The sequence below is a fragment of the Callospermophilus lateralis genome, chromosome 4, assembly GCF_048772815.1.
Source record: "Callospermophilus lateralis isolate mCalLat2 chromosome 4, mCalLat2.hap1, whole genome shotgun sequence".
Lineage (NCBI taxonomy): Eukaryota > Metazoa > Chordata > Mammalia > Rodentia > Sciuridae > Callospermophilus > Callospermophilus lateralis.
Genome location: NC_135308.1, coordinates 32,731,433 through 32,803,521, shown reverse-complemented (window position 1 = coordinate 32,803,521; position 72,089 = coordinate 32,731,433).

Sequence of the window (72,089 nt, the reverse complement as noted above, 5' to 3'; positions counted from 1 at the left end):
CAGAGCTCTAGAAACCATGTGGTATTTTTTTTCCTGAGAAATCTCCTTCAACCACTTTGGAACAGTGGTTGAAGGCAATTGAGAAGGCCAACACTAAATCTTTTTCCTCTCCAATGCCCTAAACTTTTACCATACTTAGACAAGCTCACCTGCTACCCTGGAAGTTGAAGGGGTGAGTTTATGTTACACGATGGCTAGATGGAGGAGAAGGGACAAAAGATTATTATTTGAATAAGTTAATTTTAATGATGATGTCATTGTCTTTCAAGGCTGAGGGAAGTCATTCAGGCTTTCTGTCCCTCCTCCTCCTCAAACCCTCTCTTGATCTTTAATCTTGTTGCTCAAACCCAGTATGTCCAGTCTTTCTGGGTCTGCAACCTGCACTTCCGGTCTGCCTGCACGGCTGTGGGTTTGGTGCAGTCCATCATCATTCTCTCATGGTCACTTTCAGCATCAGGCACTACAGCTTAGCAGTGAGCCTCTCTGTGCCCCAATCCCAGGCAGAGTCCAGGGATCCAAGCAAGAAGGGAGAACAGGACACTTCAATTTAAAAATATACATCTTAGCTGTGCGTTCAAAGTTCACCAGAAACTTCCAACACCTTTTAAAATATTTTAGTTACCTCTCACTCCCCTCACACATCCAAGTCCCTATTAAATAGAGCTACAATCGTCTCATACTTTCAAATTCACCTTGAAGAATCTCTGGATCTGATTGCACTTTTTAACTTGTATCACATTTTGCACATAAATATGTATTTGATTTTTTCAATGAATGAATGACTAACTGAATAAATGAATGAATTTTCCACAAAACTATGTAATATAATATGTAATACAACTGTTTTGTTTATATATTTTAAGTAATGATACAATTTGTTTTTTGATGATTGTAAGGGAACTTTGGAAACTGTGTAGGCATAACATTCCAGGCCAGCATTTCCACCAAAATACCTGCAAAGGCATGACTATTGTTGTATTTCCACAAAGGTCCTTGAGGATTTTGTCAAAAATTGATTTAGTGCTTAAATTAATAAAACGGTATGAGCATGACAAATGTCATTCAGTGACAGAACACTTGCGTGGCATGTGCAAGACCCTGGGCTTGACCCCCAGCACCACAAAGCATATAAATAAATAATAAATAAAATAAAACAATATGCCCTTGACAAACGTAATACCTAGCTTTGTTCTGCAGAGGTGGTGGATTCTGAAATAAAGGCATGAAGAAGAGACCTGTGATGAGATACATTGTTGCACATTAGTTACTCTAACCCAGAAGAACTGCTTCCCTGAGTGTTGGGACTCCCAGTGCCTCCCTGGGGCATGATTATAGACCACTTTTCTGCTCCTCCTTTCTGGGTCTTCTTAGGTCCTTCCTTTAGTCTCTGGTTAGTCCCACATTTCAGCTCTCAAGCACTTGCTCATGACTCCTGTCCCCACCTCCAATTTTGAATAAGCATCTCTATTTGACCTCAGCACACTCCCTTGTGCATGGTCCTGGAATGTTTACCCTCCCCTCACAGATCCCCTTCTGTCAAACAGCATCAGTCAAGCCCAATCTCAATGATGTCAATCTTAATTGAAAATGTGTCAGTTTTACTAACATAAACACTGCGATAGCTTAATTCAGCTGCATTGTTATCAGTTAACTGTTTATTTTTCCTTGGGTACCAGAGATGCTTTACCTCCCCCGCCCCCCCAAAAAATGTTGAAACAAATATAGATTTAAGATATCCCTTGAGTGAGACGCCATAATGTCTCTAAGTAAGAGAGCTTGTGATTTACCCTTTTAAACATACTATTTGGTTATTTAAAGCTGTGGTTTTTCTCGTCTCTAACTATAAAAGGAACTCTGGTTTCTAAAGTTGTTCTTCTTGGCTGGTTCTGTTTGTATGGACTGCTCATTACATAGCAATTGACAGCACTATATGAATGCAGAATACTGGGAGGAACAGTTTGCATTTTTAATTGTTCTCTATCAGTCTGCCTGTATGCTTCTAATCTTTCATGCCAGGAGCAAATTTTCTATAATCTGTGTTCTTCCTTATAGGCTAAGCATAGAGTACAAAAAAAAGAGCATCCTTCTGTAGAGAATAACTTAGCCAAGGACACTCTGCTCCATCTTTATGATGAAATACATATTTCCCATTAAAAGGCAAATCTGTCATTTTAAAAGGTTGAATTGGATGTACTTTAAAAATAATTCCAGCTGGTTAAATTGAGAGCATTGAAAAAAAGCTCAATAAGAATGTTCTCTTGGTCTGTAGTATTTTCATTTTCCTGAAGTGTGAATTGGATATATTTTCTTTTACTTTAAGCCCTTTATTCTTAGTGTTTGATTCTGAGTGAGTGGAATAAGTTTCAAAGATGAATCAGGTTCAATAATACTACTTCTAATACTTAAAGTTTCTATTTCAGAAAAAAAAAAAGGCTCATTTGGGCTGATCCCTTTTCTGTAATTATGCAAGAAATGCTGACATTTTTGTATGTTGTTCTCTATCATAGGCACCATTTCTAGATCTTTTATAACTCTTCCTTTGAACCCATTATCTGTTTAATATAATTTTTAAAAATTAACTAAATGATCAATTATACCCTTGTAAAGCCCAAAGTATATTTTAAAATATACAATGATGTTCCATAATAAAGGCCCCTGTTTACTTTTTATACATATTTTTAAATATAGTTTTATAAATTTTAAAAATACATATATGTCCAGTGATTTAAGATTTATACCTGGATTTTACATTTGTAATAAACTTGGAAGTTGAACTATTATTTTATATGGTAAAACAAAAATATAAGCTCACACTTTTCCAATAGTTGATTTTCTACCCATTTAAATGTTCTATATGCAAGTTTATATGCAAGTTTAATTTTCCTCACTAACCACTAAGCTTTTTACCTTTAAGATACTGAATAATGTGATATTTCTCTATGAATAATCCTAATCAATCACCATTATTCACCACACGGGTACCTCCTGGGTTTAAGGCAACATTTAACTTTCTTATCTATGTCTCAGCACTATGCAAACTGCACTTCAATTGTCCAAAGCTTACCTTTGAACACTTTCACATGGGTTGCAAAATGCAACAAAGTAGATGAGGGCCCATCCCCTTACTTTACATGTTAAGAACTTTCTGTGGTTATAGCTAATACTTAATACTTCCTGGGGGTCCATATTCCCAACCTTTTCTTTCCATCTCATTCTTTCCACATTTCCACATGTGCCTCTACAATATATCTCCAACTATGATATATAGGTCTCTCAAATGATACTTTTGTCACCATCCCTTTTCTTCACTCTTCTCTGTCCTTCAAAATTGGGTCTTCAACATCTGTGATGCCTAGGCCTGACCACGCAACTGAAGACAGTCCCACCTCTGACTCTGCCCTTTCTTTGCCTCAGTTGCTTATAATGACTCCCAGGGTCAGAACCTTGGGCCTTGTGGCTCCTGCTGTGCTGGGCATGCACTATGTCCTACAGAGGCTGGAGCTTTTGAGGGAGGGACTCTGGGGATAGGTAACTAGGCCACCTGGAAAGGGAATGACACCCACATGGAGCTCACATCTAGGCACCACTGCCACTGACTTGGCTTGCCAATGTCATTCTAACTGCTCTAGTGCCAAAGGACATAAGGTTTATGGTTGTTTTTTTTCTAACCAAAGTAGCAGTCTATCAATAACAACCCTTTACAACGTACACAATACCTTGAACATGTTTGGGTGGATCCTAAAGCTACTCCAGTGTCCACACAGTGTCCTCTCTTGCTCTGACACCCCACTTACATGTGCTGCTTTTTCCTGCCTTGATTCACATATTGCTTCACCTTATCCCCAACCAAAGGGCCTCTTTCCTCAGTAAAAGTAATCTGATTAGCTAGCTAAAGTAATACACACTAAGGTGTGAGTGGCCAATAAACTAAGCCATCTGCAGGATTCCTTTGGGGAGAGGAGTTTATAAATGCAAATAAATCTCTAATATGTAGAAGGTGTAGGGAAGAGAGTACAGAACAGGGAAACACCCTGGGATCAGGAGCATACTCTAGCCCTTCCCACCTATTCTTTATCTCCTTGTTGAGTAGAACAAGGTTCACAAAACAGCACTGCACTTCTGAGAAGCTGTGAACCCCTAGTGAAAGGGCACTTCTGATTGTATACAACTAGGTAGCTGCTCTAAATCTGTTAGATTAAATAATTAAACTAAAGTTATTGTCACCATTTAAACCATTTGTGTGCAAAAGATACTTGCTCTTACCACAGTACCCATTTAGGGCCCTTTCCTCCCCACCTCTCCTTTTTTTTCTTCTTGTATTATTGAGCTGCAACTTATTATTTCCCTATGCAATACCATGGTGGGATAATTATTTATTGAGTATTTATTAAGTAATTAAGGCAGTGGTTTGGAAACTTTTCTTTATCCTCTGAATAATGTCCTTAGTGGTAAAGGAACACTTGGGGGTTGAAAAAAAAAAGCAGAACTGCTTTTGTGGCGTTAGGAATGGAGCCCCCAGAATGCAACTAGCTGTTCCCTATTCCAGAGGGAGGGTGATGGTGGCATAATTTTCAACGCACTACTATAGAAAGAGTAGTAACCCTTCCTATTAGCCCAGATGTGAACCATTTACGCAGCAAAATAAAGCCAACTAATGTTAAACACTGAATGCCTATTTCAGTATAATTTTTAAAAATCTTGTAGGAAACTCAAATAATAAAAACAAAAGCTTGGGACTGGGGTTGTGGTTCAGCCACAGAGTGCTCGCCTAGCATGTTTAAGGCACTGGGTTTGATCCTCAGCACCACATAATGATAAATAAATAAAATAAAGGTATTATGTCCAATTACAACTAAAAAAATATTTTTTAAAAAAGTTTGCCATTTGTATTGGGAAATACATTCACAAAGAAGTAGCATGCAGAATCAGAAAAAGACTGGAAGGAGTTTAACTGATTCAATCATAACATGTTCATGCCAAAGGTGATAGCCGTCTGAGGATAGAAAAAGGTGGGTGAAGGCAGAGAGGGTAAAAGGAACTTCTTTGAGGCGTCAGATCTTGAGTTCCTTTGCATCTGGAAAGATGGCCAGAACTAACATTCGGCATTTAATAATGGGAGAGGAGGAAATACAAGGGCCCTGGATGAGTGCCTTTCATTTGAAAGGAGAGATGCTCTATGGATTTTGGTTTTAGTAGAGAGATGGGAAACTATCAAAGTATGACTGTCTTTAAAATGTCATGGAATATTCCTTCCAAATGTATAGGAAATAATTTTAAAAAGAAAAAAATATCCTTAATGTCCCCAACTTTTCTTAAGGTAGCAGTACAGGTAAAAGGAACTTAACAAATGACTACAACAGAACTAAGCACAGGCCTAGCTCTCCTCTTTTCCATGATCGACCCTAGTCTCTTTTCTATCCCTGAGGATCCAAGTCCAGAATGAGATTTCCAAATAGTATGATGATGATAAACACAGAAATGAAGGAGAGGAAACTAGTGTCTAGTACCAGGCTTACCTCCTGCCACCTCAGAATTTGCCCATGGAGGCCCTGAAAAGAGACTTTTCCTCCCTATTTGGCTTATTTCCTGTCTCCTGATGTGTTCTGGCCATGGTGGATTACTGGCCTTGGGAACTGGTAATCCCACACTGACTTTCTGGATGCTAGGCTTCCCATTTGTGCTGGGCCTGGACATGTTGTAGTTCTTCCTGAACAACCTGAATGTTGGATCTAATGAATAGATGATCTTAGGCAACTCTATGCAGAAAGCCTTCACCTTGTCTCTGATGCTCAAGGAAAAGAGAGCTGGAGAAACAGTGTTGTAGCCCAAGTAAATTTATTCCTCCCAGGAAATGGCATGGGAACAATAGCACACTTTCTAGCCGTGTCTTTTAGGAAGAATTCTTAGGAGATTCCAAGCAGTGAGACACCAGGAAAAGACAGCACAGAGATCTGACTATTAGCTCCCTTTCTGGAGCTCAACCCAAGATAAGTTCTCTTTCTAGGGCAGTTAATCTTGGCCCTGAAAGGAAGTTGCCAGAAGGGTTATTGATTTCAAAGCTACAAGCTGCTTGCAGGAGTTGAGCTGTAGCCAGGGCCTCAGGTAGGTTTTCAAGGTTAGAGATTTTTCTGAGAATATAATAGATGGCCATGATTTCCCTCATAAATAGTAATAATTAGTAGTTGAAGTTAAGTGAGTTAACACTTATAACAAATGCAAATCTTTTCTTTTTGGCATTTGAATTTCTTTTTAAATGTCTTTACACAGCATATTGACAAATTAATTTAGGGTTATGATTAGTAATTAATATTCAGAGTGGAGTGAAGCTGTATTTATACTGCTATATCAAGATTTTTTGAAATGTTTAAAAAAGTCATGTTTTAGTGTGGTATTATACTTTAAAATATTCTCCCTTATTCACCTCAAAGGGGCAGGCTGACCTGTTGACACTCACCAACAACAGAGGCTTTGCCATTTAGAAGGGACCCATTCTAGATAGACATGATAGTGTGGAGGAAAGGTAGTCTCCATGGGACTTCCTTTGCGAATCAAACCCTTTAAGAGATGGCAAAAGCCATAAAAAGAGATCCAATGTAGATGGCTCATCCTCTACCCACCCACCTCAAAAAAGGGACAAAATTAACCCTTATTTGAATGAAATTGGTATGAAGAAGAACTTCTGAATATATAAACCTGTGTGTTTATACTCCCAACAGTGTTAGGGGGTTGGGGGAGAGTCTGTGAGTAAATTATATTATTTCATTTGCCTTGCAGTTAAAAATTACAATCTAAAGTGACCCTAACTATAATTCATGGTAAGAAATAAATTCCATCCCAACAAAAAACTTTTGGAAAAAAAAAAGTGCATAACCAGTCTAACCTTTAAAGGTCACTCAGGAACTAAAATCTTTATTTGAATTCATTATGAAATCAATGAAACCTTTGGTTAAGATTCATGTAATTATAAATAACACAGAAGACCATGAGGAGAAAAAAATGTTTGTCATAAATCTTTCATAACTTTTGAAACTTCATATCTCACATCACATGGCTGCATTCTCCACATCCAAGTAAGACTATTGTACCATTGCAGAATATTTAGTCTGGCTGGCTGGCATACTGCCTAAGCTTTTATGAGTTAAAAAAAAATCATATAATCTGTCTTTTGATATTTTGGTTCATGTTTTTCAGCACGCCTGTATCTTTGCCAAGGAATACACATTGAGTCAAAATCCTCATCTTAACAGGCACCGTGCAAGAAGTTATAGGTAAACTAAAAGCATGGTGGTGAAAAGACAATTTTCCTTTTCTCAAAAGATATACCAAGTTTAGTTTCAGAATATGTTCCAGTAATTGTCCAAATTCCATTAGTGTAAATACTGACGACTGGCAGGGCACATGCATCAGTACACATCAGCAGCAACGCCACCGCGGTCTTCAGCAGCATTCCGTTTAGGTACCAATCAGAAGGATTGCTTAACAATTCTGCTCAGAAACAACGAGGACAAAAAGCTGCTCGGATCAAGGATACCGTTTGATTTGCCTGCACTAATAAGTGCCATAAATTATTTAAGAAACTTCAAAGTCTTGAAACTGGTGAAGTACACCAGGGCAAAAGTAGAATTTGTTTGTTTATTATCAATTATTTACACAGTATGTTTTACAACATCAGATGTGTAGAAAAGGCATAATCCTGAGGAATGGTGCACAATAAAAAGTATATTATGTTAATTCCGTGAAAGCTTAGTGCAGACCATCAAGTTGTGGAGGCCATTTGATGCAGTATTTATAAATGTTTCAATAACAATCTTAATAACACTAAACTCTAAAAAGCATTCTGAAATATATATCTAGTTATAATATCTGGGTAAGTGTGTAACTATGTGTAACTATGATAAAAGATAATTTAGTTCTTGTGTAACTATGATAAAAGAATTTCCCCATCTATGATAAAATAGTGATTCTAAAATAAAACACGATTCTTGCTCCACTAATAAAATATTTGTAGCACAGGGTCACACACAATAGATGAATCAAATCCACATCCACCCAAATAGGTCAGCCAAAAAATAAACATGTCAATCTTTCTAATCAAGCCAGCACTTCAAATCTAATGTAGTAATTATAGATGAAAATGTTGCTCAGATTAAGAGCTACACCCCTGGGATGTATGGAATGTATGCCAGAATGCTATTGTTTTTTAATGTGCCTCCGGTCAAATGTGGTAAACTTCACACTTTTAACCAGTGCTGTTTGTAACAGATTGAATGAAACAGGTCTACAAAAGAATCAATAAATGTAAAGACTGGAAAGAATTAGGGAGGCTCGTAGACTTGTACCTATTGTCTGGGGGAATTAGATGTCAGTTTGAGTATTATAACTCTGACAAAGGTTTCTGAGCTTTAATTTACTAGAACATATAATGGGCAAAGGAGAGGCTGAGAAAAAGAGTCAGTCTGAATACATTATTTAACAAACACTTTAATGAATGTTACACACATTTGTATACCACGGACATATTCTCTCCATTCATTTTTCAGAACTTGTTTATCAATGAAACACACTTTTCCAAAAACAGTCTCTTCCTAGGTTCCTTAAATTCCAAAGCCATGATGGTATACTTAATGCTGAATAATACACTCATGGGGATGTACAATGCTTACCTTAATGTCATGATGAAAGAAATACTGGAAACCCTATTGCTAAAGTTCAGCAAGCAAATGGAACACGATAATGATAGGAGGATTAGGTGAGTAATTCCTGGTTCAGCACATGGGCCTAAATAGAGCAAGATTTCACAGGAATTCTCTTCCAGTCTTTATTTTTCTAGCCACAGAGAGAAGTTTAGAAAAGCTTTGTGGCTGGCATACAGAAGAAAGATCCAGTGCCTTTCGATTTATTTACTTATTTTTTACTCAAATCCATGGACTTAACTGTGCTTAACTCACAAAGCAGTTGTTCAGCCCTTATACAATCACCAGATGCAATTTAGATATGCCGCATCCCCCACACTTATCTTGGGAAAGGAGAAAACATTCCATTAATCAAAAACTAATGCATAAACACCCTTGGGAATAAATGGAAATCACATTGCAAAGTGAGAATTAGTGTTTTCTGTATAACATGAAAGAATGACATGTCAGAAAACTAGCCAAAGTATCTAAATAATAATCAACATGTTGCAGGGCAAAATTGTTTGATTCTCTGCTGACTTCTGCTATATGCTAGTTAGTAATAAATGGGACAGACTTAACTGCAGTAAATAGCCCTGTCAGATATTCCACGGTGCTGAAAACTGATTTCCAGCAAACCAAAAGATCAACCAACCCATCAATAAATAGTTAGACGCGTACACAAGAGCCGTAAATTTGAAAGGGCAGTGGGAGACAAAGATGGCCCTTGTCTTCAAAGGGTTTACAATCTAATAAATGTTTTTTAGGCACTCCAAAACAGGGTTGAAAAACTTGATGTAAAGATGCTGAGAGTAATTAGGCTTTGTAGGCCATGCAGGCCCTGTCACAACTATTGGTCTCTGAAATACAGGCACGAAAGCAGCCAAAGTGAAAATGCAAACAAATAGGTGAAATAGTATTTCAATAAAACTATGGACAGGAACTTAAATTTCATATAGTATTTCAAACAATATTTCTCATGCTGGGAAATACTAGTCTTGTGATTTCCATCTATTTAAAATTGCAAAGTCATTCTTAGCACACAAGCCATACAAAACAGGTGGTGGGCCTGGTTTGACCTATGTTTGCTGAATCTCGCCCTAAAACAATAATTATGTAATAAATACCAGAATGATGATGCACTGCTGCCCACAATCATAAAATTAAAACCACAACCAATCAGGGATGCAAACCTAGATTAGATATAGTTTCCAATCTAAAATGCAGCTATAATTTAGTTTAAACAACACAATTATTCTGGCTGAAATACTGAAATGAGGCACCAATTTTAAAAGGGCTTTGAATTCTGGCTTATTACAGAGTCCCTGGCACATGGTAAGAGTATTCAGGATAAAACTGAGCATGAGAGGCTAGGAATCCTCATCCATTTCAACAGAAAGTGTGAAGCATCTATTGATATATATGATATAAAGATAACTAGCTGGCACTGGTCTTAATATCAAGGTTCTAATGATCTTAAAAGTATAAACAATGATTTCAGATAAAACTAACTGCATCCAGTTTAGCCACCGAGATGTAACAGGTGCTTGGTAAAGAGAGGGAAGAAGAATTCCAACTTCATGGATGATCTGTCCTGACATTTTCAGGGAAGCAGCATCTGAGATTATCTAGTAATCATGGATGTACACTTGACTGGAAATGGCAAAAAGGAACATTCTACATAGAGGAAAGAACTTGAGAAAAGGTAAAGGAGTAGGAGGTACACAGTTTCCAGGGGTCAAGGAGAATCTCAGAGGAGCTCAAGGAATATGTTGGTGGTAGAAAAGAATTAAGAATGGATTCTTATTAAAGAAGGCTTTGAATGCTACCTTGAAAAATTTGGACCCAATCTTTATGCAAATGAATACCAAAAATTTCAAGCTTTTATTATACAAATGAAATTTCAGTAAAGCTGAAATCTTCCTTATCACTCAAGTTCAATGAAACTCTAATCTCAAAATGAAAATTTTCATAAAATAATTTAAAGCCACACATTTTATTTCTAAAATCCTTCTGCCAGTGCTCTGAATAAAAATCAACTTCACTTGTGCAACACAGGGCTGAAAGGGTTGAGTAGGGTATCTGTGGATTTTAGAACTCAGCCCAGCACAGAGCGGGACTCAAGAAACAGGTAAGTAATTTTATATTTCCTTTGGACCTATGCCAATGCCAGGCAAGTCAAATAAAGTATAATTTTGAAGTTTAAGAGACATTATAATGTTTTTCTTCAATAGAACATGAAAATTTGGGATCCTTCAATGGTCCAATTTTCAATGCATTAGTATGAGCAAACTATGATTTACGCCAGGGTTATTTCATCCATGATAAATCACCTTAATTTTTTTTCAATGAAAAACTGTATTTAGTAAGACATAGCACATGAGAGGGAAAAGATGTGGGTACCTGGAAACAATCCTGACATTTAAACTTGACCCCTTCAGGTAAATTTAGTTCTCAAATATCCACTGGCCTCTTAATTGTCATCAGAGTATAGTTATAAATGGATTATTGGTTTCAATTGCCCTTAGACCTTGTTGCAGCTCTATGCTATTACGAACCACATGAAGTATTTAGAGGATGTCCAATTATAACCCCATTGAATGAGGGGCCAGAAATTCTACTTGTGTCAAGGTGTTAGACCAAGGTTTCAGAGGGAAGCTGCACATAAAGAACAGTGCATATTTGTTTCAAATGCCGGTGTGCTGATTTTTTGACACTCTTTTTCATAGTTATCTGAGTTTCTGATATGCTGAGAGCCATATCAGAAAGCTTTCCAAAAATATATACCTTTAGAAAAAAAATAATTTAAAAAGCATTTGTTGAGTCCTTTCTAGTCTTCTAGAATTTAATGTTTAGGGACAAAAAATTAAGGACCAAAATGAGGAAATGATGTTTTTCTGAAATTTGCAACTAAACTCAAATTCATAAATGTTTATATGCATATTAAAATGAGAAAGAAATAATGCAAAACTCAAAATACAACATTTGTTATCTTCCCAACTCATTAGTCATTTTCAGTGACATTTTTAAAGGAAGCCACAAAAAGTTTTCTAAAAGAATTAAAATCTTAAAAACAAAACAACAAAAAAACACCCTAAGTACTTGTGAACGTACAAACACCTGCCTTTTCCACTCATAAATGTGGCTCTAAGTAGGTGAGATAATTCTGAATAGAGAGGACTTTAACACCACTCAATTCATAGCAATGACACTCCAGCCAGGAGGAGGCCATGAAGCACACTCCCGGTAGGCTGGCCACACACACACACACACACACACACACACACACACACACACACACGGTTAGTGATTTATGGGCATGACTAATTGTGCTTCTTCAAACACTACAGTCCACACCCTTTTGGAAGTCTTCCAGACCACCAACTTTTAAGATGTGTGGGGGTGAATTGAAACCATGCTCACCCAGACACATGCCTAGGGAAGTCTCAGAAACGAGGCTAGGACTTTGTGCCACACACAAAATCATTCTTCTCATCTCAAGGCCGCTTGCTGTACAGCTTCTGCGTCTGGTCTCCCAGTGGGTCCTTTCCCACACCTCTTGACTTTCTTAAGTGCATATTTTTAAAAAAAAAAAAACTACAGACTCAGATGTTTTTGGCTGTGCTATGATTTCATAGGTGTCTATGCAGACTTGAAAATCTCCCATTCCTAATGGAGTCTAGCAACATAGAATTTTGTGTGTGTGAGAGAGAGACGAAAAGTGTAGAGTATTGATGTACTGGTGACATTTGAGCAATCATACCTACTTAATCCAGAAAAGTCTCACCAAGCTAGTGTTACATAGACTTCTAGCACAAGAAGGAAGGCCACCAAGAATCACACATCAAAGTCACCTGCTGCACTCTATCAAATGAAAAACAAGATGAGCAACACTATTTCATAATAAATTTGGGGGAGTATAAAACACACATGACAGAATTGTTATTAAATGTATCATTTTGATTTTTAAATTTAGAAGACATTCAGTAACCTATTTTCTTTCAGTTTTACGACTTTCACTTAAATATATTTTACTATATAAGTGACACAATCCTCTCTTAATTATGGTATACAGTTTTGTAAAAATTGTTGAATTATAAGCAATTAATGACCAATGTGGCATATATAGGTGTCAAGTAAAGTGAAGAGAAGTCAACTAGCCAGGAGTTATTGCACATCAGTACTCAGCAGGGGCAGAAGCCTTGGAGAAGACTTGAATGACTGAAGGACTTATGATGTACCCTATCATGCTTCATTCTTGATTATTACTTTGTATTTTAACACCTTGACCATCTGGTACTGTCAAATCATTATCCTTTATTTCTTATCATTTCACTTCCATTAATTCATTAATAATATGCAAAAGAAAAGACCAGCTCATGAGTCATACTCAACCCACTTTAAAATATTCACTTCGAATCACTCTTTGCAACATGCACATAAGACCCATTTCTAGCAGGTAAGACACCTTTGGTGGACGCACACCAAAATTTATTAGGTAATTAAATGTCCTGAGAAATATGGAGTCCTTTCTGGGTGTTTAATACTGCCAGAGGACAACTTGGATGCTAATAAGAGTATTGAGAAATTCTGAGACTTCAGAAAAGGTACCCAATCTTCTCATCTACAGTTAGGGAAACTGAGGCCCAGTGAGCTTAACTGAGTTAGCTAAGATTGCACAATTAGTGACAAATTCTGAGTAAGAATGTAATTTTCCTGACTCTCAGAAGTACTACTTTTGGTACTTAAATCAAATCAAAGTTTTATAGTATTTATAACATGAAGCAGAATTTCATATATAATATGTATGCATCTACACATACACATGCACATATATACACAGTTCATAGTATATAGCATACGACATGTGCTTACATTTGGTTGTACTTCCTTTTGCCTCTCTCAAATTATTGAGACCTTCAAAATTCTATTTTAAAGCAAATTTTCAGATCTAACCATTTAAGTATGGTATAACAGTACCAAAAAAAAAAAAAAAAAAAGTCCTGGAAACCTATGCTTAATTTTCGGTGCTGTTTCACATAGATTGTTGTTAACATGCCACAAGCTGTAGACACTTAAAAATACTGTTTAATTTTCTTTAATCCATTTCGTTTTATGGATCTAAAATGGCCATCAGACAATAATACAGCAGTTTCCATAAGGAATAAATTGTTACAGCTTGACAAAAAACTCTTTTTATGCTAGAAGAGGGAAATATAAAAATGTCTTTTTCATATAATTATATTAAAAAATGTGTTAGTATGTTCTCTCATATTACAGCTGTTAGAAGGTTTTTTTAGCCACTGACTTAAAAGCTTTTCTTTCCTTCCTCATTTTTTCCTAATTAATTTCTGTTCAACCAAAGAATTTTTTCCTTTTATGGCCGCTGCTATCAGAGAGAGCGGTGCCTTCACAAAACGAGCGAGCCCATTTCTGAGCTCTACTCTTCAAAAATAAATAAATAAAAGGGTCAGAAGGAGGAGAAACATTTCTAAAGAGGGTAGTTTCCCATTAGGGCATAATTTCTCATTTGAAGAGAGTTAGCAAATATCTCCTGCAAAATTTAAATCTCCTTCTCTTCAAAAGAGGAAGAGTGTTTATAGGTAGAGGAGTGTTAACCATCTTCAGATGTCAATAGCACTCAGTCACACAGGGAAGCATCCACTACTAATAAACTTACTACATGTGTTCTGATAATATTCGTGGTTTCATTTAGAATTATTTACTAAATATGTTTCTTTAAAAAAAGAACTGGAATGAGTTTGGAATGTGTTTTTCCTTCAAAAGATTTCTGTTCTTGTATTTTCTCATATTTATTTTAGATTTTGTTTATACTTTAGATATTCAGAATTAATGAGGTTTCCTTATGTACTTGCAAAGTTTACAGACCATTATTTTTAATCTCGTTTTTCTTTTTATGGTTTGAATAACTGCTTTTCTTTTTAAAGATGAAGAGAGGAAAGTCTGTTTGATTAAATAATATAGTCAAACAACTGCTCTTTTTTGCACTACAATTGCTTCACTATTAAAAAATGGCAAGGCATAAAATGTAACTAATTACGTTTATTAAAGATCTGAAGAAGCAGTGCTATCTCTGCCAATACCTCCTACCTCCACCCTCATACCAACTGCCTGAGTTTTTAAAAATCTGGAGGAATGAGATGTCTAACACAAATTACTCAACAGGGTAAAATCACATATAAATATGTGTGTGTGTGTGTGTGTGTGTGTATGTGTGTGTATATATATGTGTGTATATGTGTGTGTGTGTGTGTGTGTATATATATATATATATATAAAACACTTATTAGATACATTAGTGTATTTCTTACCCAAGGTATCTAAACTCATATAAACAAACTTTTTTTAAAACCATCTTACTGATATAAATTGGTGTTCAATTAAGACAAATGTAGTGATCAGTATTGATCAAGAACTCAGTAAACTGCCTGTGTCGGAATCTATTCCTTCTGTGCCTATAGATATGGTTTATCATTATTTCCTATTAAATAATAAATTTTTTTTAAATTAATTAATTGATTAATTTAAGGTGTTCCGGTGAAGTAATCTTCCATTACTAACAACAAGCAAATAACTTCTATCATTAACATAAACACATTTTCTATTACATATAAGAGGTTGTGAGGGAAATGGGAAAAAAATAAGGAGAGAAATGAATTACAGTAAATGGGGTAGAGAGAGAAGATGGGAGGGGAGGGGAGGGGGGATAGTAGAGGATAGGAAAGGTAGCAGAATACAACAGTTACTAATATGGTATTATGTAAAAATGTGGATGTGTAACCGATGTGATTCTGTAATCTTTGTAATGTTTTGAATAACCAATAAAAAAACCCAAAAAAACCCCACATTTTCTTTCAGTATGAATTCAATTCAGCATTAATCAATACATATTAGAAAGCTATTGTTTTAAACAGGCAAATTTTATAAAAGGAATAATGTAAATAATGTATATACATTTTTAAAGTGATTATATACCAATTTCATCCAAATATTCATATCTCTTGCTCTCATAATCTGCTAACTTTTCTTTCCTTCTGACAAATATTGACAGGAAGTTAATATGAATATGCTTCATCCCCAGTGGACTGCCTACACACACACACACACACACACACACACACTCACACACGGGTGTGCAAACGCATGCAGGAAATTAAAGATATGAAACCATCATTTTAATACTTTAGGTCAAAAACATCATTTAACAGTTTTTCTTTGCTTTTAATTAACTGCATAATTTTAGCTTCCATATATATAAGGGAAGCCTAACTATATGCTTAGAATTATAGTTCAGGCTAGAATCCATTACTTTAATTATCTTACATTGAACAGGAAAATCTAATGTATTGGTAAGTGCAGTTCCCTTAATAGTAAAACAGATTTTAAAGGCATTTTCATTTTCAAAATAAGCTGGACATACTATAGTCAGGGTTTTGTATTTTCTATACAAAACTGGTATTTCATTTTGAATTACTTGAGCACATTGCAAAGTGTATGCACTATAACAAGAGGTCAAGTTTCACTCAGTGAATCGATTCAATATGAGAAGCAGAAATTTCCACAGAGGGAAGGAAATTGCCTTAAAGTCAGTTGGCATCATTTTGTTTCAGCTTCTAGCTCTGAGTGGTGGGACCAAATGCATACAGTGCTCTGTGCTACTCTGCTGCTTTGAAGAGCTCAAGGCTTAAGGGGCTGTTAGAAAGAGTAATGATGGAATTACAACTGACGAGCTCTCTGTCTGGTGAGACTACTCAGAAAAGACTAACAAGACAGCAATGGCTAAAAGGTCTTTGTTGTCTAGGTAAGCATGAAAGTTGCTTTTTCCCCCCTCTTTTTTGAGTTCTTCACTCAAATACTGACCTTAAATTCAGAAAAGCCAAAGATCCAGCGTGACTCACACTACCTTTGATCAGATTCCCAATATAGTCTAAATAACAGATCATTGTAAAGAATATGTAAAACAGTTTCTGTTCAGCAATAAGTGTTTGAAAAGAACGCTCTGTTTATGTTATGGTGCCATCAACTTGAAACTTTGTTCAATTGCTGATCAGAAGCCAAAGATGGCACTGAAGTTAATGGAACTGAGAAAACATGTTATAATGCTTAGATGACTAGTTAGATAAAAGAGAGGAAATGAGATGATTTTTAAGTCTGATGGAAGATATCCCAAGCTATATTTGCAATCCTTCCTTTGACAGCTTCTGTCCTCCAAAAATCTGAATAAAGTGTTTTTCCAGTGATTATAACAAAATAATTTTAGCTCAAAAAAGTAAAGAGATTAATCTTTCTATCCAAGGGCATATTATTTATTCTCAAAAATATCAGGGTTATATATGAAAAATAATGAAAATAGGTTGGCTATGTTTATTTTGAAAAGTTTTGATCAAATTTCAAAATTAACTTTAATTTTTTCATACACTGAAAATTTGCATTAGTGATAAAAAAGCCCACTTCTTTTCTAAAAAAAAAAGATAACACTCAACCATGAATCCCTTTATAGTTGTAATTATATTTTTAGCATTATCAAATATATTTTATTAAGTGCTTATGTCTGGGATGCAGTGGCAATTTTTAGAGATTTTTGGTGCTTCTATATGATTTTATCTTGCTTCTACATCAAACTGTAAACTCTTTAAAGAAAGAAACATACTCAGTAACTCCCCAGAGGCCCAGTAAAGTGATTTGCATACTCAATAAAAGGATTTGATTAACTTCTATCCCAGAAATTTCAGTCTTAGAAACCTACAGATCTACTGGGAATGAACGTGTAATAACCTTCTAGTACAGGCTACTTAAAAAATCTGTATTGTACAAAAATATTCTGCTTGTCTAACCTAGAGCACTCTTGCTATAATTTCAAACCAGTTCTTTTAATATTGAATTTCTTGAAGTTGAGGAATCAAACTGCCGGTCAAGCAATTCACAAAATACATGAAACATTTATTTTGGACTAATAAAACAGAACTACCACTTCCTGTATCAAGATGAAAATACAACTATTGGGTTTTTTTAATATAAATGTAGCAAATGCCATTTGTAGTTTTGATAGAGGGAATATATTTTTAAACTTACTAAACATAAGACATCTGAAGATATTTATATGCTTGCTATTTATTTCCTGAAACAGCTTAAAACACAAAATACCAAGAAATTATAACATTTGAATAAAAAATATGTAAAATAAATGTTTGTGATATTCGTATAATACAATCTAGATAAGGTTTACTGGTTTTTCAGGAATAATTCCTACAATCTCATCATGCTTCTACTTGGGACAGTTCTGTAAATATGCACATGGTTCAGGACAGGGTAAAACTGTCCTGATAAAAAAATGGACATATGTTATCTAGTCTCTCAGTATGTTAAACTTCAGCAGAAATAACGAGAAAAGAAGGAAATTATCCATCCCCAATCCACTTCTTATCATTCTTGGAGACTTCCCTTGAGTTCATGGGAGTAGAAATGATTTCTACCCAAGCAGTCGTTGGTTCCACAACTGAATATTAATGACTCATCATCAAGGTCTTTTCCTCAAGCAAGAAGCATGGACAAGGACCTCTATCTCCATCCTCTTTGAGCAGGAAAGCATGAAATGCTTCAAATAATTGGTTGAAAACAGTGCAACATCTTCTAGGAACATTTTATGCTGATTAAGGTAGCCTTCAATATTTCCCAGGAGATTCTGATTTCTTCTAAAATGCAATTCTAATCTTGTCCAAATTCACCCTTAATTTTCTACACGTTCATACCTTTTCCTTGTTAATACAATTTAATTATTCTCACCAAATTGATGGATATTTCTCCTAGTCAAAATAAAAATTCAGTCTTATAAACATATTTTGTATACATATTTTATTTTTCTATATACCACAAAAATTAACCAAGTGAATGTTTAATTCAAATTCCACATTTCTTTGACATTTCCTCCGTGACCACTATCATCTCTTTTTCTGTCTCATGGAGCAAAAATGTTTTAAAGAAAACAATAAATCACAAATCATGAGGTAAATTGCTTCTAGTAGGTTTAAGTAAAATATGTCATTTTTAAAAATCTGAACATACTGCTGATTTCTTTGTTTCAGTTTTAAACAAGACATTTAATCCCTCAAAATGTTAATAAAGGTACTCTCACAGATAAAATTTATTGAAAATTTATTTACATGAATTATGATCAGTAAAATTACAGAATATAGATATGTCTTTGCAATGAGTCCTGGTTTTCTTGGGAATAAAGAACTGCTAAAAAGTCAAATGAGGTTAACTGAATGTACTAACCTTCTATTTAGAAACTCCAGATAGCTGAAACCAAACTTCTAGTTTGTCCATTAAGATAATATAAAATCTAATATTTTGGCATAATGAATCACAATACATGTAGCCTTAAGTTATTCCATTCTGGGTCACATTTTTTGATTTCCTTATGAGTTCAGTCTTTTTTTCTAATTAGAATGATTATTCAATAAAGGAAGATGCATGCAAGGGTGAAAAGGGTTTGTCCTGGGTTTTCCTTAGCTAATCTTAATAAAGTTATTGGATGTTGTGTTAAAAATATATTGCGTGCTTACTTGCGACATTTGGGTGATTATAAAAATCAGAGATATACAAAATAACTAAATGTCTTCACACATATAGTCTTACTTCATCCTCCCAATAATCCTAGGGGGAATGTACTGAGGTGGAGACTGAGGCTCATGAAGTTACCTAAGAATATATACAAACAGTGGAGTTGAGCTGAGAATACAGAAGGCCTAGGCTCAAAGTCACAGTTTATAGGACAGCTCGTACTGTTATTGTTTGCAAAAACTAGATCACCAAAAAATGCAGGCAATCTGATAAATCATTCCGCCAGTATAGAAATATTACTGTTCCTGTATCTGAACCATTCCAAGGCCTTCCTACCAACAAATTTTTCTAGTCTTATTTTTGGTGACCATCCATTTGTCCTTTTCAGTACCCTTGTTTGACCCTCCTGAACTTTGTCCTGATACCGAGAAATCCATGCCTTCCTATTTTCTGTACTTACTCACCCTGAACTCATTCTTCTTTTCAAACAGAACAAAATTTGGTGGTTAAAAATTCAAGCTTAAAAGTAAGTGAACAGGAGATGTATTAACATTTTAATATGGAGTAGCTCATTTACTCAAAATAGGAATGAAGTTCCATTGGTATAGTTTAGACATTACAGAATAAAAGAAGAGATTCTTAAAGGAAAGCGTTGCTCTATAGCATGATTTTCTCATACCCAAACCTGTCCTTTGTCAGAACCTAGTCTGAAACTTTCTTATCCTTTTTAACTTAGGAGGGTACTGCTATGCAGTATTTTCCATTAATATTTATTCCCCAAAAGGAGGAAGTAAACTTTGTAAATGTATGTTAGGATTTCCTTAAAGCAGTCAAGAAAACTGTTTACATCCTGAGCATATGGGCACATGCTCATAGATTTCTGCCCAGTAGCCAAAAGACTGGCTATCTATTATAGTCACTCAAACACACACACACACACACACACACACACACACTCTCTCTCTCTCTCTCTCTCTCTCTCTCTCAACCAAATTAAAAAAAAAAAAAAAAAAACACAAAAAACAGCCAGAAATAGTGGAACTTTAGAGCTGATTTTTTTTTCCTCATGAAATATTACTGGTGATTGATTATGCATTATAAGTTTACACTTACCAAATGTGAAATGAAAATAAAGCTATGCTGACAATAAATAATCTGATTTAATATAATACACATATTGAAAACACTGGTCTTGAATTTACAAAAGTGATTTACAAAACAAGAAGAAAAATGAATAAATCTTAACCAGAAAGACTAACTTGACTAAAAATAAGCTAACCTTATTTTTTTAAGTAAATGTCTACCATAAGGTAAAATTGTTGGGATTTTATATTGGGTTACAATATTTCATTCTACAATATTACATTCCACTACCCTAAATTTTTCTTAACAGGTTTGATTGACTTTATAAAAAGGTGGTCAAATACTGAGCATATTAGAAGTTTGGTTTTGATCTCCTCACTAATACTGGTTTTGTTAAGAAGCTGAGCCCAGTGGCTCCCACAGAGAAAAAAAGAGGAAATCAATTTAAGAGTCCCATGGGAGGGCCCCATCTTTCAGCAGAAGATCTGGGGAATGTTCTCATTCATATCCAGACAGTCAAATATCTTTTAAGGGTGTTAGTTTAGCAGCTCATAGCAGGACTTTGGTTTTCTATTATTGCTTATTGTTAAGTTCAAGGGGAATAGTAAAGGAAGGAATGAAGCAGTCTTGATTTGCTTATGTATACAAAACACTTGACTGCAATTCCTAAGAAACTTGTTTCATCTTTTCAAAGTCTTAGTGCTAGTTGGTTTATCTGGTTGCTGGGTTTTGATTTATTTAATAGCACAAAGCAGCCCCATGTGTCCACATAGATAGAAAAACAGGTTATATCTACTAAAATATATTTTAAAAATTCATCAAGATATCTTCTGAAGTTAGGTGATTGCTAGAAAGTAAAATAAAACAAAAATTAATGAATTGATTTTTCAGAGGAAGAAGAATAAGATTTTATAAAAATGAAAGCAAATTGTATTATTATTTAACAAATGCAGATCCTACTAAAAATAATTCTGGAGAAAATATTATCAAGAAGGACAATACATGTTTTATTTGACATGCATATTGACTGATACTGAAATAGAAAGGTCTGGTCATCCATTTGTATAGACCAACTTTCTGAAACTTATCCAACTTAAAGAACTATACAAGTGCTCTGTTATATAGCATCAGGACATACTATAAAAGAAGATGATAAGATCTAATCACTGCATAAATTTGCTAAACTTTGCTAAACAAAGTTGTAGGATTTAATAAAAGATAACTGAAGTATAACAGCAGGTAAACATTACATTAACTACTGGTGGGGGAAAATACAGAGGCAAATAATGAAGACAGATGGGTGAGATTATCACCCTCCATAAATATGTAACTAAATATCAACATCTTCCAGCTCCATTCATTTGGTAAAGACCAAGGAACAACAAACATTCAAATGTTTCAAATGAAAATGAACTTTGCAAAGCAGCATTTTCCTAGATCAAAGTTCACATTATTTAAAGAGAAAAATCCTTCAAAAAAATTTTTTAACATTGATGTTAGGTTTAATTTAAATTTCTAGTGTGCGTTCAACTGCAACTATTAAGGATTTGGGTCCCACAAATACTTAAGTAAATACTTAAAACAAGCTGTAATTTAGCAAAGTGATTTCCTGCTCCTAATACAGAGTACATACTATCTAACCTTCTAGGGGAAGAACACAAAAGTGGATTTGAATGTGAGGTCTGAAAAACAAGACATAAGTTACAGGGTTTGGGGAAAAAGCCACAAACATATTCAAAATTCATGTAAAATTCTAAAGTTAAAGCAGCCTCTTACCCCGTATTATCAAATTTCTTATTAAAAATAAACAATATTTAGAAAACACACTAAAAAACTCCACAGATTCACACACCCATTCAAAGATGCTTTTAGAACTTGAAAATTAAACCAAAGGATTAAGTAAACAACATATTCTGTGAGAGGGAAATGACAGTTTCAGAGCCGAGATTACTTTGGGTTTTCATGTTTTGCTGTTAGGTTATATAAATTATCAAATGATATCTAAAAATACCGAAATGGTTAGTAAGAGAGTATTCATTTTTTAAAAATTTCTGACTGATTGTATATTGCTATAAAGAATATACTGGTTGATCCTAAATTGCCTTGAAAGATACAGCAGTTGAATTAAGAAATGCTTCTAGAGTACTTTTTTTTCCTTCACTGCATCTGAGGATATTTTTAAACTAATTCAATGAAAAAACAAGAGCATGCGCTGCTGACCTACTCAGGTTTGGGTTCATCTTGGTCATACATTCCAAGTGAGTTTAAATTAATGGGCATTATGTAAATAAGCCTTGCTAAATAAAAGGCTGCTCTCATGTATTAATCCAAAGCCTGGGGTGCTTTTAGACTGGGCTGGAGACAATCCCAGACACCTGGCTTTTGAAAGACCACCAAGGGAATAAGTAAAAGGGGTCCTTAAAAGCATTTTGAAATTAAATCTAACTTTAAATACAAGATTTGGGTATGCTTTGCTCAGCAATTTTATTTTAGTTATTTAATAAAAAATTCTCACCTTGAAGACACCAAAATGTTCTTCAGATGGTGAATACTTAAAGAATTAAAATGGTATAAAGGATTTGATTGAAAACAAATCTCACGTCTTGTTCCAAAATATGCAGCACATTTCCTTCATTCCAATAATGACTTTTGATTTTAAATATTTGGAATCAAAAATTTACAGGTGCATAGAGATGAATTATCAGAACCATGTCACCTGTTTAAGAAGCCGATATACAGAAATTAACTAGAAAAATTCCTAGAATGCCAACTTGGCCCCTGGGTAAAATAAGATAGTTATAAATGTATGGAAAAAGTTGGAAGCCTCAAAGATACTGTAGGAAAATTATTTTGAAGTTGTTTCATTGTTTTCAAAGATACAATTAGGTAGTGAGTCCAAACTATTTATAAACTAAAATATTCCACAGCTAACAAAATTAGTTATTAAATTTAGAAGGAAAACATATAAGAAATTATAAGACCTAAAACAATAGCATTCCTGAATGTGCAGGACATGGATATTTTATGCAGTGTTTGTGTGTGTGTGTGTGTGTGTGTGTGTATTAGTGTATACATATAAATATGTAGGTCCATATTTCTTTAATTCTATTAAATTTGTCCATGGGATGTCTACTGTCACATTATTTGAATCACTACAAAAGCCACAGAGAAGATCAACAGTGTTGGGAAGGTAATGATCTTTCACTGGCCTCTCAGGAGCTGGTTGTAAAATTTATAAGGAAAGTTCTATCTCTGGCCTACATAATTTTTTGGTGAGGCAGTAGAAATTGATGCCATCTATCTAAAAGAATAAAAGTGGGCAATTTAGTTATCTGAATGTTCTCAGCCACCACAAATCTTAGAGGCATTTGGGATTATTAAAGGCACAAAACTTTGAGTTATGGATGGGCAATTTGACATGTATTTATCGAATTGTGGGTATGTATGATACATTAAGCATGTTCTCTATTTTGTAAGATGAAACAATTACAAAATACCAATCCTGCCCTTGGGGTGTTTATTATCTATTGGGAAAATACGGTCTGCATATATAAAAGAATATTTTAATAGGTGTTCTTAGAGCAGACAATTCATACTAAAATGTAAAATATTGGACAAAAGTAAACATATCTTTTAGGATTAAATACTTTAACTTCTCTGAAATTATTGATTGTCATCTGACTCTCAAAGCTTTCAACACACAATATCAATTTAGATAATTTTGAGGGTTGAGTCAAAAAAATATGTATGCCAAACATGTTACAAATTTAAATAAAATTCTCTTAATCGGGATTCAAAGATTACTTTGTAATCACCCAATCTGAGAATAACTAAGGGATCCCCAAAATGTTCAGAAATGTCCCCTGAATAGAGCCCATCAGAACTATAAGTTTGGTGAAGCCAAAACACGGTGTGCATAGATAGGGCTTAGATTTTGAGTCTCGGTGCACCTTGGTGTTCTGATACTGAGTGAGGACTCCAGATACAGCTGGCAGAACGTTTGTAAGATACTCTTTAGACTGAGAAAATAAAAGGGCTTGGGGTTAGTTCATCAGGCTCAATTTTGAATTGTCTATATATTTAAAACAATTAAAACTTATCACTGAGTCTTAGTATCTTAATCAGAGTGGAGATACAACCCCACATGCTAGGCAAAGGAAAATGATGAGGCTTTAAAACACCAGCTGCAGGCCTGGCCTTAATGGGCTACACAGGATAGAGGTCTCTGAACCTCACACAGCTCCCATGTCACTGACAATTGATTCTCATATTTTATTGAAAATAACATTTTTTTTTTTTTTGTACTAGGGAGTGAATCAAGGGGTGTTCAACCACTAAGCCACATCCTCAGCCCTTTTTTTGTATTCTTTTAGACTCAGGGTCTCACTGACTTACTTAGGGCCTTGCTAAATTGTTGAGGCTGGCTTTGAACTCATGATCCTCCTGCCTCAGCCTCCTGAGCCACTGAGATTATAGGTGTGTGCCACCACACCCTGCTGAAAAGAACTTTTATCATCTCTACAATTCTGTCTCCTGCCCATCTCATAACACTTGAATAAAATAGTAAACCAAATTTTTGAAAATTATGTAAAAAGTTTTGCCAACTGTAAAACATTACATAAGTGTTAGTATTTTAACAACTGCAACCATTTACTTCAAAATTTGTGATTCTAAAAGAATATTCATTTCAAACCCCCAAAATATTCTATGTATTCATTCATATACTATTAATAATAACAATTATAACTTACTGAGTCCTAACTATGTACCAGGTAGAATATTATAAACCTTCATTACAAACCTATGAGATAAGTCCTCTTATCTCCCTTTTGAAGACAATGGCCCTTGACCACAGAGAGTAGGTAACTTGCCCCAAATCATATATACAAAAGTTGATGAAGCAGTAATTTAAATGATGAATTTCAAAAAATTGAAATTTTACTTTGAAGTCCATGCTCTTAACAACTATACTTTGTCTCTCAAATATGCCACTTACATACTCATTCATTCTCTTAACATCCTTTTTTACACACCTACTGTAAATCAGGCACTCCACCAAGTATATCTTTTGTGTATGCAGATGCTGGGCTGACAGTATGTGAACTTAGAGAATATTTACCTGAACATTTCATGAGATCCAACTCATTAAATAAAACACCATTAAATATAATTAAATTATAAGCAAAAAACACCATTGACTAAAATGTAGTTTGAATTTTAAAAGCTAATTTTGATCAAATGAGTGATCCACCTTTGCTACACAGAATAGTTGGAACTCCTGTTAAGCAATTCATCATCTCTCAGGGAGGTCATTTCACTTGTGTGGAAAAGACCTATTCTTAGAGCTACCAAGACAAATCTCAGTGTTCCATGAGCATCCACATGCATAAGATGTGTAAAAGCCTATTGGTTTTCTTTAGAAAATGATCAACTGACTTTCCCAACTTAGGGTCTCATCAAACCAACTACACAGGCTCTTCTTACAATGCATTTGTGAATACAAACTGAGCCAAGCTATCACCTCCAACAGATGTACCATTCCAGATCACTTATCCTCATACCTGGGGAAAAAAACAGTCAAAAAAAACCAGACAGAGGCTTTCCTGTGCTGTCAGTGCCTCTTCAGCAGAGGAAGAACTAGGTGGGTCTTCTCTAAGTTAAATAGACCATGTTTCTATGGACCTGCCTCTTTATTCTGATAGCACTTTTGTGAGAATACTTTGAGAAATTTTGTCTTGATTTTAGAATTATCCAGTAAATTAATGAAAAGAACAGTATCTATGAAAATATTTTAAAAATATTTATGTGTTTACTAGCATATAACTTTCTATAGTTTGCAAAATTTATATATATATATATATATATATATATATATATATACACATATGTATATGTTTATATAGGTATACATGTTTATATATATATAAACACATATATATATGTGTATATATATACATATATATATATATATATATTTTTTTTTTTTTTTTAAATGAGATAGAGCTGAGATCTGAGGCAAAATAGGTAAAAAAGAAACCTGCCTCAGGTATATGCATCAATCACTTAATACAGTACCAGGGCTTGACCAGCTGCCAATGAAATTCTTAAAAATATATTTTAATATAAAATATATTTTATATAAAAGAAAAATATTTTACATAAAACATATTTTCACACAAGTAATATTTATATTAAAACTATACACATATACAAATTTATAGCATAGTAGGTTATGAAAAGTCACTAATAAGATTAGTTTCAAGCCATAGGGAAACCATAAACTATATTATTATCATATTATCTGCCTTCAAGTGTATTTTCTGAAATGCTATCATATGCCATATTCTTCCTGGATGAATTTAATCCTTACATCTGCAAGCCCAGAGAACTGACTGCAAGTTCAACATTAAACTATTTGCTGTCTTTAATGTTTTTTACCCTACTTAGAGATAATGTATAACAAATTAAATATTCCAATTCAAATAATGAAAATGTCAATACTTGTAATAAAACTTTTCTTAAAAAAATTAAAAAATGAAAATGAGTAGAATGAAAATGTTTTTTCCCTTCCCTTTAGACATTCTTTCAATTAGAAAGGAGACCAAACTTAAATTATAGCTACCAATTAATTTTTCTGCTCTGGAAAGTGAAATAAGCATCCTTTCATTAAATTGGATATCAAAGCTCACTGGTTATACAAGGAATCTCCAGATTAATGGACTAGACTTCTCCAGTTTCAATTATTTTCTTGATTTCCTAATATCATTTCTATTGCCTTCCTCTCCCTGGTGAGGTTCAATCTGCCCCCAAATATTTAAGTGACTGTTTCTGATATTGTAGGAAACCTAATCTTGAGGGGCACAGCGCCCTTGTTAAAATGTGTGTGTGTGCAGGTATGAATTAGTAGCCTAGGAAGCTTCTTTAGATGAAATCAGGAGCAAACACACACACACACACACACACACACACACACACACACAAAAAAAAAAAAAGAGGGTCAGCTTTCAAATGAAAACAGGCAGCTCAACTCTGAGCTACTGTTTTGCAGCCATATATACCTAGATTTGTGTTTCAAAAATTCCATAAGATGGTGGTATAGCTCATTGGTAGAATGCTTGCTTAATACATTCCAAGTCCTGGGTTCAAACCCTAATTAATACTGCCAAAAACAAAAGAAAAAATAAAAAAGAAAAAGAATTTCCCCAAAGCAAGAAGGAAAAATCAGGAATCAATTCCAAGTTACTGCTATATGCAAATTATATTTCAAGTAGATGATTTAAGTTGGGTTTTATTTTTATGAATTTACTAATTTAGGAGACAATTCTTACTTTTACAGATACTACTCTTAGTTTCCAAATTTATTTAGTTAATGGATAAAGTTTCCTGAAACAATATAACTTCATCCTCAAGATAGATGGATCACAGTGTTTGAATAATCTTAGTTCCTGGGGGAAAAAAAATTAGTTATCAATTTGCATAAGTTCTGCTTTTTGAATGATGCCATGTGATATACCAAAAAAAAATGTATTATATCTTCTTCATTAAACAAAATAGTAATTTTTCTGGGGGGGGTGGAGTACCAACAAAGAAGCAATCCTGAAGTCAACAGTTATAAGATACAACATAAAAATCTTCATTAGTACGCCAGCATAGCTATGGAGAACTTACACACAAGAGGAATTGTTTTAAATATTTATCCATACTTTATTTGTATGAAACCTCCTATAGATATCCAACTTGAAACCTTCTTTCACTGTTGGACTTGTGAAACAAGCTGTGGCTACACTTTTCCTACGTTTCCCGTACTTTACAGGCAGATGATACTCATTCCTGTTTTGAAACTTTCTGGCCACCCAGGCCAATGTCTGTATACATGACTTTGGCTCTTTCCCAAGCCCCATAAACATGTCTCCCGTTCCCAATACTGACATCTCAATTCTTTCTTTCTTTATTTTTTGCCTTCAATACAGGAGAGTGAACCCAGGGCCTTACATATGCTAGGCAAGGACTCTATAAAAAGCTACATAGGCAGCCCTTTTGATTTTATTTTAATAGTGCATCTTGCTAAGTTCAAGGCTGAACTTGAATTTGTGATCTTCCTGCCTCAGCCTCCCAAACAACTGGAATTACATGTGTACACTACTTTCTGTGCTATGCTGGCTTCACATTCTTTTATTGCTTCCTCGGTGAAAGCTTTACTCAAATTTTTATCCTTAAGTCTTTGCTCTTGCATCTCTTTCTAAAGACGTTTACTCTCAGAGTTTAACTAGGACTTAATTCTAAATGGATATCACCAAAAATTCCAATGTATTTTCCCAAGCTTTCATTATGGACCTTCAAATCCTACTGGACTTTCATTTTCCTAATTGTCCCATTAACATCTCAAATGCATGAGGACAGGGGCCAGGTCTGCCTTGAGAGCTATTCAAGTGCTGTTTCTTAGGTGCTGAATCCTTATGTGCACTGCAAATAAACATTTGTTGACTACATAAATAAATGAATTTTAAAACTCCTTGTCATTCTCCACTCCCATGTGATAAAAACACGTCAGTTAACAGAGTCATATTGGAAATAGAAAATAAATTTTTAAAAAATAATTTTTGAATTCAGAACAAAAATCTAAGAATCTTCTTCAGATTCTTCATTTTTATTCATTTTTTATTCACATTCATGTGGTCACAAAGTCTGGTAAACTTTTCATGTTCATATGAGAGAATTATTAAATTTACTCTACAATAGGAATGTCTATTTCATAATAGTACAATAACAATTCTCTAGATTCTAGAATGGACTGGATAAAATATTCACCAAGATACTACAGTTGCTCCTTTGAGTATGGACTCTGTATATATATTTTAACATAAGATCTTCACCACAGTAGATGTTTCTGGATGGCAATACTTAACCAAAATATTTTCTTTCTCATTGTTCCCAATATGGGCTTTGCACATAGTACAACTCAATCACTAACTTACTGAAATTATAAATAATAAATAATTTTAAATTCACCAAGTAACTTTTTGATTGTAGTTTTTCAGCTTTTCATGTGCATTGATTGCCAGTGCACAAAGAAGTTGATAAACATATTTTGAGTCCAGGGTTATTTCTCAACATGACATACTAAGCTAATCACTCATTTATCAAGTACTATCTTATGCATCTAGCTAACAAATCTTATCACAGGGAACTGATGGAGTCAACTTTCTATAAGGTTGAGTACCAAACTAAGGATGGATGGTAACTCTATTTAGAAATAGCCTAAAGCAATAACCCAACATCACCTTTTATTAAATCTTTCTCATTTGGCAGCTAATGATATTATTTTGTATTGCTAATTTTAATGGGTACATCTTATTTCACTTTTAAGACTGATCCAATTTGCCTTTCAGCAGTTTTTCCTTCCTCCATAGCCCTGTACTGTGCGCTTACTAGGTCTACAGTACATCTTTCCTGAATGTATACAGAGCATTAATGCCAGATTAATGTGTTAATAAATATAAATTGGAATTTACAAAAAGTGAAATGATATTTTATATAAAATATATGTGTTCCACAAAGACATTTCACAAAGATATAAATAAATATTTATAATGGTATGCTATAAAAGCCAATTTAAATGTCTTGGTTAATATTTTTAATTATATCCATTCATGAATATTTTATTTCAAATCACTGCTTTCTCCTTGCCAAATGGAAACGTTCATAACAGAAGATCTTTTTGAAGTCAAAATACACCCTTTACTAATAAAGTAGAACAAAAGAAGAAATCATTTTATCAAGAAACAAAAATTTTAATATATTCAATATATTGATTGTAAATCAAGGCTCAGCTTATAAAATCAGTTATTAAGCTATGAAATTTTATTTTGAACTATTTAGTAACCTTATGATACCAACTCACTCACTTTTGCTGAGACTGTTATATTACACCTTATTTATTTAATTTTCATTTTTTATGGAAAAAATGTTCTAAAGTCAAACTTCTAAAAGATGAGGCACATAATTTTGGTGTGGAAAACACACACGATCCTCAACTATGTTGTGAATTACAACCCAGATCCTATCTGGATCATAAATTTCAAGTTAAAAGTAACAATAAATTTGGTGAAAGTGAAAAAGCTGCTAAACATATTTTTAAAAATAGAAATGAGACAGGACTTGGCTCACACAAGGAAAAACAAAGATAGGTTGCTGTTAGAGAAGGTGATCAAGAAAAACAGAAAATTGCCAAAAGTACTACTGTCTCCCTGTTTTAGTCTTGGACTCTGATAGACGAGTTAAATATCATAGTGTATATGTAACTCATTAAAATTTCTAACTGAAACATGTACAGATTTACTCATATAGGGTTTTTGTTTGTTTGTTTTGTTTTGTTTTGTGTATGTAATTGCTTTGTTACCTAAAAGCTACTTTTTATTCTGCTAGAAGCAAGCAATACATGTAACATTGGGGTATGGGTGCTGAGGATTGAACCCAAGGCCTCACATCGCATGCCAAAATTTTTTTAACTTGTCAGAATGCAGTGAATTAAAGATAATTTTCAAGTTTATTAATAAAATTTCCTTGATTATAAATCATATGATCATTCTACTATAGCTTTTATGTGAAAAATATTAAATTTTGTCATGTAGACTTTCAGATAATGCACTTTAAGTAGTCTCATTACATTATTTTAAATAAAGGAAAAATTCACTTTAATGTATTTTATATACTAGCCCAATAAGACACATGTACATCATCAATGAAATTTGCTTTGCCACTTAACATTTTCCATGATTTGTCTAATGAAATTAGCTAATGTTAGCTAATGAGATTTTATTATTGCTATTTCTGTTATAAATCTTACAGATGTGTTTTTTTTTTCAATTTGGAAAAAGATCAAAATGCTTGTAGATTTCAGATTGTTATTAGAGGTAATAATTATACACTAAACTAATTACTACTAAACCAAAACCTGACTTACAACTAATTAAATTTTATTACATCAACATAGAGCAAAGACTTTCAATTTAACACAGGGCAAAACCATAAACACAACAGTCTATTCACCTATATATTTATTTCAAGTAAAATGTCTAGGTCAGATGTATAAAGTTTGAACGTGGCAGGGTTTGTAAACCAATTTGTCAATTTCACAAATCTGCTAATTTGCCAACTTCTAAAAAAAGGTAAAGGTGCTACTTGCAAAATGAACATGCTGGATTAGGCCACAATAAATTCACACAATAACTAAATGTATATTATATAAAGATTACTGTTATAGAAAAAAGCATGGAATGTAATGAAGATATCACTTATTTTTTGTTCAGACCAGCATTTTATTTCTGCCATAGTTTATTCTAAGACTACTAACAGACAACATTGCTGAGTCTTGATTTCTTTTGGTGAAAATAGAAATAATAGAAACATGCATTTTATCTTGGAGGAACATAAGAAGTATGAAACGCAGAATCCTTAGCAGAGATTAGAAGTGCGGATTTGTTTACAGTTTAAGGAACCAATGCAGATTAGGCAGTAACATCAATTGCAATCCAGTATTCATCTCAAAATAGTGGCAGAATTTCATTTATTCTTCAATGAAACTACATTTAAATTTGTCATTCTCAACAATTGGAAAGTATAAGTGATTCACTTTATAAACTTTAGTTTTATAAAAAATGTTTACTTTCTACCAGATGGTAAGATTAAATTACATAAACACTGTCAGCAAGTTGAATCCTCAGATGTATTCATTCCCACCACAGAAGCTTCAAAACCTGTCTATAATTTTGTTACTGATGTTTAGAAACAGCTGTAGCTGACATAGCTACATGTTATATATGTCAGCTTTAAAGGATTAAATATTCTTAACCCCAATGGAGAGGTCTTTTGCTGTTAACAAACACCAACGTAAATTACCCCGGAAGTTATTACCCTACAAAGATCTCACAACAGATATTTGGTAAACAAAATGGTCAAGAATCATACGTCTTTCATTTTTACTGGAAATTCTGTTTGAGTGGGGCAAAAGAAAGATTTTAAATACACAGCACTTTCTGATTATAAATATAAGATAAATTCTCTTCTAAAACTCCCTTCACATATATCTCATTAATATTTTAGGTAGTAGTAAATTATATATTTTTCTCTTCAGAAGAATTCAATCCATCTCAGGAGAATTTCTCGTTTTTCTGGTGCAGACTTTTACTTGAATTTTTGGGAGAATCCTGCTGTCTCTCCCATTACAGTTTAAAAGTATTTTTACAATAAATGTTCAAAACTGATGGTAGAATCAGCAGGATCTTCTGAAATGCTATACTCCACATTTTGCACTCAGTTAATGTGTCTAAGAGAACAGAATTAACCAGGCTGACTAGACAGTCTATAGGCTTCAAAATCTTTTGATTTATGAGTTAATCTCATTAATTTTCAAGAACCACTGATTAATAGCAGTCAGATATACAGATCCTTGGGGATGATATTCATCAATACAAATGTGTGTACGTGTGAAAAAAATATATAAATACATCACATCATATGATAATATAATATACATGTATATAAATCTGTACATACACACACACCTTTTTTCCATATTATGTTTTCCATTTAAACATACTCACTGGGGAGTAAATTATTTTTAAGCCTGTAAATATACATAAAAACAAATATTCTGCAAAGTTGGGCAAATATAATAATTACATACAGTGTGCTTTTTCAGAACATAAAAATGAAAAATGGCCAACATAAAAGAAAAAAGAAAATTGGCTGATTAGCATTAATAAAAGAGACAGGTTAGAGAAGAAAATTCAACACAAATTTCCAAAATTCACATACATTTTAACATTTATAATTCATGTTACATTCAAAGTTAAATTTTGCACTTTTATGTACAGTATCACAAGTTTATGAAGATAATTACTGTCATTTTCTTGGAAGTCACAATATATTAACAACAGAGAGAGTTACAGTGATTAATTTCAGGTATGGCTTTTGGGTCTATTCCTTTTAGCTTATAAGTATGTGTAACTTGCCTCCCTCTGACTAACCAGGCTTCACACCATGAAAAGAAACTCAAGCTTGTTCTTTGCACTAAATATTATCATAATAATATCCAAATGTAATGCAATGACTAATATTTTGTTTCATAAAACAACTGAAGTTCTACAAGAGAAGTTAGGTCACTTCTTGGAATGACAAAGGTCTGCACAAGAATTCTTTCTCCTCAGGGTGTCATTCCTATTCTTTATCAAATTCTACCACTAAGATATGTGTCCTGAATCTAATTATACATTTAGATTATGAATTAGCATAATCAATACCCTGAACCAAGTCACTTAACTGAAAAATAAATTTAAGCTATTATTTAATAAAAGAGAAATATTTGTTGCAACTTTCTGGTATTCGTTCAACTAATTATGTGAAATTTATACTTTTAAGCATAATGGGATGAAACAAACATTTTGCAGTTTTTAAAAGGGAAAAAGGCATTCTTTTTGATAAATGTCTTCATTTTGTGCTACCAGATGTCTTTCCGTATCCTCTCTTGCTTTCTGATTTTATTTTTGTAAGTGTGAGAAGAGTGAAAATGCCAGCCATTGTAGTCAGTCAGCTTGAGCCCCAGCAAAGATTACATAGTGAGATGTTATCTTAGTGGTTTTACATAAATACTGAACTTGAAGTACACTTGGCCTCTCAGAGCACACCAAAACCCACATTTGATTAGCTCAATTTATAGGTCGTTCACTTCAATAATCCCCTTTTAAATCTAGCACAGAATATCATCCACAAAACAAATTTAGCTAAACTTCTAAACCTAGCTTGCTTCTTTTCTGGTACCTTTATGATATTCTAAGTCTTAAAGAAGCTTGAGTTTAACAATTAAAATAAACAATTACATATGAGTAAACATCTGGATGTCTTTAAAGGCAGCAGGAATTTGGTAAGAAATTACATTTCAAAGTTTATCATAAAACTACTCAAAATAGTACTTCCATGCTATGGGCATTTTTACTGAATGTTTTGTGGTGTGGGGTGAACTGCCACAGAGATTTGCCTGGCAGCTACAAAATGATGAGAACACCCCGTCCAGTTGATGATACCACTAAAAAAGGAAATTTCAAGATTCTTCTGTGCTAAAATGGCTGTGACTCTGAGGGGCCAAGCTTCAACCCAGAGGCATAAGAATGGCGGCAGGGAAATCTCCATATACAGTGCTTCCTTCTTCGATCTTTCCTGACTTATATCATCAATGCTGAAGCCCATAAGAGCAATTTTAGAAAAAGTCACTATGAAGTGATCTGCCTTTTGAGTTTCCTATGAAAAGGTGCAACTGTGCCCGAAGAAATAGTCTCAAAACCTGCTATTTGACTATACCCAAGGGAAAACTTCCCTTACAAAACAATCACACTAAATCTATGGGCTTTACCAATGGGACAACAGAGTAACCCCAGCCACACTTAAATTGCTTTTACACCCACACCTGCCCCAGCTGCCCCAAAAGAAAGAATGAAAGAGGAGTTAGTGTGCATTTTAGGTTTTGACTCAATTTCCTGCATGCTGCAAAAGAACAATCATTTAAGGAACCCATAGCAGGCTATAAATATTTTCTAAAATTCTAGAGATCCTGGGGGAAAGTTGATTTTCTAAGGAGGGTAATAAGATATTTGCTTACCCTATTCCTCCGAGCTAAAGACTGAATGTGTGTACACTGGCCTCAGTTGACCATCTAACTCAAGGCTGCATAGTAGCAAATCAGGAGTAAAATGGGATAGACAAGGAAAACTTGTTTGCTGTCAAACCACAGAGGCAGCTGCCCATCAAATCTTTTTATACTGATTTTGCTTATCAACCTAAGTCTTTGCAAAGGGAGAGCTGGACACAGGTCAAATAAAAGGAAATTATTATGAGGTAACTTTGTGGTCCTCAGCAAACTTTCTAAATGTAATGCATAATCTCAGCCGTGGTGGATCTTACAGCATAGCTGACATGGAAACCCTAAAATAATGAAATAAGTATTGATCATATAATCGCTTCCCTACAAGCTACTAAATCTTAAGAAAAAATGAGGAATCTATGAGTTTCCCTGGAGGAGATGATGCTTGAGATAGGACTTGAAGGATGATTGGATTTATACCAGTGGTTTCTCAACCCTGACTGTGCTTTAGAAACACCTGGGAGGCTTTTAAAAGTGACTGATTATGACCAGGTTCCACCCCTAGAAAGTCTGAATGAATTAGTCTTGGGTGAAATCTTGGCGATGATGTTTTTTGAGAGCCCCCTAGGGGACTGATTCTAAGATGTAGCTATGGTTGAAAAGCACTGAATAGACAAAGGGTAGACAGGAATAGCCCATTTCTGAAATGAAAAAATAAATACAAAAGTAGTAAATAATAGAATGGCATTGCATTGACATTCAAGAAGGTTAAAAACCTTTGGGGGACACGGAATACAGAGATTCTAAAACTTGTAGTTTGAAGACATGTTGAAAAACGCTAGGCCTTTCATTCATTTGCTCATTCAACCAATAGTTATCGAGGATTATGTATGAGGTGCTATGTCATGTCATTGGTTAAATTATAGAGGAAAACAAAATAAACAAGGTCCTTAGCTTTATGGGCATGACAATCAAGTGGAAAGGAAAGATGTAATAAAAGTTTATATTATGCAATTGTTTAAAACTGGGACAATATGATTTTCTTTGCATTCTTAAAAGATCACTGTAATATATGGAGAGGGAGTCAGAGAAGGATCCACAGAAGGTCAGGAGATCTGTTAGGAAGCCACTGTTCGAGTCCAGTCCAGATGTTGTAGGAGCTTGGATGAGAATGGCAGGAGTGCAGATGCAAGAACTGTATGATTTTGAAAGAATCAGAAAGTAAAATAAACAAGTCCTTATGATGATGAACTAGATATATGAAGTCAGGCAAAGGAAAGGGTCAAGGACATGTTCAACGTTTCTGGCCTGACAACCTGATGGGTAGTGATGACATTCACTGAGTCTGGGCCAATGGGACAGGATTAGGTTTTTCTGGCAAAGATCATATATTCAGAAAACATGCTAGATTTAAAAGACTTTGAAACATCAAAGAACATGTTAAATGGTTCAGTATGCCCAAGACGTCACAGGTCCTGCTGGCTCGGGACTCTCCCAGTTCGGCTAGTTGTCCTGGCATCATGTGCCCATACTCATTTTCAGAGTATTCCTGTTTGGATAAGTTAGAAGTCCCCTGGATACACAGATCTGGAGCTAAGAGGAGACATTCTGAGGGAGTATTTGTGAACTGTCTACTTATGAGTGAACTCTGAGGCCACAAGAATCTATGATATTGCAAGGGTTGGGACATAGTGGAAGGGCAGCAGGGCTGACAGCGAGTTTCTGAGGAACTCCAGCATTTGCTGGCCAAGTAAAAGAGGTTGAGACAGTAACAAGAAGAGAGGAACCACTCAGATGCAAGAGGAGAGGTAAGAGAACTGTCTCAGAGCAATGCGAATGGAGCTGTCTTTGCAGAATGCTGATGAGATCAAATGCAAGGTCAACTGGCAAGAAGACTTAGGCATAGCTACATATTTATCCAAACTTCAGTTTTGTCCCATTTTAAAATAAGAGGATACATCTGTATGATCTCTAAATTCTTTTCTACTCTTAGAAACCTTTTTTTTTTTTTTTTCTGTAGTGCTGGGGATATAAACCAAGGGCCTTGTGCATGTGAGGCAAGCACTCTACCAACTGAGCTATATCCCCAGCCTTTTAGAAACCTTTAATTCTAATAAACTAAAAAAGCAGAATGAGGTAAATGCTAAATAGATCTACAGTTCTTATAGTAGTATAGCAGCTGAAAGAAAGAGATAAATATAAATATTTCTACTAAGAACAGTTTTGCAGAAAAGGTTTAGCCTGACACAAAGGTGGGAAGACTTGTCCTGTGCTTGAGAAGAAAGAAGTAAACTCTCCTGTGTGTACAGGAGGTACACACCCCTAAGTGAGATCAGAAAGATCTTGGCTGGATCATGCAGTCTGTCTATCAACTAACATGCTGAAGAGTCAGGACTTCATCCTATAAAGGGGAGCCACTGTAAGTTCATGAGGGGAGTGACACACTCAGGTCAGGACATGAGGAAGAATGGTTTCCCAGGGAAAACTAGAAAAATTGATTGGGGAGATGACAGACTGGTGGCAGGAAGCCCAGGCAGAAGACATCCTGTAGTCATTGAGATGATGGATGATAAAAGCCCAAATGGGGATATTGACGGTGAGGATGACAAGGAGAGGAGGTACCAGAAACTCAGTGGAGTGAGGACCAGCAGGATTTGATAACTGATCAGACATGAGTAGTATGGAATGGAGCTGTAGTATGGAATGGAGCTGTCTTTAAAAAAGGCTCTTAAGCTGCTAGCATAATCCAAGAGAATGACAGTGCACATGCATGAGAAGGGGCAGCTTTGCTCCTCAAGCCTAAGAGACTGCTGTGGTTTGAATGCTCATGTCCCCTCTAAAATTCATGTTGAAACTTAATCCCCAATACAACAGTCTCAAGAGGTGGGTGGGGCACTAGGAGGTGATAAGGCTCTGCTCACAAGAATGGGATTACTGCTTGGGATTACTGCTTAGAAAAGGACTGAAAGAACTAGCTAGATGCTTTTGGCCCTTCCATTCTTTCTGCCATGTAAGGACACAGTATGTTCAAGGCACCATCTTGGAAGCAGAACCTGGTCCTCACCACACACGGCAGCACCTTGATCTTGAACTTCCCAGCCTCCATAGCTGAGAAAAAAATTTCTATTGTCTATAAATTACCCAGTCTCAGGTGTCTTGTTATAGCAGCATAAACAGGCTAAGACAGTGATCAAAAATACTATATTAAAAATAATGAGGTTGAGGTGATTGTGGAACTAATCCCACAATCCACTCTCATCAGTTTCCTTGGACTATACAATTTATTCAGATTTAATTCTAGTTCTACATTGTTAGTACTTTTCTTTAATTATAATATTTTTAGAGCTCCTAAAAATATATGTCTTCTATTATTTTTGTACCTCTATCATAAATCTAAGAAAAAGGTTGGACTCAGATGCTTAATAAATAACTTCCCAAAGACAGTAGAGCTGAAAAACAGGAGACTACCTTTCATTGGAGCCAACTAACATTCCACAGACAAACGTTTAAATTTTCTTTTTAGCAAAATATTAAGAAATCCACTGCATTAACTAATATGTTAGTGGATATATGTGTGCATCATACTTTTTTTTTTTTTTTTTTGGTATCAGGGATTGAACATAGGGCCACTCAACCATTAAGCCGTGTCTCCAATCCTTTTTATATTTTATTTAGACACAAGGTCTCACTGAGTTGCTTAGCACCTGGCCATTGCTGAAGCTGGCTTTCAACTCTCAATCCTCCTGCCTCAGCCCCCAGAGCTGCCGGGAATACAGGCATGTGTCATCACACCTGACTACATCATACTTTTTAAAAAGAAACAAACAAAATATTTAAATGCTAAGTAATCTGATAATGAAATAGAAATGTTTGTTACTATATTCAATTTGTTTTATAATTATTTCTAATTCAACATATTTTAAATATATAATAATATTTAAGCACAGAATTTTCATTAAAAATTTTCCTGGAATCTCTAAATATTGTGATGTAAACTATATATTTAGATCATTTCAATCATAATGTGGAGAAAAGCAGCCACTTATATTCATTTCATAAAAAAATGAACCAGAATATACTTAAAACGCTGACCTTTTTAAGACAGATTCCCCCCCCCCCCCATACAATATCCCGGTTATATGACATCACTAAGGAATGCAACTAAGTAAATTTTAAATATAAATTTCATAACCCTAGAAATGTCAAGAATCTTCTCCTCTTTTTCATACACTTACTTGTGTATGTCCCACACCCGACCCTGTTTTCTTCCTTATGTGATGCATGATCTTCACCAGGCACACTTGCTATTCAAGAGCTACTCTGTGGGTTGCTCCCTGGATAAGACACCACAAGCTGTCACTTTTCTGTGTCTCCAACAGGCCAGACTGGAACCAGGTGTCTCAACTCCTGCTCCCCTTGAAATGACCACTGAATTGACTGCTTCTAATGGGTAACGCAGCAAGTAAGGAATCAGTGTTGTTAAGAATTATTCATAAATTAAAAGTAATACTCTAGGGGACACTGGAAGTAAATACTGAAAGCTGTGTGACAACCTTTTAGTTATTCTTACCAAGGTTCAAATGCTCCGTCTGGCAGTCTGACTGTGGGAAAGCGTGCATCACCATCTTGATGCACACATACATGACGTGCCCATACATGTTGCTTGTCACTCACTGCACACCTGCCTCTGCATTAAGCCCACTCCAAACCTTAGCTCATTTCATCCCAACAATCACCCCACAGGTTGGTATAGCAACATCTCGATTTTATGAAGGTTAAAGTTACCCCCTTGACATAACTGGGGATGTGAATTTCCGTCTCAAAATTTGACTCCAAAACCCATATAACATCATACCAATGAGGACAATGTTCACATAAAGTACCACTGACAATGACTCACTAACCTAAGCCACCACTGCCATCACCTTCCCCACCATGTCCACATTTGCAGGGCCCAGTGCCAGGTGCCTGACAACGGCAATGTGACAATCCACTGTTACCAACCCCATTGTTTATGTGAAGAAATGGGGCTCAGGGATGAAGTGGCTGTACCTAAGGTCACACAGCAAGGAAATAATAGAAATTGGATCTGAAGACTTCTCAGTCAGCTGAAGACTTCAGCTCAGTCACCAAAAGGTGAATGAAAAGCAGTAAATGATGGAACACTTATTGTTCTTTTAATTCAATTAATATAAGGGTTATGACCTAGTCCAAGAGATGACATGTTTAACTTTGGATTTTCCTTTCTTGGAGAATTTAGTAGTATTGGATTCAAGTAAGAATCTAATGCTAGCAAATAAAAAAAAAAATTTACTCATAGCTTGCATTGGAGTTCCCCCCATATGATAGGTGTATTGAGGTTGTCAAGAAATAGGTAACCAGTCCCAGAGGGGCAGAAAGTGGACATAAGGAGAGAAGGATCTGAAGTGGATAGATGAAAGGGAAAAAGTATAGGCCCTAACTGCTACTGTCACTTAACCCTTTACAGCCTTGGCACAAATAATGCTTACAGAAGGGCTGCTGGCAGCCTGGGTTTCTGTTTTAAAGCAGGAAAAAGTGTACTGAAAACTGAAAACATTTTCTTCTCCAAAATGGGTAGAAGAGGATGACATTTAAGATAATCCACAATCTGGACCCAAACTCTCTCTCCAAACTCATCACAGATTTCTCCACGGGGGATCCTCTGCTCTAGTCCTACTGCTCATCCACAGCCTCACAAATACATAATGCAGATCTTTGCATCTCTATCACAGGTTGCAAACTGGTGGACCAACTGCCAAACCCAGCCTGCAGACGTGTTTTGTTTTATCTGTGTGTTTTGTGTGTTGTTTTTTTCCCCCCAATGAGCCAACATTTAAAAATCTAGAGATTTCACATAATTCATATTCTGGCATTTCTTGAAAAATCTCACAATCTGGTAACATTAGGCTTCACGTTCACGTGGCAATAGCAAGTCTAGAGGAGTGATGGGATGTCTCCTGTTGGATGAAGCATGTGCCCTTTAGTTCATAGTCCCCACCATGCCTTTTGTCCCTCTGACTCTGAGGCTATATCCATTTCATTTATTATCAAACATGCTCCATTATTTTTCTAACAATAAAGAAATATTTCTCCATGCCACTTTTCCTTTAAAAAAAATGGACAAAGGAGAAGCAAAGTGAACTACATATCTGAAGAGGCATGAGAGAACGCATCATTGTACAAGTAAAAATGTAACATACAAATAATCTGGCCAATTTCACATCGCTGTTACCTGCCAGCATTACTGTTACCTGCTTGCGAATTTAGATCGACTACTGCTGATCTCTCTCCTGCTCATTCTGTTTCTCTTTCCTGGAATTCCCTTATCTCTCCTGGTCAAACTCCTGCCTTGTTCTAGACATCTACGAACTATAGCTGTTGGTACTATGAATTCAACATGCACCATCGACTTTGAGAACCTGGGCAGTCCCCAGTGACTTAAAGTCTTGAAGCCAGAGACCTTTAGTGGAGAGGAACAATTCTCTAGTGAGGACACTTGACATTGATGTTGAGTGAGGGAAGATTTCACTCTTGCATCAATTATTCATTGATGGGCTCCTCAGGGCCAGGCACTGTGCTAGCAGCTAAAGCTGTCTCTATCTTCACAGAATGCTTGTGGGCAGCATGCATTTGCCACGTTATTCCACAGGGAGGCAGGAAAACGGTCAGCCTTTGCCCTTCCCAGGTCACTGGCTTCCAATGCCCTACTTTGTTGGGTGACTATGGCCATGGGTGGTACACAGCTATGTTTGGAACTTTGTGAACCTCGGACCACTTGAGTTGTTTGCTAGTAGTTAGTACCTCAAGATCTCTCCCAAAAAGTTTCAAGGCACCGCTAATGTCTGTATGATGTATGGAGAGTACATGCTACAAACATTAGTTTTGGTGCTCCCATTAGTTCTCTGGCATTTCAAAGGTCCACAGGCCATTAGAGTACAATTTGACTAACATAGTCATTCTTCCATGACCTCTCTTCGCTTTCTTAATAATCTTAATTACTGTCAACTGACAGTTATCTCTTTATATCATGCTTCAATCAGAAATGAAATCTTCCTAGGGATCTGAAAGCATGTTCTGTTTCTTCTTATCTTTCCCAGGACACAATCACTTGGATATAGGAGCACTGAATAAACGAGTGGGATTTGAGTTGAATGAACTGGGAGAGGAAAAACAGCTGTGTAAATTGAACACTCCTTAAAAATATACATTAGGTGCAGTGGCACCCGCCTGTAGTCCCAGTTACTCAGGAGGCCAATGCAGGAGGACCACAAGTTCAAACCCTGCCCTGGCAACTCAGTGAGACCCTTCTCAAAATGAAATTTTTAAAAAAGGGTTAGGATGTAACTCAGAGGTAGAGTACTTGCCTAGCATGTACCAGGCCCTGGGTTCAAACCCCAGTACTTCAAAAAATTTTTTAAAAAACAAAGATATGCATTCAAATCAGAGCTATATTATATGATATATGGATAGATCAATTATTTTTATCGGTCCCATGGCAGAAACTTATTATTCACTTCTTACATATTAAATGTAAAAGGAGCTGGGCATGGTGTCTCATGCCTATCATCTCAGTGGCTTGGGAGACTGAGGCAGGAGGATCGTGAGTTGAAAGCCAGCCTCAGCAAAAGTGAGACACCAAGAAACTCAGTGAGACCCTATCTCTAAATAAAATACAAAATAGAGCTGGGGATGTGGCTCAGGGGTCAAGTGCCCTTGAGTTCAATCCCCGGTACCCACCCCGCCCCACAAAAAGAATAAAAGAAAAAAAAAAAAAAAAAAAAAAAAAAATATATATATATATATATATATATACACAAATTTAAAGTATTCACTAGTAAGTAATACATTTCTCCCCTGAGAAATTCTCAGAGGTTTTCTTAAAACAATCTCTTTTCCTGTTTTGGCCTTAACATTTTGAATGCTTTTTTTCCATAATCAATATGCTCACATAAAAAGTACCAAAAAAAATGATGTGTACCAAGTACAGGCCTATTTATTCCAAAAGAAGGCTGATATCCCAGCCCTCACCTTTGTACTCCATGGAATTTTCACAAGATATATTCTCTAATGTCTCAAGTAAGAAGAAAACAAAAATAGTGGTACTAATACACAACCTCTTGTACAATTAAAAGCAGTAACTAATGAACTCAATAGCTTGCTACAGTTTTCTAATATCAGAAATATCTTTACTTATCTTACTGTACATAGAGGTGGAAAAATCTGACAGAATAAAAGAGATGCTATAAGTAAATAAGGTGGGCTAGCCTTAAAAGTTAACAAATGTAACATTTCTTAAGGTTTATATATGGGCAGAATTTGCCTTTTTATTTTTCTCCAAAATGCACACTGTTGAATTTCTATAGGGTTCAATCACTGCATGTTTGTTAAATGTTCATGCAACACCTATCATTCCCCAACTTGGTACATGAAATTAAATGCAAGGATTTAAAAAATTTCTCTCTACGATACCATATCATTCCTTTTTTTTTTTTTTTTTTTTTTTTTTAGTTGTAGATGGACACACTGCCTTTATTTTACTTATTTTTATATGGTGCTGAGGACGGAACCCAGTGCCTCACATGTGCTAGCCAAGAGCTCTACCACTGAGGGACTCCAATCCCTATATCATACTTTGTAAAGATGAAAAATAACCATATCATATTTGTTTGATGTTTAAACCATGGCCATCACTTTAGAATAATGCCCACAGAAATACAGTAAGTAACCAGTTGATTCAATAGTGCTTAACTTCATAAAAATGTACTTATTCTGGAGAACTGATACATCTTCTGTAAGTTTTTATTTTTATTTTTTGCTTAATATCAGTTTAGCCAAAGTTGTGACTTAACATTTGAAATTCTTCCTGATAACCCACTGGCACAATGATTTTAAAAATAAGAGATTAATCCACAGATACATACACAACATAGTTCTGCTTTCCTTTAACCTTCCTTTATAAACATTTATAGGAAGCAGTTGCATAAAACACATGTACTTGTAATTACATTTGCAAAAAAAAAAAAATCTCAAACAGCTGTGGAGACAGTGAAGATTAGAATCTGATAGTGGCTTACAATAATGAAGAAAGGGATTGTAAGGGTTCAGCTACAGAGCTGATGAAAGATAGAAAGAAAACCTGCTCTTCAAAATCCTTAATCTGTATTACTTCTAAGCACTAAATTAAAACACATATATTCTATGAATTAGAAATAGTAAATTCGATGACTGTTTCTCGGAAAATTATGTAAGATATGTATCAAAACTTGTGCTTCATAAGCAATAAATTGGGAAATTTAAATATTATTTACCTAAAATATTTTTCTTGTTTAAATTCTTTTTATTCTAAAAATTTTATAAATTAATTGAAATTTGGTTACATCTAGCTGGTCTATGTAGTATTATTTATTTTTAACATCTTTATAATAGGTACATAATCCTGAATTCTTAATCAAATCTTAAAAAATGAACCACTACATTAAAGTGATCATAAAATTAATCTTTAAAGTTTCTCTATTACAAATATTTTTAAGATTTAAAAATAGAAAACAGCTTTTCAAATTCATTTATCTATGACAAATCAGAACAGAAATATGACAAAGAATCATCTTTTGAAGTTGATGTTATGCTTCAATGATTATTAAAAACATTGAAATTACTGAAACTGTGAACAATTTCAGAGTACTTTTTCACTTTGCTATTTTATAAAAAAAAAAAAAAACTTTGCTATTCTTTTAAAAATTTTAGAAGCTAGTAGCCTCCAAAACAAGGGCCCATTTATTAAGAGAAATTAAGTATCCATAAAAACTTTGTTTTTGTATACAGTATTAGTTATGTTTTACAATCAAAATGTGACAATTAAACACTATTTGGTATTTTCCAATTTTAATTGTCTTCTATGTTATTGACACTGGCTAAAGAAAAACTGATATAAGCATAAATCCGACTACTTAATTTTAAATATGTTTCTTTGACCAAGAAAAGGTCTCCTTAGAGAATGACACATTTTTATCAGACTCAGGCTTTCCAAGAAATTGGTCATTCCCAGTGGGAATATACTCACATAACATAATGTCCTTTCATGATTTTTTAAAATCCATAATCAAAACACACTGTAATATGCTCACTATTTTACATATGCATTCTGAGAAAATTAACTAAACTCTCCTATATATTTATTTTTGTATGTCACGATTTTCTTTCTCATACAAGTTGCTTTCAATATTACCAACAAGGCGTACAGCTCACAAAGGGCTTCCTTCAGGTCACAGACTGCAGACTTTACTGAGCAGGTAAGCAACTTAGATGACCAAGTACCCGGTGGTAATCAATTCACTGGCTACCTGACATAACAGGAAAAGCACCCTTCAAAACTTTTCTGGCTTCATTGTCTTAAATCATAATATTAACTTCTGGATTTTAGTAGTCAAATCCATTAATGCTTAAAATATACATTTAGACTAAAATGGTACATAAACATTTAGATTTATGAAATGAATCAACTTAACTATTTACAGGAAATGAAATGAAGGCCAACTAGCCTAATGCTACTTGATAAAACTACTGTGTAATAGATTCTGGGATCACAGACTTAGGGGAGGATGTATAATCCTCCATCAAAGAGTGGCAGCTAGCTTATCCACAAAGCTTCGTACTCCTGATTGGCTATTCTTTTAAAAGTAATAACTAGGACTTAAAAACTATGTAACACTCTTCCGCCAAAATTAGCTATTTATATCAATGATTCTTTATCCCTAAAGAACCAGAACCTCACCTAGAAAGGCTTGAGAGACTTCCCTTTGGAAAATACAAAGCATGGTGTGCATTAATAATTTACATCTATTCCTAAATCAAATGGTTATCTTCTACACTTAAGTTTAAGGGATCTAAAACCTGGAATATGTGGTTTTATAAAGATAAAAATAAAATAATAAGAAAATCCCTAAAGGCTTACATTAATAATCTTTTCTCTAAGACTGAGAACTATTTACACTTTGCTTTCCTCAACATTTAAAATCTTCAAAGTGAATTACATAGCCTTTTCAAAGCTCAAGTGGTAATTACACAATCAATCCACAAACCTTACATCATATTTAAATGAAACCTGTGATACATTAATGATTTGAGCCATTCGAATTACCTTTTGCTGATAGCTAAATGTGAATCCACCAAACCTGGTATGTTCAAATTCCCAGCTAAAGTACAATACTTTCATCAGATGATGTGAGGACAGTTAACCTGATGGCCCCTCAAAAAATAAGCACTCAGCCCTCTCCTTTGGATGGCTTGTTTATCACAAGAGAGCAAACACCCGCAAGTGGAATTGAACTGTTTTATTTAAAGGTGCAGATTTTACATAAAACTTAAAGAAAAAGATCAGATTTCCATCCAGCCTAAACTAAGAGTTGACCCAGTTGGCTCACATTATACTTATGCAAGATTATTAATCTAATTACAATTATTTTAAACCAGAATACCAAGAATGGATGCACCTCAAAATTTAACATTTTACAAATTCATGCTATGACTTCAAGAAAGCAATATAAATACATCATTTATCTTTCATATTTGTAATAAATAACTTTTTGACTCTCTGTGTAGGTTTTATGCATGTCGAGATATTTTCCAAGAATATAAATTATGTAAAAAGTAGTATTCATTAAATTAAGGTGGTTTTATGATTTTTAGAACACTATATTTATCTGATCATTTTTTAAGACTTCCTTAAAAACACAGGTTTAAATTTATGTATGTTTTGATTACTAATATTTCTTAATTCCTAAATTATGAACTCTGGAGCATATAATCTATATAAAGAAAATTTTTTTAATTCTCAAGTAGTGGAAAACAGATAAAAGCCGTAAGTATAAATAATTTAAATTACTAAGTTTACCTATATACAATGTAATAAACAATACATATCAATATTATTAAAGATGTACTTTAATAAAATAACATTTGCATGTGTAAATATATAAAATTAGGTCTTTTCTGTTTACGTTTTCTACTAAAAGGTATTGTAGTTCAAATACTTATATTAAAAAAAAATTTTTTTTTTTTTTTGAGAAAAAAGAAAAAGAAAGTTTGTTGCTTTGCTATAAAAGGAGAAACACAGGGGACTCATTCCCAAAGGCTATGATTCTGCCCATCAGCAGGAACAAATTTTTAATTAATTATTTACATTGATTTATTTCCTTTAAGTTACAACATTATGCAAATACTCTGCAACCTACTACCATATATAAAAAAAATACTATAGAAAATTACATAATGATAAAAACATGGAGTAGAAAACATTTAAAAAGTATTTCATCTTTAATAAAGTATTAATTCAAAGTGCACAACACATGTAATTTTTAAGATTAGTAACAACTTACAAAAATCTCTGTTGGCAAATCAACTTATACAAACAGTGTTTATAAAATTTTTATAATGCCATAGTCTTTTCATTCAGAGATTCATATGCTAGGAAAAAAATGGACATTTAAGAAGAATTTTGTTTTACTTAATTTTTCAATCACAGAAAATATGATAGGGCATTAATTCATACCTGGCAAGAGAGAGTTACAAGGAAGCATAAAGTTGAGGATTTATCTCTGGTTCAACAGGCATACTTTACCTTAATAAAGTAGTTTAAATTAAAATTCATTTTAAATGCTAAATATTCTAGCACATCCAAGGGAGAAAAACAAGTTGAAAATATAAATATCAACTTACAAATATATTCTGGATGGAAAAATGTCTGCTCTGTTCTAATTTTTTAAGGATAACATTCCGCAAAAGTTCTCTGCAGCCTTCACCCTTTTCTGAATGTCAGTTCATTGATAGTTTTGCAGGGCAACAAATATACTCTCTTTCTATTAGAAGATATGATTATTTTCAAAAGCTTTTCTAATTCATTTGGAGAATTTCTTTAAAGTACTAGCTAACACGATGAGGATTAACATTTCAGTTGTTTTTATTGTGTCAAGTTATTCTCCAACTGTTATTGATACTATAACACAATTTAGCAATCTCCTTGAAAGAATGCCTTATTTTTGTTGTGACAATATAGAAAAAAATAAGGTTGTTTACATTATTCCTCACTATTATAGTGAGTCACCTATCTATAATATTTATTTAAATTACTGGATTGTTATCATTTGCAGTATTGTAACCTACATTTATTATCCTCATCGTTACAAAAACTAATGTGAAAATTACCATTTTTAAATACTCATTTTATTTTTGCTTATAAATATAAAAATGCAATAACACCATTGAAGATGACTTTTTTGTTGTTGTTCCTAAGAGAAAAAAAAAAGTTGCAGATTTATTTCTCTTTAAAAGCCTTAGGACTGATAGCTTTCTTTAGCTGAAAGTTATTAGAAATCCTGAAAGAAATAAATTTATAGCTGTATTCTCCTGGTTTTCATAATGATTTTAAATAAAAAGCCCCAGGCCAGTTTTTTTTTTTTTTTTTTTTTTTTTAAGAGTCTCTTGCCAATTTTTTCTACTTACACATTGTCAAATCCCAAATTCTCTAATAAAAGTATTACCATAGGTGTTTCACTTTAACAGAGCATCTGGTAGACTGAAAATAAACAATAGATACACTTTTCAATAAGTTCACTTTATAATTAACATATTCCAACATTAGCATATTTGCATGTTCCTCATGCAAACCCACTAAAACACTTCATGCATTTCTTGTTGTAAATTAAATGAAAATAATTCAATCCTGTCTTATCATTCTCTGCATAACATACCTTCCAATGTGCAGTCCAAGTACATTAACTCTCCTAAGATACCATGCCAGTATAGGAGCCAAAGGCTGGACACAATAGAGATGCTGGAGTCCATCTGGAATGAGGACTTCTTTGGAAACGCCCCTGTTATCAAAAAGACACTCCTCAAGCTGAGAGGAGGCCAACAGTTCTGATCACAAAATGTTAGTCGAGATTAACTCAAGATGAAGTCATTTATTCTAATGAAAAAGTAGCTTTTCTTTCTTTTTAGAGGGAGACGAAAAATTCACGCCATCCTACCACCCAGAGGTGCTGCACTACATTCATACGTATATTCACCACATTCAGAACTGCTTCAACACTTGACTGAGGAAAGGCAGTCCTTACCAAGATGTTGTTTCTTTCTAAATTACAGTCATCTGAAGAGGAATTATCACAAAAAGTCTGGTAAGTCTGCCTAATAATTGAAGAACTGACAAAATGACTGAAATACATAGATTAAGAGCCTTTTTGTCCATCAAATTAAGTGCCCTTTGTAAGTTATCTCCTAAATAATCTTTGTAAAAAATCACTTTGAGATTTTTTTTAAAGTCTCTATAAAGAAAATTATAACTCATGATCAGTCCCACATACAAAGAAAGCATGCCTACAAAATCAAGTGCTAAGGCATTTCTTTTCTTCCATCAAAATAAAGAAATATATACAATATTTGAAATTTCTTGGATTACTTTTAAAAACAAGTGTTCTAATTTTTAAGCAAGAATCTAAAATACATGTACTTAAAAGGGAAAAACATTCTAAGTAATTTTCTTCTGTACTTACCCAATTAACTTAAAAGACAAAATTTGTCCTTTAGATTTCACTTTTTTTCCCCCTCAAACACACTGAAAACATTAAAAGGAACATCACTACTTATAAATATTCTTATATCTTCTCCTCTTCCTCTCTCACCCATCTCCCATTCCCTTCTTCCTTCTTTGCCTTACTCTCTTTTTTTTTCTTTCTTCCTTCCCTCCTCTCTGCTTTTGGTTTTAAGGCAGAGACTCAGTAAACCCAATTATAAAATAGCTAGTTATTATGAAATAGTATGATCCCATCTCAAGGCAACCAAATCACATCACCCTCTTTCCTCACCAACTACTGTAGTAGAAGCAAAACCATTCTACAATATTCACAAATGCCTTTTCAACAAATTGGTAGTCCATAATGACTTTCATAGAATTCTATAAATTATATAATTTATACTACTGAATATAAATGTGATTATATGCAGCATGATTTCTTAAAACATTTAATTTTCAAAAGTTATTATCTGTTCCAGTGTATACTAAAGGCTCTGAATATGAGGCAAATGACAAAGAGTGAAACAGGACAAATGCCACATCTATATTAGGATGATCAACTGTTACATTTACAAGAAAGAATGTAACCACAGTTTGGTTACATTACTCCCTACTTGTTTCTAGACATATTCTGACTACCTATTATCTGAAGGAAATCTTGGAACTCAGTTAAGACTGCCACCTACCACAAACTTAATTCGAAAAGTCAGCGCTACCCCATCCCTAGCTCTTCTAAGATTCTATGAAGGTATCATTGGAGCAGTAAGTTTTCCACAACCACCACCACCATCACCACCACAATCAACATCATCGTCATCATCATCTGAAACTGTTCCAAACATGTACACATATAATTTACACGTATGTTTTATGACACTGACATGAATTTGCAAGTGATGAAGTAGAAAGGCACAGGTTTGAGTAGATCACTATCTTTAACAAATTCTATGTAGCTGATGTAACAATCCGATCACCTGTTATTTAATCAAAACTATGGAAATAGTTATTAAAATTCCTTCATGAATGGTTCCTATTGTAGTTTAGGTGACACACCTATTTAGCTTGACACACGTTTCTACATTTTGATAGTTTATATCATCATGGTCTAAGATAACACTTAAGAAACGGTATTTCAAATGTGTTATTTGAGCATTTAAAACTGTATTAAATGAATGTTTTAAATGTGAAAAACACCAACCCAATGCCAATAATCTATCATTACAGAGAAGAAAATTAAAATATAACAAGGAACATAGTTTCTATCAAGTCTTTTTTTGCCAGAAACTAAAGAATGATATCATTGTGTGAACTTTACATGCATTATAAAGCAGTTATATCTTTCTTTAGAAATCCTATACACAATATAGAATATCTATAATCATCTTATTTTCTATGCCTTTAATATTTTATTTTATAGAAACTATAAGTATAATGTATTGAAACTACAATAAAGAATGCAATATGGATCAAAGACCAAGAAAATCTTAATGTGATCTTTCAGAAGAAATGAACTAATTAAGCTGACTCTGACTGGATACAAATAAGAAACGAATGCAAACATTACAGTAGGGTACAAAAATATTCCCCATATTTCCATATGCATTACCTTTCATTGCCAGGATTATGCCTACTATCTAATGAAATAAAGTTGTAACACATGCACAAGATGTACAATTATATTCTAAGAAATCTTTGACACATTCACCAGAATATTGAAGTAAACAAAAAAGGAAATAATCTAGATGCATTATAATTACCATTTATGACTCAAAAAGTTATAAAATCCCTTTGATGGGCAAGAAACTATACCTTGAGGCAAACTGTATTTAAGGGAAAAGGCTATTCCAGTTGAAAATACATTAATGAATTGTTTCCACATGTTTCATATAATTCTTACAAAAAGTTCAAATTAGGTCCTCAAAAGGATGTTTTAATTATGAGAAGCAATATTTTGTAACTCATACAAGCCATCACACTTGTTTGAAAACAAATGACTTTTCAAGATGGAGAAGTATTACTATCAATCACCAACAAGTTAATTCTACATAATAAGGCAGGTTTGGATGCAAACTGATCCATTGTGGAATGCTGTATCTAAAATTGATTACAACAGCACTCAAAATGAATGCAGCCCTCCAAACCACTTCTTTGCTCAGAAACATTAATCTCAATTAAAAGGAGAGCTTCATAATGGTAATGCTTGGTATAAAAAAGTATAAAATAAATCAGGTTTTATAAGACACAACAATTAATCAGTTTTCAGACTAAGACATTTTTTCTTAAAGCACAAAATTTCTTATCAGGACTCTTAAAACAACTAATATCTCCAAAATTAGGTTTTAAATGTGACCTAAAAGAAGTTTACATGAAATAATTTTTAAAACTCAGTTGTTGAAATGTGTAAATAACATTGTATTATTGTGCTACCTTTTCAGTATATTTCTTCATTCTGAATGTATGTGTTAAATTCTTCTCTGGACAATCGTCCCACTTTATGAGACAAACATGAACACAGATTTCAACTAAAAATACAAAAGAACAGATCAGAGAAAAAGTTGGGCAGCAAATTATTATATTCTTGGTTCACACTCTCAACCAACATAAAGGAAGTATGTCCTGAAAGTCAAAATGGACATTTGACTAACAAATAAAATATTGAATAAAAGGCAATATATAATTGAACATGCTTAACAGGTCTCTACAGCATAGCTTCAAGAAAAGGGCAGACAATTCATTACTGCTGCTGAATACACTGATTCACATAAAAATAATACCTGGATGACATTCTGTTGCCACCCAGAAATCAAATTTTTAAAGGGTAAAATAAAGTTTAATGAAAAAAAGGTATATGTATTTGTCAAAATAATCAATATTAATAAACTAATAAAGTTAGCTTTATGGCACTTTTATTTTTGACTAAGATTGCACTGTGGACATATTTCTGGAGATATAATTGTAAATAGGATCAACTTCATCCAAACATACTTTCACAACTGCTGCAAAAACATCATTTTTTGTACATCCTGCCGAACACTGATTCAGGGTTTCTGACAGTCATTCTACTCACAGTGATAGCCATCCACTTGTTCCTGGTTTCTTATTTGCTTGACTTTTTACAAAGAGAATAATCACTCTTAGCTCTCAGAAGCAAAGCTAAGAAAGCTAAGCTTGAACTTACTAACTGGATCATTATTGTTTAGCTAGTTTTTTTTTTTCCTGAATAAATTTAAAACTTTTTGCTCTATTTAGAAGCTCTCTTCTATTCAGAGATAAGCTTTCTTATCTTTCTTTGTCTTCCTCCTAATAAAGCAGGTTCCTTTTCCAACCAAAAGACTGATGACACGCCTACAAGATTTTAGTAAGAAAAGCCTCTATGCTTCACCTAAAACCTTTCTTTCTAGAAAATAAACAGTTGTACAAAACGATTCCATTTGGAAAAAATAACTAGTCACAATTCTATTAAAAATCTATCTGCTTTATTTCAAATAATGAAACAATCTTTATTAGAGTCGATATTCTCTTTCTATAGGTTAATAACTTTAACCTACTGGCATAGGATACTCATAGTTTTACAAATACATAAACACTGGAATAGTTTTTGTAAAATTACATTTTTCCCATAAAACTGTGCAGTGTAGGTACATACATATTTGTCTCATTCAAAGGAACAATTTTCCCTAATAATATATGTATATCTATTTAAGTTTTCTAAAATAAAATATATTTACTACTAGAAAAAATAGTACCTCTGAATAAGAGAAATATTAAAATTCATGTAAGGAAAAAAAAAGAGGCAAGATTGCCAAGAAAAAATGCAACAGGAAGAGAGATAACACAATCCTGAAATACACAATAGAATAACTAAACTCATTATAAATTCCATATCTTTGAAGAATTTAGGAATAATTTGTGAATGCCATGACATTTTAAAGTGGGATTAGCAAGTCTTATTACTGAACTAACCTCTCACTCTTAGATCAAGAATTAAATATTTGCTCTGCATTTAGAATCACAAATCGAAACTTTCTAGGCTCATACAAGAATTTCAAAGATTAAGCTAGAAGTTTTAGATAATTGCAAGTGAATTCAAGGAATGCATGAAGTAAGAGTACTGATGTATTTATAAAAACTTAGGTTTTAATTGAAATATTAAAATTTATAATGAATTATAATTGTACAGCTACTCCTAATATAAACTCTATTCCTAATATACTAGGAAAAATTACAAATGTTTCTTCCAAGCAGGTATGAGATGGAGAGAGGGGGTATGCATCATATTTTTAGCACTAAGGAAATCATGTCAATTCTGTTAAATTGTAACACCACTTTTGGGGGTACTCTTCCAAGCTAGCCAAAAAGGTCAACCTTCTCCCCCCCTTTCCATTTCACAACAGAAGGGAGAAATAATGCCTGAACATATTTCTATTTCTAGTTAAAAGACCACCCAGTGGATTCTGCCAGAGTCTACAAATGTTTGACAAATACATTGTCAGAAGATAAGAAATAAAGTATTATGAAGAGAGAGCCCTGCTCCCAGGCATCCCAGATGCCTGGAGCCCTGTAAAAAGTGCAAGGACAGTTCTTACACTTTCATTCCATTTCACCCACTCAAAACTACCTGGAAACTTTTCTTTAGCCTGGAATTATAATGACCTCAGAAAACAAATGTATCTGCTGTGTTATACACAGTTATCCTTTCTCCACAATAACAATTAACAAGTTACCTTTACAACTATCTTAAAGGTGAAGCAGTAAGAATGGAACCGGACTGCATAGTAAGATGCTCAGCAAAGACTAGACATAACCCACCTCAACCTAAAATATTTGAAGTCCTTTCACACCGGTTGTAAAACACGAAAGGGGCACTGAGTTGCACACTCGTCCGCCCAGTTCAGAATATGTTTTTGTTGTTGTTTCTAGTCCCATCCAGAGTTTCCAGATCAAGTTTCAGTGGTGATCCACCACTCCCCTCAGAACCCCCAGCCCCTACTTCTCTTTCCTTCACTCCTTTCCAACTTGGCTGCCTGGCAGTTGGGGAAGCCTTCTCTCCACTTCCCAGAAAAGTGGTGATCCCAGCCTTCCCGCTCGCTGGAAGCCCCTCAGGATCCTGTCAGACACCTTCCTGGAGGACGAGGGGCTTCGCCACAAAACTGGGTATCATCCCGATGAGGGCAAGACCGTCTCGACTCCCTGCCCCCACCGAGCGCCCAGCTCGGGGCTGCCTTCCTCGGGGAACCCGGCAGCCCGCGGCACCCCGAAACGTGGGCGCGATGCCCAGCTCCCAAGGTGAGAGGCGCGGGCGAAGTTCCCACCTGAGCCGGCAGTCGAGGTGTCAGACGCGAGGGAGGGGCGGGGACCGGGAGGCCGGAACCCGGAGGCCAGACCTAGGGGAGCCTGCACGCTGAGGAGATGCTTCTCCGCCAGCAAGGCTGGCCAACTTGCTGCCGCCTCCCAGAGCAGCTCGGAGAAACGCGCTGTCTGAGCTCGCTCCCGCCCGCACGCACGCCCGCTCCCGGCGCCACGGCCCGGGCACTAGGACCCCAGAAAGGAAGGAGGGCGCGCCGGCGGCGGCGCCGCACTTACCGCGCTCGGCTCGCCCGCGCCGCCGGCTCGTTACCCGGCCGCAGCAGCCGCGTCCACCCGAGCAGCGCGCACCCAGCGCTTGGCCAAATTCAAAGGAGCCGGGCGCGGGGGAGGGGGCCCCTCCGAGGGAGCAGAGTGTGGGAGAGGGGGCGGGGAGGGGGAGAACAGCAAGTGTTACAACTTCCTTCCCTGCCCACCGCCCGGCCCCGGCGGGCGAGGGACGCGGCGAGGGGAGGGAAGCGCGCGCGGAGCGCCAATGAGTTCACTTTCTTTTTCTCCCCCGCGCTCTCCCCCTCTCCCTTCCCGCCAGCCCCCTCCAGCCTCCTCCGCGGCTGACGAGGCCGGCCCGGAGTTTTCGGTTCTCGGCCGGGAGCTGGAGGACTGAGGAGGCGAGGGAGGAGGAAGAAGAGGAGGGAAAGGTGAGGAGGCGAGCAGGGCGCCTTGCCAGGAAGCAGCATCCAGGACCGTAATTGTGTGAAGGGGGGACGTTCCGGGCCGAGTGTGCCCGAGACTAGGCGCGTACACGTGTCCGTGTGTGTGTGTGTGTGTGTGTGTGTGTGTGAGAGAGAGAGAGAGAGAGAGAGAGAGAGAGAGAGAGAGAGAGGAGAGAGAGAGAGAGAGAAGGGGAGAGGAGCCTACCATACGCTTCCCCCGGTGCTGATCGCGGGAGAGCCCAATCACAGGGCGAGCTGGACCCGGCTGTGATCATTTATAATCCTTGACTCCTCCGCTCCGCCACTTGTCAAGATGACAGGTACTTTATTTCTTCTTCTTTATTCAAAAAAAAGAGATTCCCCGTTTACTGCCTTTTTCTGTCAAATGGGATTTGCCGGACTGAACCACGTTCGCCGCCCCTCCCTCCCTCCCTCCTCCTGGCCGCGTCGGGTTCGGGGAAAGCACCGAGGCTCCCATGCTGTGACCAATCAGTGCATCTACTACTCTTGCCGTGATTTAGGGGTCATCCATGAATAACACTTCACGCTGATGAATGGCTCTTGCCGGCTTTCGGCTCTGATGAGGGGTCTGCCCGCCGCTGATTGCAAACACTAATGAACTTACAGCGCCATTTGAAATTCACACGCACCAACAAAGTGCGGGGGTACGTGCGTGGGGGTCTGTCCTTTTCTTCTCCCGGTGACCGGGAGGAGGACCTGGGGGAAGGGCGGGTAATTGCTTTGGACTTAAGTGGAAACACTTCTCTGTGTAATCAAACCTCTAACCTTCTTAGAAAACTACTTTTCTTGATCTTCCGTAGGGTGGGCATTTCAGGTCAGCTGAGTCACCCGAGGAGGTGGGAGTGCAAGACACTGCCGGGAAGATGGATTCCGAGGCAGAAGGGTATAATTAAGGATTGCCACCCCCGGTAGGCGGCCCGTCCTTCACAGAGCCTCTGAAAATGACCTGCGCCTTTCCTTCCAGAGTGTCCTCTCCTCCGAGACTGAAAAGCGCAAATGACCTTCGGACAGGGGAGGGCTGCACTAAACCCTTAGACTTCCTTACAAGCCCGAGCTCTGCACTGTCTAAAACAAGTGCTCGCCTCCGGGTTCAAGTACCTCCAACAAGTATGAACTGGCGAGGGGCGCACTCTAGAGTCCTCTAAAGCCTCCAACCCCATTTTCCCCACTCTCTCTCCCCCTCCCCGATCCACCGCCTCTTTCTCCAGTCTTTCCTTAGTTTTGTAGCCCAACACGGCCCCTGCCTCAATTTTGTTTGCTGTGGGAGGGGGAAAAAAAGTTTACTGCTGTCCGCGACAATGCCACTTTCTATTCACTTTGGTTCCCATCAAAACTAGCTCCGGGATCCCAGCCCTCCAAAGCCCCCTCCCTCGCCGCCGCCGCTGGCGAGCAGAAAGCCCTGCAGGAGAGCATTTTAAATGGCCCCAAGTTCCCACTGTTCGGAGTTTTAGAGCAACAAACCCCGCGACCTTCACAGAGCCGCTCACTGGCTTCCCAGCCCCTTGCCACTTCCAGGCACCTTTCCGTTCGCTTCTGCGGGGGCCGGGGTGGGGAGTATGAGCTTGGGGAGGAGGAGTGCGCGTGGCTCCCGGTGGGGCGCCGGAGCGTCTCCCCGCCCTCCGCTGGGACCCGCCGCCAGGCTGCGGGTAGAGTCAGTGTCCCGGCCTCCCCCGGCCGCCGCCAACCCCTACCTCTCCCCAGCTGCGTAGCATAAGAACTGGTGCGCTCCGAGCCTTCTCATTCACCTTCCACGCTCTAAGAGCGGAGGATTCTACCAACCTGTACCTAACCTGACTCAGCCGGAGAGAAAGACATTTGTATTTTTAACTGCGTGCAGAACAAAATCAAATCTAGCATTCGCGAAAAGAAGGACGACGCCTCCAAGGAGAGCCTGCACTTTTATGATAGAGAGTTTCTTCAAAGTTTGGGTAGAATTAAAGAAAAGAATCCTTGAGCGCGAATTACCGTGCCCAGACTCATACATAGTCTTGAGTTCCCGAAGTTGCTAAGTGAGCGAGCGCACCGCAACACGTTGAGAAGTACCATTAATAAGCAAACCCGACCCCGCTCCTGGGTGCTAATGATTAAAAACACCCCCACACACGTTTCTGGGAACAGTCCTGCCGCACGAATTTCACACTTAAAAAAAAAAAAAAAAAAGGTTGTGGGGTCGGATGAATTATATCTCCCTCTCATTCTAACCTTTCTCATTATCTTTAAAAATGTCAATTGTGAAGATATACCTCAGATATTACAAGATGACCAGGCCAACTGCTCAAAATTTGCATCTCTGACATGATCATAAGGAAACTCTTAGGATGCTTAATAAATCACTTTTGTGGTCCATTTCTCACAAATATATTTTAAGTGTTTAAAACTTTACAACTGTCTGAGTAAAACTCTCCTTGCTCTTTTGTACCTTGATAAGTAAGAATGCACAATAAAGGGAAAAGACTGCCTTTATCCTAAAGAAGCCAGAACAGAAGAGCCACCTTGAGGGGGGGGGGGGGTCTTCTTTTCAGCTCTTTTTTTCCCCCTATAACCCTCATTATAGCTAACACTGATAACAAACGAAGGAAACAATAGAACTCATAAAATTTAGAAATGGTAATAAATCTTGGAGCTTGTCTCCTCCAGCCCAGTTCCCTGTTACAGTTATATTCAAAATTTTTTCAGTACTTGGTACTGAACATTCACACTAAGTGGATGCAGTATATCTAGTATATATTGTTTTCTTGCATTCACACTACTAGATTAAAAAAAAAAACTATAGAACTCATTATTACAGCACTGTGGATTCAATGCCAGGGTGTCACATGGACAAACCATGCAGGTGTCCTCTATGACATCTGCCTGTAACTGTAAGGTGCAATCTGTGGTCCAGTCCCAGCAGTGCTTGTGTCTCCACAGAATCAGTGTCTCTCTTTTACACATAACACACACAGTTCCGTTGTTTCAGGCCATTAAGAAAAACTGATAACGTAGTGCCAAACTGTACCACATGCTTCCTCCTCCAAATGCATCCCTAGAAAGCATAGAGGCAGCTCACTACGTGACCATCAAACTCTTTGCCTCACTGAGCTGTTGTCATGGGAGGGCGGGAATGGCTAGTAGCTCATCCAAGCCCTCAGCAGTAATAAAAAAAGAGGGGGGTGGAGTAGGAGAAAACATGCAAGACGTCGCTGTCTGTTTTGCAAACCTCTGCTCCACACTGCTGGTGATGTTGTGGTATTAAACAGCCAGCAATGCACCAGATAACGGGGTCCCTGCACGCATTCCCATGGCCCCTCCACCCTTTGTCACACAGATATACAGCTCTGCAAAAAGAAAATATGACCCAGCCTCCCTCAAAGCCCCTATCCCTACCCGTGGAAATGCATGCCTGAGGCCTTAACAAACCTCTAAAATGTGCTCTGGAGGAAGATAATGGGCCTATCCTCCAGATTCACTTTGAGCTTAGGAAAGATCCCTGCTGTGCCATCTGAAATGAAGGATGGGAAAAGGACAGGTTCTTGCCCAGCCGCTGAGACAGAGCTGATGCCAGCCTGCTCTAAGGGTCCAACTCCCCATGGGCCAAACCTCAGCCAAGTTGTCAAGTACCCCACCTGAAGGTGATGCCTGCCCATTTTAGCTGGAGCATCAGGTGTTTCTTCCCTAAGGCTGTTGATTTAGAAACTATCTACTTTCTCCTCTCCTAAGAATCCAGCCTGGAGCTGAAGGGACTGGGTGGCAACTATTACTGCTGCCTTCCTTTCTTGGAGAGCAGAAGGTCTCTGCAGCCACTTCCTTCTTTGTTGTGGGAGGTTTTCAGGCATGCGGAAGGGGAGCACCAGGTCAGTCAGGTATGAGACTCTCCAAAGAGATATGTAGACAACACTTAACTTTAAGGCGTTCTTTGGGTTTATTGCATCAAACTAGGGTCAGTGCTTGACTACTGAGTTCAAACTGAGTTGCCACCTGAGCTGTAACCACTCCCACACAAGGAATGTGAGACACTGATGAGGAACTGCAGAAAATGCATAGAGAGCCAAAGTGCAGGCACATAGACCTACCAGCTCACCCCTTGAAACGATCAGGAAAGCCCACAACCCAGATATGGCCAGAAGGAGGTTGTGTATCAACTGAGAACAACAAATACGTGATGGGCCACTTGAAACAGACTAAAGGCTGGTGGTCACCCAAGTTCTAGGCACCCGAAGTATTCCCATCAACAAACCATTCTGCATACAGCAAGCAAGCAATCTGCAACAATTTACAGCACTAGAGCTTAAATTTTACACATAAGACTCTCAAGTAGCCATAAAGTTATTATCAGGTTGTTATTTTACACTTGCAAAAATAACTTATTTCCCCTGGCAGTTAGATTGAGGGGAACTATAAAACAGATATTCTATTTTGATCACTGACAAAGTTATAAAATTAAATGACTCTTTGTTGAGGAAAATATGCTTTCATTATCTTAATTAAGTCAAGATAGGCCTCTATCAATGCACATGCATTTTGGAGCCACAGAGTAGACTGGTGATCAGAAAAATCAATCTCTAAATGGTGCCATGCTTTTCCAGTACATTGGTTTGTGTTCTATTGCATAGACCCAGCTTGCATGTGGCTCTGACCTTTGGTGAAAACCCAGCTGTGGGAGCACAAACCCAATTGCTGATGTGGTTTTTCTAGTGCCTCATAAAAGACCCCAAGTTCTGTGAAGGATTTTGAACACAGACGCATCTTTTAATACATGGTACTTTCGATTTTAGTTAAGCTCAATATATGTGTTTAAAACTTATCACGTGGTTCTACAGTGAAAGATGGAACTGTTATAATTGATAGTTATCATGGAGTGTCTCTTAAAATCTGTCATTTTTTTTAAATAAACAATTCTTTGGTAAGTAGTATATATGGTGTATTTGAGGAAGGCACTAGCTGCTGGCAAAGTTTATCACACATAGGTGACCCAGAAGGACAATTTTATTAATAAGATAACATCCTTCAGCTAGTCTAGAATCCAGTTTATGAATCAACTTGTATTATTTATAGGTTAAAAATATAGGCATCAAGGACTGCGGTTGTAGCACAGTGGTAGAGCACTTGCCTAGCACTGAGTTTGATTCTCAGCACCACATATAAAGAAATAAAATAAAGATCCATTGACAACTAAAAACTATATATTAAAAATTATGTAGGTATCAGGTGAATATAATTCAGTATCAGATGAATCAAACATCTTCTAACTTTCCAGAAGTGTCAACTCTTTCTCCTTCTGCTGCTGACCCTTCTGTTTGGAATATCCTGCAATCTAGGTCTCAGGAATGCCTAGCATTTAAAGGACCTATTGGTGACACCTCTTCTTATCAGTGATTTAACTGAATTTCTTGTGTATAATATTGATGACCCTGGGATGGAGATATAACTCAGGTGATAGAGTGCTTGCCTTGCATGCCCAAGGCCCTAGGTTCAATCCTCAGCACCACAAAATAATAATAATAATAACAACAACAACAACAACCCTGTTTTTTGTATGGATCCTTTCCAATAACACAGCTCCTGGAGCAAAGGGACTTTATCTTATTCATCTTGGAACCCATAGAACCTAACATGTGGACTGGCCTATAGAAGATGCTCAATAAATGTTTATTCAATAAATGAATGGCTATGTGAATAAAATATTTTATTATATTTAGTCATTATTCTGACTTCCTATTTTTACAAAGGAATACATCATGAACAATTTACATTGAAAATATATTTAATAAGTACACTTTTCTACTTCTCTGACCGTCAGTGTTTTAATGGAACTTAGTTTTAAAGTTCTAGTCATTAGAAGGTGCCACCTTTGAACTTGGTTGACTTGTCTCATAAACATAGCTGGAAGCAAAGACCAAAAAAAGGAGGGGGGGAGGAAAAGAGATCAAATCAAATTTTGTTTTTCTTTTTGAGTAAGATGCAGCATTACTGAATATTGGGAAAAATTTGAAATGAGCACCTAACAAATGTAGATTTTTATATCAAATTTGACATTATAACAAAACCTTTATTGTTTTCCAAATTTTCTTTGGATTTTTAGTGGTAAGAAGTACAGAGCTTAAGATGACTGCTTTTCATTTCTTCAAGACAAGGGTTCAGCTGGTATTGGGGAAACAATCTCTGTTTGTTCCTGTCTGCTCAGGAGGACTGTTTCTAATTGATCTGGCATGGAATTTAGTTGGAGATGTGTATGTTGCAACCGAAGCACAGAGCCTGTATGCTTTGTAAAGTGATAACCATATGGGCCTTATTTGAAACATTTGAGGATTTTAGACATTAACCTGGGTTAAATTGAGCTATAAATTCAACTCAAATGTATACGTCCTGACAAATTCATCATCACTTTGGATAGACTCAATTCATGCTCCCCTCAGATTAATAAAGATGATGACCGCTTATCACAAATGCAAAGGTTCACTGTGATAAAGTACCATAATGTTGTACTTTGCACTGTTTAAATGCAAATTGCCCATATTAAGCAGACATTTTCTACTGTTATCACTTTCAGTAGAATGGAAATGTTTAAAAATGATCTCTGAGTAAAGAAAAGGATATATAGTCAAATCTATTTCCTCTTACACTATTTTCAAGTGCACTTTGCTATCATCATGAAGATTTAATTAAGCAAGCCCAGCTAAGCTAAAAAGCAAAGCCGCTGGAAATTACTACTTATAGAAACATATTTGAGACTTATACAAAATAATTTATTTACTATTCTTATTTAGGGATGTGAGCAATCATTGAAGGTTAAACATACAACAGAATTCTCTAGATTCCTTCCCCTATTTCTGAATATCAAATTTAGAGCTTACACTTTGTTACAGATAATAGTACTAAGTTATAGATGTTGATGGTCCTTCCCTTGCAGCTTTAAATTGCCTTGAAAAAGATACAGTTTCTTTAATTAAAAAAGCTGCACAGAACTAATCCCTCTAGCTGAAAAAAGAAAAGTTTTAAGCAATCTCTTTCTGCTCCGAGAGAGAAAGGCAGACAATACCATAACAGATCAGAAACATAAGCTATAGTGTGCAGCCAGGAGCACAGCAGGGAACTGAATACTGCTCCGACTGTGTCATTTTTTAATCCCCCATCCCAGTTTTCCCCGTCTGACCTCATGCTGAGATGAAGTTATCACAGAAGACAGCTTTACTCTCACCAATGAATCCAACCCTGGATCTGTATTATCCTCAGCAGATCAAAACACCGCTTTCATCAAATAGCATTATCTGCATAAAAGGCATGCAATTGCCCGATAATTTCACCCAAACTATGCTATTCATTTAAAGGACAAGAAGAGAAATGTAATTCATTCCTTTTGGGAGGTGGCAGAGAAAAGTGAGAGTTGGGGAGAGACAGAGGCTAGAAAAGCTAACTTATCCCCTTCACTCATGGGAACTTTTCTGTTTTTAACACACAATCCCAAGAAGGAGTCCATTTAAAAGTCCCCCTACTCCTGTGCTTTAAGATTAATTGTTGGAGCAATTTGGTGCAGTTTGAGTGACAAAAGTATAAGTTGTGTAGAAAACTGGCAGTGAGAAATTACAAAGCTTGCTGATGTCATTAGCCATGCTTCCATGAACCCCAATAAAAACATCATATCCAGTAAAATTGGAGAAGCATAAGAATTAGCTGAACAATTAGATGAAGTTCAACACAACATTGAATTGGCGGGGTGGGTGGGGGGTTCTTACTGGAAGATCTTTCTGTGCATGATGAGAAGTTTGAATCCTTACAGTGGGAAGACAAAGACCTATTGGATGATTTTGCATTAATTCTTTGAAGAACATATAAGAAAACTTAGGCTCAAAGACTGTATTTTTTTCTTTTTAATTTAAAAGATATTTTAGTCTCCTTCAGACTTTCTTTTCCACTTTATGTTTAAACAATGTTCTCATTTGCGTTGTAGATTGTATAAGCTGTGGACTTCTCTTTAATGTTTCCTAACTCCTTATTGAATGATATCAGATGTTTTGCTAAGGTATCATGACAGGTTAGCACAATTAGACAAAACCATTGGTGTCAAGTAAATGGAATCACTAAGAAATATAAAAACTTTTATGTGGGTGTGACTGACCTATTAGGTATATGTTAATGTATAATATATATTTTTATATATAAAATATATAATAATGTTAATATGTAATATATACAAATCACCACATTTTTAATGATTTAGCTTGAAAATGTAAGTCTTCTTTTTAGCACTATCAGAATTTACTATGTAAACTGACCTTGCAAGAAATCCAGCATAATCTCTATCTTCCCATCACCCAAACAACATCTACTCACAAAAATGTGTAGGACAACAATCAGAACTGCTTGAAAAAGAGAACGACACTACCATGCTTCACATTAGAGACAAAGAATATTCCTAATATTACTAAAACAGGTAAAGGAACATTTCCCCTGAAAGAATGATACAAGTTTTACAAGAAATTAATCATGGCATTATTATTTGTCATTACTGACATTTTAATTACATGTATGTATTCTCTAAAGCATTTAAATAGAATTAATAAATAGATGTATTTTCCATACCAGCTTCCTGAAACTACAACTTAATACTGAAGTGCTCTAAGGCTAAAAGTCTATAAAGATATTTGGTCTGCTTAGTAGTAAAGTTCAAATTCATGTTTCCAAAATAACAGCTTCATGACATACAAATTATCTTAAATTTAATATGATTAAGCATTAAACTGTGGTATTTCCTTGAATTTAATGACAGCACTATTTTCATGTCAAACTTGATTACAAGAACCAGCTTTCAGAGTGAACTGTTTAAAATCCCAAATCATTAACAGATCATTTAGGGTTCAGTCTCACAAAACTTCTTGTCTGTGAAATATCAACCAAAGACATGTAAGCAGAGAGGTGAGTTTCACATTTTACCTACATATGCTTGTATGTCTTTGATTTTAGAAGTCACATTTTTGTCTGAAAATGCTAGAAGAAAACAGATGCATCAATACCATTGTTATTCTCAACATACACATTTATGAGGCAGTTCAGCCTCATACACTGTTTTCTCAAAATATTTTCTCCAAGCAAATCATAGACCATTATACCCATCTGAAATAGGTATAATGAGACAACTTACTTAAGACTTTACAAATTTTAAATATAACATAAGATTTTGATATTTTATTTATTCTTTTGACATAGGTGTCACTCCAAACCTATGTTTGACTCATGAGTGATTTCTCCAAGAGTCTCTAAACCTGGATCATCCATAAGTCCCAATTTCAGTCACAGGAGTTTGCATCTAGAGAGTGAAGCAATTATCTTTATAGATCATGGAATTGTTAGTTTAAAGATGACACCAGAAATATCACTTCTCTCAGAGTAAAAGCTTCATGGGGCAGGGAGAGGTATTTCTAACATTTCAGATAAAGCCATTCTTTTGGCCTGATCCTGTGGTTCTCTTGCCATGTGCATGCTAGACAAGTGCTCTGCCACTGAGCTGTATCCCCAGCCCCATATTATCTGATTTTTAATTTCTCTAATGAGGATACAGCTCTGGCTTTTGTTTGGTTTAGGGGAAAAAAATGTAAAGACTCAGACATTTCTAGAGCAGACTTGGGAGTAAGAAGAATCTAGGCTAGGCAGAGTCAGCATCCAAATGTTTCTTCTGTGTTTACCTAACACTTTTTTCCTGGCCCTGTACTCCAAATCCAGCACTTTAAATCCACAAAATCTATGAAAGACCAGAATTCACCTTCTCCTCTTTTATCCTTGGATAAGATATCTAGGAGACAGAGGTGGGGGGAAAAAAGTAGGCCATGAGAAGATTATGAGCTAAGAGTGTATAAAGAGGGAGGAAATTGGCAGAGAGAGAATCTAAGTTAGGAGAAAGAAAAGGGAGAATAAGCTTAAACTGAAGATAAACTAAGAGGATGCTGGAAGAAGAGTGTGTGTGTGAGATTCCTAGCTTCCAGTCCTGGTTTAATGGGGTTGTACATTTATCTTTAGTCTCTCTGCTTACACTAATCAGTGCTGGAATCCTGCCTTGAGAGTTTATAGTGTCATTGAGAAATAAGATTTAGATCAGGCCATGACATAGGTCACACTTACTATCAAACTTATTAAAAATCAACCTAAAGTTCTTTTGAAGACAATTTTGATAATAAAGAGGTCCTTTATTAAAATTTGAAGACAATTGTGATAACAAACAGGCTATAAAAATCTGGACCCATTTTTAAATCTTGTAGCCTTTAGACCACCTCTATCAGAATCACCTGTGGGTCATAAGAAGATACAAATTCCTGAGCCCTACCTCAGCTACACAGAATTAGGTTCTATAAGGATGAAACCCATCAATTAGCATTTTAAACAAGTCTTCCAGAACATTCTTTTTTTTTTTTTTTAAAGAGAGAGTGGGGGAGAGAGAGAGAGAGAGAATTTTTTAATATTTATTTTTTAGTTCTCGGTGGACACAATATCTTTGTACGTGGTGCTGAGGATCGAACCCGGGCCGCACGCATGCCAGGCAAGTACGCTACCGCTTGAGCCACATCCCCAGGCCCCAGAACATTCTTAAGCACAGAAAAGTTTGAGAGCATTGCCCTGGGCTGAACACTTTGCATAAAGTGAATAGACATTTCAATTTTTATCATTTCTTGTCAAAGAAAAGTTGTTGCAAATAAATCCAATTGAATTATTTTAAAAGTGACATATTCGGGGCTGGGGTTGTAGCTCAGTGGTAGAGTGCTCACCTCACACATGTGAAGGACTGGGTTTGATCCTCAGCCCCACATAGAAATAAATAAAATAAAGGCATTGTTTCCATCTACAAATATATATATATATATATATATATATATATATATATATATATATATATTTTTTTTTTTTTTTTTTTTTAAAGGTGACATATTCCATTTTAAGGAAGAAACCAAAATTCACAAAACAAAGAGGGTGAGACTATCTGAAAAAATCCAGCTGAAAATTCAGTGATACTTCAAAATTAGATTTTGAATCATTCCTTTAAGAGTAGTAAAATCAATGTTACAAATTGAGATAGTATTTTCTATGTATTTTAAGAGTATACAGATATACAATATATACAAATTTTTGCTTACTCTAGCGCGCACGTGTGTGTGTGTGTGTGTGTGTGTGTGTGTGTGTGTGTAATCTGGTAGAGTGCATGCTTAGCATATATGAGGCCCTGGGTTTAATCTCTAGCATCAAAAGATTTATTTATTTATTTTTTGATGATTATATCATTCAATATTACACACACACACACACAGAGTTCTAAAGTTATATAAACTTTTTTATACCTTTATTTTATTCATATATTTTTGTGTGGTACTGAGGATCAAACCCAGGGTCTCGCATGTATAGGGCGAGCACTCTATGGCTCAGCCACAACCCCAGCCCCTAAATTTTTTGAATGAATTTTAAAATATGTATTAGTTTTACTTATTATCAGAAATTTAGAAATTTTGTGTGAAATAATATAGGAATTATTTCAACAGATATGGATTTTAATAGAAACCGAAAATAAATATATAAGAAAAAAATTAAGAGTTTTACTGGTAGCTAGGCATTTACAAGTCAGAATGGCCCACTATTAAAAGGCTGGTTTTTAGAAATATAACGCATGCTGAAAATCCTTAAAATTTTAACATAAAGTAGCTTCATTGCTGGACCTTCCTCACTTCCTTCTTTTGCAATTGCTTATCTCTGAAGAATGTGACTTTTAACAAAGTACCATTATTGTGCTTATGGATTTCACAAATCAAGTCCTTAAAATCCTTATTATGAATAATGGGACAAAAATTCAAGTCTTTCTATGTTGTCTTAACTACTACATTGCTTCTAACACATTGGTCCTCTCCCTCTTCCTGACCCACCTTGTATTGTCTTTCTGGCAGACAATGTGCCTAGCATATACTATACACCATCTCATGTAAATTCTCACAACAATTTCAAAGATTGCTCCTATTATTTTCCCCATCATAAAGATCAGAGTATTAAAAAGTCAGTCATTTGTTCAATGTATGTACAAGAGCCAGATTAATGACTTTGATTTCAGAGATCCAACATATTAAAATAACACATATTTCCAAGAGGAATAGAACCTACTCTTATCATAAAAGAGTGGACACATATATAGATTCATACACAGAAATGCAAACTAGAGTTTAACGAAAGATCAATACTTCTTAAACACATACACCTAATAAGAATTCCACACAGAAAATACTTTTGGTCTTTTTGGTTGCTTGAGTCTGTTTTTGAGAAAAGTTATTTTATAATTTGAAAAAATTAAACAGGACAAAACTTTAGGTACTATCATACCACAACAAGATTATCCATCTTTATGTGTTATATAGATTTACAACATAATTGCCCTCAATATAACATATTTTATAATTCCTTTATATATTGCTCTAAAATTACTGCAACCCTCAGCACATATATATATATTTTTTAATGATAGTTTATGGCTATACTTGCAGAAGATTTCAGCTCCAGAATGATAGTTTTCTCTTCAATGATTAATCTATGTAGGTTATAGTAAAATCACTTTTAGGGACTATCTATAGTTTAGGGATAATAAATATCTGTCACTCTGATAAAAATTTTCTGGAAGGTTGCAACTGCTCCAATGGCCTTTAGATTGTAGAATTCGGTAATCCTCTTTAAAGTACCAAGAAAGTTAAACAGAGTGAATTGTAAGCTTGCTGCTAGTTGAAATTACAAATCATTGAAAAACTGTCCATGAGAACACCTTAGGGAATAAATGTGGATAATAATGGTTCATGTGTGGTTGCAAAACAATAATGAACCTGTCTAATCAATTGTTCTGAATAGCAATAGATCATAGTGGAAGGAAAAATACACATCCTTATTGACCCCTTGTGCATTCTGTTACATTTCATTCTTGTGACTTTTGAATGGTTTCCTTTTACATTTAATTATGCAGTGGCAGATTAACCCTAAAACGATTACCCATAACTCTTTGTACAGGCAGAATTTAACATAAACAACTGAAATTATAGCAGAAAAACAAAAACCATTATTTTTGCTTCTTTCATAGATGACATGAATGATAAAATTGCTAATATCAAATCTAACTTAATGTAAAATAAATCTTAATGTTAATGATGGGAGAGTTTGGTTTTATTTAAAGGACTTGGTAAAGAACAGACTTATGCGGGAAGAGAAATGAACTGCGGCTTTATCTCACTTTATCCATTTGTGTTTATTTTCCTAACAGATGCATATTAATGTGGCCAAACAAATTTGGGGTAACCTGCAATGACTGATAAACTGTGAAATGATTGATTGTACTGGGCACATGAATTTTACATGTATGGACATGCCACATGTTCAAGGTTAAAATGTAGAAAGTGATTCATAGTCTGCTCTCTGCTTTCCCAATCCCCACCACATTTACATTTACATTTACATAGATTATGTAATGGAGAACTATAGAAATAATTAGAGAAGATTATGCAGGTGACCTGACCAAAAACCCACTGGATATTTCAATGGATCACTGTCATTACCAACAAACTGAACTCTTTGTCAAATATCAAATTCATTTCATCCTGGGCTTAAACGAAGTGACACACAAAAAGTAACAGAAAGTCCTCTCTCTGTTCACCATAGATATGGGGAGCATTAGATGATATGGATTTTAATAGAAACCGAAAATAAATATTAGAGTTTATCAGTAGTTTCTTTCATTTGTTTAACCAATTCTCATTTTTCCAGTTCAACTCATTTAGTAAAAATCAAAATGGAGTGTTTTAATCACAGGCTAATTCAGACTTGATGTTATCTTTAATCTTGCAGCTCTTTTTTTTAGTGTGTGTGTGTGTGTGTGTGTGTGTGTGTGTAATGTAGATGGACAGAATGCCTTTATTTTATTTGTATATGGTGCTAAGGATTGAACCCAGTGCTTCCACATGCTAGGCAAGCACTCTGCCACTGAGGGACAGCCCCAGCCCAGCAGCTCCGTCTTAATCATAAACATTTAGTGCCAGCTGTACAGATCTAGGTGAAAAAGCATGCCAGATTGATGAACTGCTTCTTTTCGTCTTGTGATACGTTGAACCATCCCTACTCACTCAACAACTACTTGTTTTAATTGGTAATGAAGATCTGCAAAGCTGAGTTTAATGTATCTAACTAGAGAAGTAGATATCTCAAAAAGTGGGCTTTTATGTGAAGCTTTAATTTATTACACTGTTTCTTGAGCACATGGTACAAAAGTTTGGTGACTATACTGTATGACTTGATAATAATCAGCTCTAAAAATGTGATTTGTATGTATATACATTTGATCTATTAATCTTACTAGTGTGGATCTACTATGGTTTATCTTTTTGTTTTTGAATTTTGGTGAGAATACCACTAGTGAAATTTTTTTCATGCTTATCTAGAAAACTACATTACATGTAATATTAACCCAGTGAAATATTTATTTAGAAAGTGCCATCATTTCTTTAACTTTTGATAATTAAATTGTCCTCAAACACAAAACTCTAGATTTCAATGAATTTGTACATTATTTTTGAATTTATGATTTGTGAGACCATGTTTTCTCTGAGATTTGTTAAAGAAAAAAATTTTTCTGTCTAGATTTAGATAAAATAATGCAATAATTTGGAGTGGTAAGCTGTCTTGATTATGTTTTGATTTCTTTGCATTTTTTTCATTAGATTAGACATTTTAAAATAGGAGCAGTAGTAACCTACACAATATAGATTTGTATATTTGGAAACCCACAGATATGCATATATACCTGTGTAGCTCTATGTGTGTGTATTTATACCTATTTAGTATCCTGTTTTAGCAAGTCTATATTTTAAGCAAACTAAGCAACTGTCTCTTGGCAGTATATAATCTTAAAGAAGATTCTATAAAAATGCTACAAGTGAAAATTCACCTTCTTTTTCTTAATATATTATTTACCTAATACATATTTATACTTGTAAAAGAATCAGTGCTGCATAGAAAACTTCTAATCTGATTACTCGCATATCAGTTGTCTAAATGCTTATTCAGCAACATAATGTACAAATACACATTTTATGTGGGATCCACCTTTGATTCGTTTTCTAATTATCTATCCTTTATAAGTAGAGTTTTTATTTTTTCCTTTCATAGGTAATCTATTACTTTCTCTCAAACCAGGTGGTTCTACTGATGAGTTTAATAATTTCAATTACTATGTTTTATAACTTTGTTTATCCTACACAATACTACACCTTTTACATTTTGATTCTACTTCGTTCAGGAATCAAGAATTCTGGAGAGTGACTTCCAATTAGCATTTGACATATTTGTGATACCCTATAAAAATACTGTTTCCATGTTTTCCTTTTTGTGTATTATATGAATGTAAATAAATTTCTATATCTGTAGCATAAATATTCTAGGCTAAATATATGTAGGTGCTAATTCAAATTATTTATCCTTATGATATATCTGCCACTTATTTCTTTATTTGACCATGCAAATTTACAATATTTTTACATAATATGTATTATGTGAATTTCAAATGATTTAATAGTTATAAACTCTGTGCAAAGCTATCTGTCACCTGGGAATATCACCCCTATCCATACATTTCCACATGGATTGATGCCAAAGATCTTTCTGGGTGGCCTGAAATTAAGGCATTTTCCTCTTTCAGAACCTGCTACAATTTTTTTGTAATGTGAATAATTGGGATGACAGAATTAATTTGAGTATGAAAATATGAGGGAAAAAGGTCTATTACATTTTCTTCAAATTAATTGTCAACTTTTTGAAACTGGATAGAAAGAGCAAGCCAAATTTTATAATGTCAAAGCTAATTTCTTAAGTTGATTTCTTGAGTTTTTCAAGGGTTTAATACAGGGACAGGAATGAAAGGGAAAGTACCAATTATTACTTGATGATAAATTTAGAAGAAGAAAATAATGAATTCAAGGTACTCAATTCAAGGTATATATCTTAAATGAGGATTTCCAAAATTCTGAGATTTGTTCTTGATGTTATATCACAGGGGCATGTCTCATTTTGGGAAAATATACACCAACAAAACAATAAGTTAATTATGAGTTGTTTGCCTTAGAATAAACTTGATTCTCAATAGGAAAGGGGAACAACAAAAGTGATATTTAAAATTGCTGAAAAAGAAACCAGTGCACCAAAACTCAAATTTCATTAATAGCTTTTATGTTAATAGCATGGCTACAGCTGATATTTAGAAACGCCTACACAGAAAATAAAGGATAAAAAGATAACATAACATAACATCCATTATGAGAAGGAAATGAATTATCATATAGAATAGTTTCTTAAGTTTTTATCCACAATGGTTTTTTATTCAATGGTTTTTTTGATCAAAACAAAATACCGAAGTAAAGCATTATTAATAATCCTATTTGTTAAAGAAAACTAGTGAATTATATTATAAAACATTACTACAATACTAAACAAACCTGTAATTCTTCATACTAAATATT